The following is a 68,798-nucleotide window of genomic DNA, read 5'->3' on the forward strand; positions in this document are numbered from 1 at the left end:
TTTCATTCATCAGTTATCTTTATTTAATTTAAGTGTGGCATCTCGGTTATTGTGTATTGCTACAGAATTAGTGGTGAGTTAGTCGCGTGTAGTTATTTATTAAATTATGGTTTAGTACGGATTCCGTTATGTGACACTTGTTTTGGGCCATTGGGCCAATTACGAAATTATATTATTGGCTTGTTTTAACAAGGAGGGTGGGTAAGTGGGCCTTAAACAAAAGGAAAAGAACCCAAGCCCAAAGGAGTTAAAAGTTAAAACAAAAAACCCTAGCCCTTGTTCTTTTCCCTCTTCTTCTTACTCCCTTTCCCTCTCTTGTTGAAGTCGCCGGGCACCCCCCACTCGGATTCTTCTTCTCCGGCGAGCAGCTCCGTTCAGGCGACGCGACGAACAGCGGCGGCATCGGAGCAGCAGATGCGGTGTGGGACAGCAGCACCGCAGTAGCAGGCGGCGTCAGGCAGCAGCTGGCGCGGGAGTCAGACAGCAGCAGGCGGCGGCGCGTGGTCTCGGGTAGCAGCAGGTGCGGCGTCGGCAGCAGCTGGCGGGGGCGTCGGGCAACAGCAGTCGCAGCGTTGGGCAGCAGCTGGCGGTAGCGGCGCGTGGTGGCTGTTCGTGGTGTTTTCCTTCGATCCGACAAACTCCAACGACTCGAATAGCTTAGATCCGGGAAGCCCGGTAATTTTCTTTGACCCACCTTTGTTCGAAGTTAGATTTGGATTACCCACACCTAAACGAAATCGATTTGGAATACCCACACCTAAGCGAAATTGTTTTGTAGTAACGGACATCAAATCGAAGCCGTTGGAGGTCGTTTTGGGCGTTTTTTCGCTGCTGTAAAAATGTGGACAGCAGTGTTTTGGGTGTCCGACGATTATCTTCATCCGTTCGAAGCTCGATTTAAGCTACCCACCCTTTTGCAAGCTAGAACTAATTTACCCACACCTACACGAAGTCGTTTTGCGGTAATGAGACCCTTTGAACCCTCTTAGAGTTGTTTTCGAAGGCTGAACAGTATATTTATATTGCTGTATTTTTCTGTTTTTGTGCTTAGGTGTGAGATCGACGCAAACTTAAAGACGTGGTTGTGTAAGTAGCACCAGGGGGCGAGTGCGTGCGTTATTTAGCGTTAACGGAATGGTTTTGATGCTGATTTTTAGTTAAAATAATTTAATTGTGCATGTCGGGATTGTTAGTTTTGATTTGTGAACTTCTAGTGATTTTGTTGCCGTCTTTCTATTATTGAACACTTATGAGGAAACATGTTTTCTATTCTTATTGTTGGTTGTGACTAGTAGATTCTGAATTGTTGTGGTTAAAAGTAACTGGATCATGACATTTTGCAAACATGTTGTAAATGAAATGCTCGCGTTGTTAAACTGATAATTAGTTTATATTGTTTTAGTTGTGAGCTGTTGGGTGGTGACTTGTTTATTACAAAGAAAAGCATGCTTGTGAACTGTGCAGTGAATTGAAATGTGGGAAATATACTTGTCGGTGGTCTTGGGAGTACTAGTGGGAGTGGTGAAGGGTGAAGGGTGAAGGGACGGGTTGGCAGTCCGTTAAACTATGGGTGGTCTGACTGAGAATGCATATAAATCGCTTGGAGGTTCAAAGCCTTGAGTAGTTGCCTTGGGAATAAATGACAAGGCCGAACGTCAAATTTCGGTAAATGAGTATTGGGGTATTGGGGATAAATGTCAAGGACAAATACGCTGGGAAGTCATCGGTACCTTGGGGATAAACGGCAAGGACCGGTGCACAGTTCAGGCCTTGGGGATAAATGGCAAGGTCGAACATCAAGTTTCTGTAGAGGAGTATTGAGGCCTTGGGGATAGATGTCAAGGGCCAATGCGACTCGAGGAATTAGGCTTGAAGGACTAAAGTAGAGTGGTGCTTGCGAAGGAGTAGTGCTAGGCCTTGGAAATAAATGGCAAGGTCGAACATCAAATACTGTAAAATGAGGGGGGGCGGTATCTTGGGAATAAATGTCAAGAGCCGTCATGCCTGGAGAAGTTAAACGAGGAGTATCGCAGGGGGGGTGTAGAGGGGGGTTTAGTACTGTGGGACAAGGGCTAGTGAATCATATTGTTGTAGTCTTGGTAGTTTTCGACGCATGATTGTTGTATGTAAATGTCAAGTTATTGTTTTTATCTTTCGCTGTCTATTTAATTGTCTTGCCATCGTTTTATTTTATATGTCGTGACTGTGAGCATGATTTTTGTGTTAGTTAGGAAGGGCTACTTACGGAGTACCTTATGTACTCACCCCCCTTTTATCCTTATTTGTTTTCAGGTGTGAACAGGACCGACCATGGTGATGACGTGGAGGGGGCTTGACCGAGGAGGGATCACTAGTCGAGTTAGTGAGGATAGAGGGAAGGGTCGTTTGGTACGAGTAGCGTTGGGATTTATTTTATTGCTAGGTGGAGACCCGAGGAGCGATTTTGTTTTCTTTAGAACTATTGTTTTTTTATGGATGTTATTGTTAAACGCGTCACTGTTGTCGTTGGAGTTTAGGTGTACGATTGTTTTATTTTATTAAGAATTTTAGCCACTGAGGCGGACATGAGATGTCTTATTTTGAAATTGCCCACGGAGGGCGAAGTTTTGACAGTTTATAAAATTGATATTTTTGGTGGAATTATGGGAGTCGAAGCTTTATTTTATTTAAATTATTTCACAGGGAGTTGGTTATCTCGTGTTTAGAGTTAAGGTTAGACAGGTGGATTATTTAGCATTACCTAGGATGGTATATAACGTCTTGGGGCGTTACATTAAAGGTCGTCGATCACAACAAGCAAGAAGTAAATATAGTCTTTGGGCTCAAAGAAGTCTCTAATACGCAGGCATGCTTGTTTCATAAACACAACTCCAATGCAGAAGTGGTAGCAGCTATAGAGCTTAGGAAGCAGGCCTATTTGCACTATGCTAAAGAGAGATACATCGTTATTCGCAAAGCCCTTATGCAAAATTTCTCTTGCCCTTTTCCGCTTTTCCCAAAATTTCCAGGGGACAAATTTGCTGTGGAAGAATAAGAGGATGCTAGAGCATCTCAACCCGCAAGCGGCTCCAGTGAGGATGAAAAAGACTAATAAGGGAGTGGAGTTCCCATGCATGATCAAATTTCATGTTTGCCTGCCATTTTAATTTTCTGTCTTTTCAATTCAATAGTTGCTTTCTGTTTTATGCATGTTCCATGTTTTCATTAATGCAGCTTTAGAACTTAGTTCTAGTTTTTTTTTCCCATCAGTCAGTTTATTTAGATGGTTGTTAGCTTGTTGAATTTATAAAAGGAATGAAAAGGATAGAACACTGGAGTTATTTAGTTCTCGAATATCTAACTTCTTCGATTTTCTGTCTAAATGGTTGGTCTGTGGAAATCTATAGGATGATCGCTCTTGCACTGCCCATTAAAGGATATTCTAGTGGTTGCCCTGTCTCTAAGGTGTCTTTAAGTAGTATTTGGTGGCCTTGCCTTGCTAAGTATCCCTTGGCTACTCTAGAATCTTAACCAAAGCCGATTTTCAATACTGAGTATCCTGTCGAGCATAATGCTAGCTAACCACTGTCCGTAGAAAATAAGCATCCATTTCCCCTTTGTAGAACCGTGGAAATTCTTCAAATCGTCGTTTTCATCTTTCCTATATTCAATCTCAATTTGGGGGAGCCTTATCCTTATTTTCTAATTAAGCATTTAGGACAATGCTTCCTTTTAAGTTTGGGGTGAGTGATTCTCATTTGTAACAATAGCATGTATAGTGTAGTCCCCGTGCTAAGAACTACCTTGTAAAGCTATGAAAAGTTTTTGGCCTTGTAATAAAGCTCAATGAAAAAAAATGAAAAAAAAAACATTCCAAAAAGTTGCAAGGTCCAGAATGGCTAGTAGCCTATAGCTGTATTAGAGGACTTTAGTTAGACATCAGTGTAGGAAGGAAGTCAGTACCTTTGAAAGGGGGTTGACGGGATTTTTTCGAAAGTATTCAAAGGAGAAGGTGAGCCAAGGTTGTCAAATATGAACAAAGCACCTTAGTTCCAATGCACGAGCTAGTTGGTTCCTTTTTGATCGAATGCATGAGTAATATGAGAAACACTTACCACAGTAATGAATTTGAGTCAGAAAAGAGAATAGTTTGGGCGCTTGGCTAACAACTTCTAGCTTTTACAAAAGAAGAGTCAATATTGCTTAGGGACAATGAATAGGCTAAGTTTGGGGATGTGATATCTCTCCTAAAGAGAGTTAATTGTATCTAAAAGGTGCATAAAATAGCTAAAGATAGCCTCATCTAACCCCCAATATTCAATGAGTGTGCCTAATTTATAATATAAATCGTTCTTCTCATATGTAATGTTAGCACTCGTATAAATGATATGATTTTGAGCATTTTGCTGCAGCTTTAATGATGCTACAACATCAGTTCCAGAATGAGACAAAAAGCAGCAAGCTAGCGGTGAAAAGACTTCTCAATGACATTTACCACAGTAACTAGAGGTTTCAACTGGGAGTGAAAGTCGTGTCCCACAGGGCTTGTTTTGTTGCCCTAAAATTGGAATGAGGTATAAATGCCAACAATAAGAGAAGCCTCTACACACACCAAGACAATTTCATTGTTCATTATTGACGGAATCAACCTTCACTCCAAGGAAACCTCTCCAACCATTGAAGAAAGTCAGGAGGAGAAGAAGACAGTTATCAGCAGCTGCGAAGAGGCCGATAACTCTTATTGGGAGCTGATCTTCAGCTCCCTCTCTTCATTTTTAGCATCATTGTATTGTTTTTATTCCTACATTTTCTAACCTCCTTATTGCTTTGCCTACCTAAACACCTTGTGTAAATGGGAGATGTTGTGAACTCATCTTCTAGGCTGTAACCTTGTTGTTTTGCATTAATGATAGTATGTTTTGAGTTGAAGTTGATGTATTACTATATTTTCGATGTGCTTGATCACCATGTTGGAATACCTCTTTGATATCCTTTGGAAGAATGTATTAGTGAACAAAAAACTTCATCTCGAGCTATAGTCTACTTGAGTTTAGAGTGTTGTAACTTAGGGATAAGCACCACCTAGCTTTGTCATGAAAACTATGCATATATGCTATTATTGTTTGTGTATGAACTTTACGGGTAGAAAATCTAGGGTGTGCAAAAGACCATCTTGTCGATTTGACCACTGCATTTACTCCATTAATGCTGCAGCATAGTTAAGGTGGCCCATAAAAAGTCGATGTCCTCTCCCTCTTACGCCCTTTTTTTCATAAGAACTTACTTAGTGATTGTGGATGTTTGTTAAATCTAGCGAAAACTTTACGTGTGACTGATATAATATATATATTTAAACCGTTTTTATCTCAATGCATTTTACCATCACTTAAAAGAAAGATTTCTTAGTTTATCGCATTTATTTCTTAAGTGAATATTAGGTGTTTTGGACATTTAGTAAATCATGTATCCTGTTGTTGTAAATCACACTTTAGAGAGAACTCATTGTTGTTTGAAATTCTTCGAAGATTGTTCGTCGATTTCGTCTTTTTGGTAAGAAATAGTCTTTTTTAAATCTAGTTATGGTAGTGGATTTTTTCGTAATAATTTTTATAAAACTTAAGCATCTTCATATAAATTTTTGTAAGGTTCTCATCATCATCTCCAATCTCTATTAGTTGCTGAAATTTCTCTCATTCTATCACTTACGAGAGCAAGATGCACCAATGGTAAACATTATTCTTCCGAAAGTAAACTATTTTTATGGGTAATTGTTGATTAAAATAGATACTGTGTCGGCATTAATTTTTTTTTATTTTAAAACTCAGAACCATAATTAAAAGTGTCACAAAACCGTTCATCAATCTTGCTTTATTTGTAAACCTTCGTTATTTTTTATCCGTAATTATCGCAATTTAGGACTAATACTACATGTAGAAAATTGAGGTCATATTACACAAATCATCAAAGATCATCATTAAGCCAGAAGTCAATCATCAGAGAATTGAAGAGGAAAAACTATAGGATAAATACTGGAGATTGTATTAATGGTATAGAATTGAATAAAATGATGTTTTCATCCACGGAAATCTCATGACAACAACTGTAAAGGCGAATATTGAAATACTTGTCCTAATAAACAACAATCTTTTTTTTTTCTTTTTAGGTAAAACAAGAAGTAGAGGCATGGTGAACTTCATAAAAGACAAAGAATAGTGTATTGTCCATTCGAATAAAAATTTTGTTGGTGAAATTTGTAAGAAAAAATACAGGAAGTAATATAATATGTTTTTTTATATTTATATAATTAGAATGAAAAATAACATAGAAGACATTACAGAAAGCAGCATATAGTGAACAACTTATTTGAATTTATGTCATTATATGAGGTTTTAAAATATGAACTTTTTAGGACAAGTGGATTTTGTAGCATCACAATTGATAAGAGTGATACCATTGTCAGCAAAGCACATCACAATCTCCGCCAATCGAGCAATCACCACAGATGGAGAAGTTGGTCTCTTAGATGGTGTTGTACAACGAAGAATTGGTTCCGTCCTAAAGCTCTGCTTAATGGCCTTCTGCACTTGTATCTTTTCCTTGGTGCCGTTGTTCGGCACTATTCCAGCAACTCCGAGGGTGTAGAGAAGTCTGAACCTATTTCTCATATGAATAGATATCCAAAAGTATGTGCTTTGGCGGAACGTCTTTTCTGAGCACTTCCCATGCTTATTCCACTCATGTCTCCAAAATTGTTTTTGGTTTCCCCCTATCACATCTGGCCAAGTCGCATTCAGAGGGCTTTCAAGGAGAGAAATCTTGAATCAAAACATTTTACATGTTAGCAACTTAATTGAAAAAAAACACAAAAATGTTAGTGAATAATATATATATATATATATATTCATATATTTAGCCCTTCAGTTTATTTTTACAAGTTAAAAAACATGGCTTCAGAGTTTAAACATTTGACCTTTGCGATAAATTCTAGTACGTTAACTACTACAACTATGCTTAAGTTGACTCATTAGAGTAGATTCGATATATGCATTGCTAATCAACGAAAATTTTATATTTTTAGTGTTCTAGGTTTTACCTTATCATATGTAAAATCGGTGCCATGGCACCCAGTTGCAGAGGTCCTTCCCTTTTGAGGCCACAAGCCATGGATGGTAAAGGATTCTAGGTTTGGTTGGACGCATGGCACTGGTTGGAATGCACAAACTCCTGGTGGCCATTGTTGAACAAACCAAAAACTATCAAAAGTTTGCGAGTTAGCCATTGGAAACAAAACGGTCAAGGTCAAGACGAAAAGAATTGGGGTCCTCGACGTTGCCATTGTCAAGTATGAAAGGTTGAGTTGTGGGAGATTGCCTATTTATTCTAAAAATGTTTAGATGAGATGATTTAGTTTTTGCGTGGGTGGGGAACATTTGCCTAATAAACTACCTAATTAGTGGTTCCCACTCTAAGCCTGAAAGAGAGTAAATATAAGTGCCCGTTCGTAGTGCGACCATCAATCTAATCATTACTTAAAAGAAATAATAATAATAATAATTTATTTAAAAATTAATGAGTTGTTAAATTTTTCATAGTGATTAAGAAAGAAGATATTCTCACTCGTGGACACATAATTCTTTTTCTCTGATGTCAGGAATCAACAATTCTGTACACGAGTTGATAATTATTATTATAATATGTTTGCATTCTTTATGTGTCATGGGTATACGTCAACATATGCTATAATGCGGATAAAAATAAACAGTCCACGAATATGATTGTCCAACATTTCAAAACAAACCCAATATTTCAACATTTCAAAATTTCAAAATTAGGAGTTATGTAAAAATAAATCTGAAGTTTAAAATGGTAGTATTAGAGATATTAAAAATTTTAAAATAAATTAGAACTCCGATTATAAATCTATAACTAATTTAGGATATTGAATCTCACATTTATAAAATAGAAGGAAGATATATTGAGACTTTATTTATATGTATATATATTTGTTATAAGATGTTTTCCCGTCAAAAGTTTTTTAATTAACCGTAATCAAATTACAATTTCCCTTTTCTGTAATTATATATTGAACCTAAGAATAGGTTGAAATGAAATTTTGAACTTTTGGGTTCATTCCTAGCAACACAGCGTGGAGGATATTTTAGCACCTTGTTTTGTGACAAAAAAGATACTAAAAAGGCCCATACTATATATATATATATTTTTTTATTATTATGTAAAGGTATGGGTTTTGGGGGAAAGACATGGGTGATGGTTGAATTTTTTGAAAAGCTTAGAATATTCTTCATACGGTGAAACTATCCATGTTGAACTATGGTTGGACCTAATGTCCATTCCAGTTTGATTTCCATTACTAACATGTTTGATTCTCTGCACAACGGCCCAGACTACCATTCATGCTCTCTCCTGTCACCATTGAAATGCGGTGTCAGCTTCTGCAACACCAATTCAAACTTCCCCACTTTTTTTTAATTTTTTTCTGTAAAACTACTATGACTGCGGTAATTTAACTTTTATTAGAGAGAGTAAAACAAGTGAAAAGACGTAGAAAAGTTTATTAAATGCAGTAAAATGAATCCTTCGTACTAAAAAGAATAGACCCATCATGCATAAAGCTTGTCCAGTGGCCATTCCGTAGACAAGATATTCATTAGTGTTTACAACAAATATGATATATTTCGAAAAAATATTTGGCTCGTTAATAATAGGGAGGAATATTATCTTCCGCGCTATTAAAATAATTGTTATAATTTATTGTTGTTTTTTTTAATTCTTATGTTTTATTTTTTATTTCCTTGCCGTGGTAGGTCTCCTATTCTTTTTTTAGTAGGATTACTTCCCTTCTTGATTTTGGCGTTTCCCCCGATATAAGAAGACCTAAGTTACCTATTTGTATATATTACAATATTTTTATTCTTTTAAATTCAACGTGATATCAGAGCGAATAGTCCTTGTTTTTTTCTACCAACTTTAGCTTGACGATGACGACGACGACTTTAGCCACTATATATTATTGAAAGCCTAGGCCCTGGCCACTACCACCACTTTAACCCTAGCTTCTGCCACTAGCGGAACCCTAATCGCCACTGTCGCTGGAAGCCTCGTTGCTGCCTTTGATCGACACACCTTACTTCCGGCAAAGTACATCTGTTTTCGCAAGTGAAGGTGCTTTCGAGTGGCCATTTCTTTCATCCCAGGTCACTATCTTCCTTCGGTTCGTCGGTTCTCTGGTGTCGGTGTTCGACGTTGTCTCGTGTTCAAGGATGATGTTCGGTGTTCGCAGCTATTGATTGTAAAGTATTACTGCGACCCGTTGATCGTCTTCACTTTATCGTTGTCTATTTGCACTAGATGGGTCGTCACCGCTAGTATCTGTGTAGTCGATTGCCATATATGTTTGTTTATTCGCATCGCCGAAGGGATATTCTTCACGCCATCTTGTCGCATCAGCAATCTAGTTATGGTGTTAAAATCATTGTTCGCCGCTCGGGATAGCGTTCTGTCATAAAGAATTGAAAATTTTTAGTCCTGTTCATTACTTGATTATGAGAACTAATAAGGCAATCCTAATTCTCAGCCCAATGATCCAAGCTTTTGTTGAGCAAGAACCCTTGAATCAAAGAAATTAACACCTCCTTAAACAAGTTAGAATCAACCAAGAGAAAGGCTAGAAATTGATTACCTCTATGATCAAAGATCTAGAAGCAAGAATTGAGATCTTGTTCTAGAATGAGTCATTCCACAATCAAACTTGATCAAGGCTGGATTGAATGGCTCAAAATGCAATCTATCACAAGAATTGCAAGAAACCTTACAAATGGCAATGGGATTTCTAAAGAAAATGTCTCTTGAGAGATCAAATTTCATTCAGCTAAATCTGCCTTTTACATAGCTTGGATGGGGCTTTTTATAGCCATTATATGATTGAAACCCCCAACCCTTCACTTCCCAAAATAAAACCCATAAGTAGTAATGACCACAATTGGTCTACTTAATAACCTCTCAGAATTGAACTTTAAAGTTGAAACCATAATTTGGAAGACCAAAAACTCAAAAATTACAAGCAAAATTTGATGACTTAGAAACAACAATTGAATCTTTAAAATGTTGGCACAACGTCAATCTTGCAAACGTTGACCTTCACAACATCGTCCTCTCTTGGATTATTTTGCAGCATCTGAAATAAAGGTTGAACTAAGCCTATCCAATTTTGTACGTGAATAAGGAATGCTTGTTGAAGCTTCTTAGCCTTGGCTCGTGTAATAGGTCCAGTGGAGACGTGCGGAACACCATGATTCTTATCATCTTCCCCCTCTTCAATAGGATTCGTCCTCGAATCAGATATAAGTCATCACCTACATCAAAAGGACTCAAATCAGCAACATTGAAAGTAGAACTTACTGAAAAGTCACGTGGAAGATCAATCTTGTATGCATTATTGTTAATTCTTTCAAGAACTTGATAAGGACCAGCCCCTCGTAGATGTAACTTTGTCTTCCGTTTCGAGGGAAAGCGCTCCGTGCGAAAATGTATCCAAACCCAATCACCCGGTTGAAAAATCAGTTCTTTCCGTCCTTTGTTAATACGTGAAGCAACTTTTGAATTTTGTTTTTCAATCCGCTCCTTGACCTCTTTGTGTAAGGTTTTGATCAAATCGGCCTTACTTGTGGCTTCATCACTCACAAATTCATTAGATGGAATAGGAAGCAAATCAAGGGGTGTAAGTGGATTCAATCCATAAACAACCTCAAAAGGAGAACAATGTGTGGTACTATGAATTGCCCTGTTATATGCAAACTCTACAAATGACAAACTTTCTTCCCAAGAGTTAATATTCTTAGAAATAATAGTCCTAAGTAATGCTCCCAATGTTCTATTAACCACCTCGGTTTGGCCATCAGTTTGAGGATGACATGTAGTTGAGAACAACAATTTAGTACCCAACTTACCCCACAACACCTTCCAAAAGTGGCTTAAAAATTTAACATCCCTATCACTAACAATAGTTCTAGGAATGCCATGCAACCTTACCACATCCCTAAAGAATAAGTCAGCCACATGCTTTGCATCATCTGTCTTGTTACATGCTATGAAGTGAGCCATTTTACTAAATCTATCCACCACAACAAAAATACTATCTCTACCCTTTTTAGTTCGAGGCAAACCAAGAACGAAATCCATAGATATATTAGTCCAAGGTTCATTAGGTACATTCAAGGGAGTATACAAACCATTTGGTTGTGATCTAGACTTAGCCGATTTACATTTAAAACATTGTCTACAAACCTTATGCACATCATGTTTCATCTTAGGCCAAAAGAAGTGTTCATGCAACATATCATAACTTTTATGAATCCCAAAATGTCCCATCAATCCACCCCCATGGGCTTCTTTCACAAGCAAATCTCTTATAGAACATTTAGGAACATGAAGCTTACTTTTTTTAAACAAAAGGTCATGAAACACATAATAATCATCCACAGCTTTCCCACCAAGACAAGATGCATAAATAGTTCCAAAGTCATGGTCATCTCTATATAACTCCTTCATATGCTCAAATCCAAGAATTTTTGCACTAAGAGAAGTAAAGAGATTGTACCTTCTGGATAATGCATCAGCAACCACATTGTCCTTACCTTGCTTATATTTGATAACATAGGGGAATGTTTCAATAAACTCTACCCACTTTGCATGCCTACGATTTAGCTTGCTTTGACCTTTAAGATGCTTCAAGCTTTCATGATCGGTGTGGATCACAAATTCTCTCGACAAGAGGTAGTGTTGCCATACTTGCAATGTACGAACTAAAGCAAACAATTCTTTATCATAGGTAGGATAGTTCAACGAAGCCCTATATAGTTTTTCACTAAAATACATTAAGGGCTTTCCATCTTGCATCAAAACAGCACCTATGCCCAAACCACTTGCATCACACTCGATTTCAAAAGTTTTATCAAAGTTAGGCAAGACAAGTAATGGTGCATTGGTTAATTTTCCCTTAAGTTCATTGAAAGCTCTCTCTTGCATTTCCCCCCATTCAAAAACAACATTCTTTTTCACTAAGTCATTCAATGGTGCAGCTATGGTACTAAAGTCCTTTATAAACCTTCTATAGAAGCTAGCTAGACCATGAAAACTCCGAACCTCACTGACTTTTTTTGGTGTTGGCCAATCCCTAATTTCCTTAACTTTCTCTTCATCAACTTCAACTCCATTTTTACCAACTATGAAGCCAAGAAAGTTAACCTTTTCCTTGCAAAAGCAACACTTATTAAAATTAGCATAAAGCCTCTCTTTTCTAAGTGTAATCAAAACGGATCTAACATGCTCTACATGCTCAAACAAATTCTTTGAATAAATCAAAATATCATCAAAATACACGACAACATACTTCCCCAAGTATTCTCTCAAAACATGATTCATTAAGCGCATAAATGTACTAGGAGCATTAGTTAACCCAAAAGGCATAACAAGCCATTCGTACAATCCAAATTTAGTTTTGAAAGCTGTTTTCCATTCATCTCCTACATGCATCCTAATTTGATGATATCCAGATTCCAAATCAATCTTTGTAAATAGACAAGAACCATGAAATTCATCAAGCATATCATCTAGCCTAGGAATAGGATGACGATACTTTACAGTGATTTTATTGATGGCTCTGCAGTCCACACACATGCGCCAAGTTCCATCCTTCTTTGGCACCAATATGACCGGTACAGAACATGGACTCAAACTTTCGCGAACATAGCCTTTCTCCATGAGCTCCTCCACTTGCCTTTGAATTTCCTTTGTCTCAGTTGGATTTGCTCTATAAGCTGGCCTATTTGGAATGGTAGCCCCCGGTATGAAGTCTATTTGATGTTCAATACCTCTAATTGGAGGTAACCCTTTAGGTATATCTTCTTGGAACGCGTCCTCAAATTCCTGCAAAAGAGGTTGAAACAAACTCGGCAAAGGCAAAAGGTTATCGTTAGAAGCCAAATACTCTTCTTTGTACATAAGTTCAAATATGGACTTTTGGGAAAACATTGCTCTTCTCACCTCTCCCACTCTAGCCAAACAACTCACTTTCTTTTCTTTTCTATCAATTTCATCTCTTTTTTCGCTCTTTTCTCCACTTTTTCTTTCTCTCTCATTTTCCTCTATTTTTTCACCCATCTCATTCTTTTCTTTCAATTCTTTTTCTTCAAACTCTTTTCTTTTCTTCTCCAACTTTAATTGATCAGCAAATACATCTTCCGAATGCAAAGGTACAAGAGTTGTTTTTTTACCATCTTTTGTAAAAGAGTACCTATTCAAATAACCATCATAGATGACCTTCCTATCAAATTGCCAAGGTCGGCCAAGCAAGATGTCACCGGCATACATAGGTAATACATCACATAAAATCTCATATGTATACTTTCCTAAGGTAAAAGAAATTAAAGCTTGAGAAACAACCTTCATTGTTCCACTATCGTTGAGCCACTGAAGCTTGTAAGGTTTAGGATGGTGTTGAGTTGGAATTTGCTGCCTTTTGATCAAGAATGTACTTACTACATTGGTGCAACTTCCACTGTCGATAACAAGACTACAAGGAGTCCCATTAACTAAACACCGTGTATGGAATAGGTTGTCTCTTTGGTCATTAACATCATCCCCCTTAACTTGAGTGTTAAGAAGTCTCCTTGTAACAAGTGCCAAATGACTCCCATCTTCCAATTCCTCCTCATCCTCCTGGAGCTTTTCTTCAATTAGCTCATCTTGGTCACTTTCTTCACCATCCGTAACAACTTCTCCATTCTTAATGATCATGACTCTCTTGTTTGGACAATCTCGGCTAATATGACCAATCCCTTGACATTTCCAACATTTGATGTCCCTGTTTCTCTCTCGAACCTCTTTAGATCCCTCCACTATTTCCTTGCCCTTGGAGCTCTCAGGCTTGTCCTTTTTATCAAGCTCATACTTTTCTCTAGGTTTGAAATCTGCATTCTTTTTCCAAGTATTAGTAGAAAAAGAAGTTGACTTAGAAGAAGTATACCTCTTGGAGTTCTCCTTCTCCCATGCTAATTGGCCTTCAATTTTGGCAGCAAGGTGTAACAACTCTTTCATATCAAAATAAGTTTGTGTATCTACTTGATGAGCCAACGGTCGATTCAACCCGCCAAGGAACCTAGCCATTGTATCCTCCGCATCTTCATCAATTCCAGCTCTATTCATAAGGGCCTCCATTTCTTTGTAATTGTCTTCCACACTTTTGGATCCTTGTTGCAACGTATAGAGTTTTTGCTTGAGTTCTCGAGAATAATGCTTAGGAATGTACCTCTTCCTCATTAAGGCTTTTAATTCCTCCCAAGTTTCAATTGGTTCTTCATAGTTTCTCCTCCATTCTGATTTCAAAGATGTCCACCAAATATTGGCATAATCACAAAATTCAGCCACTGCAAGTTTCAACTTTCTTTCCTCACTAAAATTGTTGCAATCAAATACATGCTCGATTTTGCTTTCATATTGCAAATACTCCTCCGGATCTGATCTCCCATGAAAGGATGGAATTTTAAGCTTCACTCCCCCAGCCCCTCTCTCTTCCCTTTCATATTGGTACTCCCTATCAACCCTTCTTAGTGGTAACATTTCTCTTCCCACTCTTCTTCCCCTTCCTCTCCCCCGGCCTGCACCTCTTACTCCCCTCGGATTGTGCCTGGCTAAAAGGGTTACATTGTCATCTTCTTCTTCATTTTCAACTCCTTCATTAACTTCCCTTCCTTGATGATTTCCTAAAGCTACTTCAATTCGCTCCATCCGGTCTGCCAATGTACTAATTACTTGGTTTAAACGAGTAATGGCTCCGGTTTGTGCTTCTCTCCACCTAGCTTCACTAATATCCGCTCCATTTCCCCCATCTGGATTCATGACGTTACAAATAGTAGTTAAATATGTTTAGGACCTCACACACTCAACTCACTGATTTTCACTCGGAACACTCGTGTCTATCACACACAAAGGTAGGCTATTTGGGAAAGTGACTAAATGTTGATATTGGGTAGGCTAACTTGTGGTCCAAGCAATTCTTGTAATAGTGAACATTACAAAACAGCCAAGACAAGATAATTATGAAATCTCAACTAGAACAAAGAAAACAACGATAGGATGCCTTCTACGAAATTCAGAGATTTGTGCCACACAAATAAAGAGACAGCCCTAAATATGATGGAATTAGTCTTTATGAAGCAAAGAGAATAAATTTGAATGACAAATTCCTTCAATTCTGAAAAGAATAAAGTATATAAGCAAAGCAGGATTTTTCCGTTAAAATTGCACACAGAGACGGAATTCCAAAAACGAATATATTACTTTATGATTTTGACTAAATGGTCTTCTTAACTTTGAAAGGTAACATTCAGATGTAACGTTTCACTTCAGAAGAAACAATTAAATTCGAACGTTATCAAGGAGTTTCAATAGGCATTACAATCATTAAATGCTGCAGTTACGAATTTGGACAGTCACAACAACATTTGATTATAACTATCAATGAACAACAAAGTTTCGTGCAATTTGAAACGGATTAAAGAGAAATATGAATGAACAACTCAAGCACACTACTTGAACAACTTCTGGATTTTATTTTATTTTTTCAAGAAATCAACACTGAACAATTGAAATGAAAGATAAAATCAATTCTAGAGTAGACAACAAAGATGCAACCTATGCTCTGATACCAAATGATAAGGCAATCCTAATTCTCAACCCAATGATCCAAGCTTTTGTTGAGCAAGAACCCTTGAATCAAAGAAATTAACACCTCCTTAAACAAGTTAGAATCAACCAAGAGAAAGGCTAGAAATTGATTACCTCTATGATCAAAGATCTAGAAGCAAGAATTGAGATCTTGTTCTAGAATGAGTCATTCCACAATCAAACTTGATCAAGGCTGGATTGAATGGCTCAAAATGCAATCTATCACAAGAATTGCAAGAAACCTTACAAATGGCAATGGGATTTCTAAAGAAAATGTCTCTTGAGAGATCAAATTTCATTCAGCTAAAATCTGTCTTTTACATAGCTTGGATGGGGCTTTTTATAGCCATTATATGATTGAAACCCCCAACCCTTCACTTCCCAAAATAAAACCCATAAGTAGCAATGACCACAATTGGTCTACTTAATAACCTCTCAGAATTGAACTTTAAAGTTGAAACCATAATTTGGAAAACCAAAAACTCAAAAATTACAAGCAAAATTTGATGACTTAGAAACAACAATTGAATCTTTAAAATGTTGGCACAACGTCAATCTTGCAAACGTTGACCTTCACAACATCGTCCTCACTTGGATTATTTTGCAGCATCTGAAATAAAGGTTGAACTGAGTCTATACAATTTTGTACGCGAATAAGGAATTCTTGTTGAAGCTTCTTAGCCTTGGCTCGTGTAATAGGTCCAGTGGAGACGTGCGGAACACCATGATTCTTATCAGAGGGCCTTAAACAAAAGAAGGGTGTAGGAAGAGCCCAAGCCCAAGTTGTAAGTTTTTAAAACAAAATAACCTAACCCACTTTATTCTCCTAAAACAAAATAACCTAACCCACCTTATTCTCCTCCCTCTTCTTCTTCCTCCCTTCCCTCTCTTGTTGAAGCCGCCCCCCCCCCCCATTCGGATTCCTCCTCTCCGGCGAGCAGCACCGTTCAGGCGACGTGACAGGCAGCCGCAGCATCGGACAGCAGCAGGCACGGGCTTGGGCAGCAGCAGGTGCAGCGTGAGGCAGCAGTTGGTGCGAGCGTCGGGCAGCAGCAGGCGCGGCGTTGGGCAGCAGCAGGCGGCGGCGGCGCGTGGTTGCTGTTCTGGTGTTTTTTTCTTCGATCCGACAAACTCCAACGACTTGAATAGCTTAGATCCGTGAAGCCCGGTAATTTTCGTTGACCCACCTTTGTTCGAAGTTAATTTTGGATTACCCACACTCAAACGAAACCGATTTAGGATACCCATACCTAAGCGAAGTTGTTTTGTAGTAACGGGCATGAAGACGAAGCCGTTGGAGGTCGTTTTGGTGTATTTCTCTGCTGAAAAAACGTGGACAACAGCGTTTTGGTGGTGTTCGGCGATTTCCTTCATCCGTTTGAAGCCCGATTTACGCTACCCACACCTTTGCAAGCTAGATATAAGTTACCCACACCTACACGAGGTCGACTTTGCGGTAAGGAGCCCTTTGAACCCTCTTAGAGTTGATTTCAGAAGCTAAACCGTACATATAACTTGCTGTTTTTTTTCTGTTTGTATGCTTAGGTGTGAGATCGACGCAAGACTTAGGGACGTGGTTGGTAAGTAGCACTAGGGGGCGAGTGTGTGCATTATTTAGCGTTAACGGAGTGGTTTTGATGCTGATTTTAGATTGAATAATTCATTTATGCATGTATGGGTTGTTAGTTTTTGGTTTGTGAACTTTTACTGATTTTGTTGAGTTACATGTTATTGTTTTCATTGTTGGACATTATGATAATACATGTTTTCTTATCGTTGTATGTGACTGGACAATTTTGATTGTTGTGTTGGGAGTAATCGACTTGTGGCGTTATGTGAAAGAAGTTTTCCTTTGTTACAGTATTTATTTATTTATGCTTCCATATTTTAATTTTGTTAGAATGACTGTATTCGAAAATATGGGTTGTCACAGTTGGTTAACAACAATGGTATACGATCTTTGTAGACTTTAGAATTTTGAAGTGTTTGGCTTGTTCTAAAGTTCATGCCACAACATTAGGTATGATCGTTTTGAGTTTTGTGTTTAGTGTGTTGGGAGTGTTTGTTTTATGTGTGTTAATTACTCACTATATATTTATCGATATCGTTATGCTTTCTTTGTAATAGCACTAGTAGAAATTTGGGTTCTAGTGACGTTTTTTAAACGTCACAAAATCCTATTGTGACGTTTTTAACGCCGTCACCTATGCCCCCATCAAGAAAATTATTCGTGACATTTTTAAAACGTCACGAAAAATAGCATTCGTGGTTTTAAAAACGTCATGCAAAATATCGTTTTTCGTGACGTTTTTAAGTATTTTATATACTCACCCCCCTCTGCAATTATAGTTTTCAGGTGCATATCATATTTATGATCATGATGATGACCTGGAGGAGGCATGACTGAGGAAGGACCATTAGGTTGCCCTACACTTATTTTCATTATTTGGATAGTTTGATTTTATTATTGGTTGTTCTGATGCCTTAATGAGTTGTTGTTTAGGGGCGGCCTAGTTAGTGTTGTTTTGACATGTATGAGAACTAGTAAAATTGATATATATATATATATATATATATATATATATATATATATATATATATATATATATATATATATATATATATATATATATATATATTATATATGTATGTAGGCAAAGTCTACGAGAAACAAAATTATTTGGAGTAAACTGTCATTTAATCATCGCGCTGACCCGAAATCATTTTTATCCCATCGAGAAGACAAAGTACAAAGTTGTTGTTTGTGGTAGTATAATATATGCTTTGATTGTTATTATTATTATTAAATAACTTATTGGAATAGAAAAAGTAAGATGAGACGTATTTTGAGCTCTTTCGAGTTATTCTTCGCAACACACTGCCATCCGACAAAACATTGGATCGACGAAGCCGCTCATATTGCACATGTAAGTACTCATTTTAATAACGTAAATTTAATGGTAATATTTATTCAGAATTCTATTTATTGTTGTAGGAAAAAATGGTGGAGTTGGTGGAAAAAGAAAACGAAGAAGGTAAACAATTGAGTGAGCAAGATGCTATGCAAACCGTGCTTGGAAAATGATCATCCTACACGAAAGAGATGAGGTATGGTCCAAAGCCACAAAGTAAAAAACAGATAGCAAGATACTACCAGAAATATGTTAAGGCTTTTGAAGTTAGATTGGAAAAAACGGAAGAGTTATTGCAAAGTCAACACCAGGAAACGTAGACGTTGTTTGATATGAAACATCGAGAATATGAAAGAAGGTTTGGGACATATTGAAATCTCATTCATATATTCTAAGATACACATTATTCTGGAAAAAAATTGGATTAATGAGCACTCCAGGAAACATATGTAGGTATTCGTTTAATGTTTTACTGTAAGTATTAATATAAGATATATCTCAAAGTTCTTAGCGACCACCTTTATTTTTTTCAGGAAGAAGTGATTACATTAAAAGCCTATTATTCTTTTCAAGGAATTTAAAAAATAGACGAATAAATTTTGAAGATGGTCATTAGGAAAATATCAAACTACGTAATAAGTACCGTCATTAGAGTCTCGCCTTGAAAAGATCGAGGAAACATTGATAGCTCAACAAAAGGCGACCAAAGAACAATTAGAGAAAGCATTGGAGGCCCAAAGCCAAGAGTTTAACATGAAACTTCTTGAAATGCAACAATCTATCGAGAGACTTTCGAGGGAAGGAAGTTCATGAAATAGTAAGGTATGTTGTGAAATTAGTTTCTTGGTGTTTAGGTTACGCATTCAAGTGTTAAGACTTTACTTATATTTTCAGTATGTCATCTAGATTATGTTTGTCTGGAGTATCTTATATAGGTTTTGGTATATCTTCTGGATTATGTTTATCTAGAGAGTATGTTATTATTTACATATGTTTTGAGTATGTGTCTTCTAGATTATGTATGTCTGGAGTTGTATGAACTTATCCTACTGAATTACATATGTTTGGAGTATGTCATCATATCTTTAGAGTATGTTTGAATGATCCCGGATTTCATATTTTTGGGCGGAGAAGGTATGGTTCTTCATATTGTGTGGTTTTTTTTTTTGGGGGGGGGGGGGGGGGGGGGATATGATGTAGTGGGTGTTATGAGTTTATGACATTAGTTTAGTCTATATAGGTTTGAAGATAAGTTAGTACATTGGTGTCATTATTTTGCTCCAAATGTTTGGATTCCAAGGAGGGATAAGATTTAGTAAGTGTTATAAATTAAATTTTTTTATGTTGTCTACTTTGTCTGGCTCTTATGTTTGGATTATAAAATTCTTTGAGGGATAAAATTTAATGTGTTGTAGATTCAATTTTTTGATGTTGTGTGGTTTATAGGTGGAGGGAAGGAGGAGATAGTTCAGTGGGTGTTATGAGTTTGTGTTATAATTGTTATTTTTTATTTTTTACACAAGGGGTGGGTTTATGACATTGGTTTAGTCTTTCTAGTATGAAAGTGGTGAGTTTGTGACGTTGGTTTAGTCTTTCTTGAACATAGAGTCAGCGAGAAGAATTATTACTCACAATGTTTGGCAGTTGAAAGACAATCAAACTAGCACATAGTGAGGACGGAAGAGTTATTGGATATGCAACGGCAGGAGTACAATAGAAGGTTTGATAAGATGGAAGAAATTCTTAAGAGATTTAATAGAGGAGAAAGAAGTTCATCGCTGAAGAAGCTATGAAAAAGAAGCAGCAGAATGGTCCCAATAGTAGGTTTAGACTTTGGAGGCTTGACTTACAAAACAGAAAAATTATTACATAGAGGAATTATTAGAGGCACATTTGAAAGTTGAACAACAAGAATTATTAGAGGGTGCATTGTATGATATACAAAACATTTTGAAGTGGGGATGATGCCTAATGTGAATTTTATTTATTTTTAACGAAATGTAAATTTTATTTTGAGTTTGTTATTGAAGTTTTTGATTATTGTGCCTTTTGCATTTTATGTTTGTCGTTGGAGTTTGAAAAATATATTTTTGATTCCCATGAATGTGAAATTTGGTGTTGGCGATTGAATTTTTAAACGTACCTTATGTTTGTTGTTAGAGCTTTAACTTTTTAATGTGTATTATGTTTGCTTTAATATTGTTGTTGGAGATTGAAATTTTGGAATATAAATTTGTTATAGAGTTTGTTTGAGTTTGATATTTTAGCTTGGGAATTATAATTTTGTATTTCATGAATGAAATTTAGAATTCTAAATTTGTTGTTCGAGCTTGAATGTTTGAATGTGAAGTATGTTTCATGGATGTGTTTTGTTTGTTGTATTACGTATTATGGTTATGATTTGGATTGTATTTTTAGTTCGTTTTTCTTTTGAAGATTAGATTGTATTATGTGTATACATTATTCATAATTTTAAAATTAAGTGTGATTTTTAATTAATTTCTATTACCATTCATCCTATGCTTAGAATAACAGGAAATATAGCTAATGTTAGAATTGGTTTTTTTAATTTATTGACAAAATTAATAAAATGTTGTTATATTCAAGGTTCGAAATGTCAATGAAGATGAAAATGTAAAGGTCTCGATTTTATGGATATGTCGATGAACATGTCGCTGTCGACAGATATTTCGAGAAACTTATGGAAATTATAAAAATTGATGGAAATTGTTTAAATTAGTAAGGTAGCTCAATTAGCCTATAAGTAATCATTCTTAAATCATAGATAAAAAAAAGAATAATTTACTTTTGAAAATGTCGACATCGATGGAAATATCAAAGCAAGAAAATTAAAATTAAAAAACTAATTAAATATATTTTTTAATTACATAATTAAACCATACATTTAATATCAATATTATGATATTTTTATGTCAAAATAACGTACCTAAAAAAATTTTAAATAAATTTTCATGATTTTGAAAAGAATATGGGAGAAATAGAAGAAGAGGTGTTAAAATAAATTACTTAATATATTTAAAATAAATATTAATATATTAATAAAAGAATATAAAATTTAAAGAAATATTAGAGCAATTTAAATAGAAAGAAAAAGAAGAGAGAAAGAAAAAGAATGAAAAAGAACTTGAGGGACAAAGTTTGTCCCATCATTTGTAGATGAATGTCGACGAAAAATCGAGAAATTTCCTCTATATGACATGTCGAGGGGGTCGATCCGTCGACCGACATTTGGAACTGTAGTTATATTTAACCACAAGAATAATGTATAAGCAGAGGAAAAATAGTCAGCTCCAACAACAAATCCTCGTACTAGCAACAAAGCAACGAAACTAGTTTTCATTGCTGAATCAAAGAAACATGATAGTTCTCATTGCTAGAGTCCTTTGGCGACGAAACGTTTTTGTGGTTGAATCTCTTTAGCTACGAAATAACGCTTAAGGCAATTTTTCTTGCAGTATGACCAAAATTAGAAACTTAATACCAGAGTGGTATTAAAATTTGGAAGGAGGATTATTTTTTAGTTAATATTAAGTCTGTTTAGATTGAATTGTTTGCTTTTTCTTTTTCTTTATTATACTTGTGTAGTCAAAGTTATCTATTTTTAGACTTTTGATTATTCACTGCAAGGATTTTGAGCTACAACGACAAAACTTCTCCCGACCATAAAAAAAGCATCGACATTGCCCACTTTTCTCGATGCTTTATAAAAAACATCAGAAAAAATACATGAGTTGAAAAATCATAGAAGTGTCCCTTTTCCGATGCGCATTACAAGAATTTTTCTTCTTGCCGACAAAATAATTTGGGAAAAGTCACTTATTGCAATGCAATTATAATTTGTCGCCCTTTCTCGTGATGACATAAATTTCATCCGGAAAAGTGCCTTATGTTGATGCAACTCAATTTCGTCGACAACAATCTTCCTATTTATGTTTGTGTTAAATTATGTTAAAGTACTATAATCAACCCTTGAGTTCTTACACTTTTATTGATGCAAAACTGGTACGAATTAAACATGTTCGAGAATGTCGTACGTAAATACATCTATCCAAAGCTACAATCTATGTTTAAAGAGTATAGGATGGAATTGCATGCCCACAATAAAAGATACTCTTGAGGAAGCTCGTGCGAATCCAACTCCTCGTTTTAAATGTGAAGATAACTGAGAGCATTAATGTAATAGATGAGAGCCTCCTAAGTGGAAGGTACGATACTTTTTATCTATACAACTATTGCACTTGGTCTAAATCGTTTAATTCGTCTATAGCAACAATTGGTAATTTTACATAACTTAATTATGTTAATACGTACCATTACTTATGTTTGAATTGAATATGTAATTAATATCAAATGTAGAAAGCAAAATAGGGTATTAAGATCAACCCAATACAATTGTTTAAAGAGACAAGGCCTCATCCACGAAGGAGTGGATAAACCCTAAAGTTGAATCAACATATGTAAAGTTTTATTTTGCCAATTTCGCTTAGGGAGTACATGTAATCCACATATAATGATATGTTATCATATCTAACCTATAAATGCATACTGAATTGATCCAATTGAAAGAAACACATGTCCAAGGAAGAATTACAATCCCTTACAGATCAGGCTATTTGTAGAACGGTATTTGGTTCATCATAAGGCTATGTTGTAAGGATAGTTGGGGCCTAGAGCCATAACAACATAGAGCAAGCTCATCACAACCGGCAATAATTCAAACAAGCCATGTCAACCATACAACAAAATACAGAAGAACTATCTCAGAGTCAAGCAGCCTTAAATAAAGCTAAAGAATAACTAGCCTAGACTCAAGCAAACTTGTCTGAAACTAGATAATAATTGGCTGCTATAAGGGAGAACGAAAATGAATCCGCGGATTGTGACATGTTATCGTATCTAAGCCATAAATGCATAATAGATTAGTCTAATTAAAAGCACCTGTCCTAGATGGATTACAACCCGTCAAAGAATCGGGTGTTTGAAGAACATCATATTATTGAGTGTGTTGCCCTAAATTCGTATTATGTATTTATGTAAAAACAAATTTATATTCAATAAAGTTTTATTCAATCATTTTGTTGAATTCAAATCATTGCATTGTCCAGAATCCAATAAACTAAACATCCAAGGTTATTGTCATGTAACCGAGACAATATATGTAACGACCCAGAATTTTCCGCACACCTCTAGGTCACATTAACTACCCAACTAATCAAATTTAACCCCGACTACATCCTGCCAACTTCCTATGCACACAAACTTATAAAATCAAGTTCCAATCCTCATCAATTTAACGATAAATCAATCTCATGGAATAACATTCAACAACATTCGTGAACCACTTCACGAGGCAAGTTTATTATTCAATCTATATGGATCGAAACAAATGGAATAAAACTCAAATAGGCACCTATCCCGAAGCAAAACTAACAACAAGGGAAAAATCTCTCAATTATTCAAATGCAAATAAACCGTTTATTGGCCACAACATAAGGCCCTAACAAATGAATTAAACTAAACAGAAAAACTAAGCAGCCTATAGTCCTCGCTCGTCAGGTCTCCTCCGTCCCATCACCATGGTCTCCCACGAGTCCTTCACCTGAAACAATCATTGTGGAGGGGGGGTGAGTATTTAAAATATACTCTGTAAGTAGCCCTCACCAAGCACACCCTGTACTACCCCTTGTTGGTCCCGAGGGACGGAGGAGGCTAGGTTAGCCGAAAGATGGTTATCGGTTCAAGGACGCAAGGTGCCCCTGCTTTTTCAGGGTAAGAAGGGGTAGAGAAAATACCTCGAGCCAATGTTCGAGTACCAGGCGCTACGGCGCTGAAGTAACCCATGCCATACTCCCAGGAAAAGCTCGAACGACCTTCAACAAACATCATGCTCATAACCATAAAGGAAACATACATCGTCATGCTCTATCATTACAGTAAGCGAACAACCATAGACATACTCTACTATTACATTATACATTCATCCATAAACATGCTCTATAAGACCCGATGCTAACCGCAATCATAAGAAAACAACTACCGTCCACTTGGCTCCCTAACACCTCAAATACATCTATGTTCACCTCAGCTACTCAAGCTCTTCAAAACCATTCTATTGGTAGTGTCGGCCCCTGACCATTTATACCCAGAGCCCCGACACAAGTGCATCGACCCTCGACCATTTATACCCGAGGCCTCGAAGCATTTTCAACCATTGGCCCTTGACCATTTTTACCCAAGGCCCCAATAGTTCTCCTTTCGAAAGACTCCTCGCATCGACCCCTGACCATTTATACCCGAGGCCACGACGCTCATCTTTATCCAATATTGGCGTATCGACCCCCGACCATTTATACCCGAGGCCTCGATACCCAATTAGTGACGTATCAGCCCTCGACCATTTATACCCGAGGCCCTGACACCCACCCATTCACTTCATAACTTCCAAAACTCCACATAACATTTCTAGCCTCCAACCAAGATTCCAGTACTAATTCCCTAATAACTCCAACCACCACAACGCCCATCAACAACACCACCACTAGTATGATTTCAATGCATCTCTCAGTTCACCAACACAATTCAGCATGCTTCCATAACATAAACATCATTCTAATAGCAAAACAATAAACCAAACATGCTTTCACAACATATCAATCCTTAACAACTGCGCCACAGTGAGTTTAATCATAACAAAGCATAGTCAACAAATTGCAAACGATTGGAGCCCAACACAATTCATCCAAACACTTAATATCCAACGTCCATATCCAATAAGCATTGCCAGATATAATAAACAACTCATGAGACATGCCAAACACTTCATACAAATTCAGACAACAAACATTCCCAAAATAAATCCACTTTAACGAACATTCCTTATAAACATACATCATTCTACAACAGATCTCAGCAGCTCAATAATACAAAATTCCAACTATTATCACCGACGGACATTCAACACTACCCAGGCATACAAACCAACATAAACAAGAGTTACGCTGCACAACAACGTATCAGAACCAATATTAAACGTCATAAACAGCACATCGGCAACCAAATAACAACATCAACGCACGCACCCGCCCCCGTGCTACTTACAAAAAGTTCTAATTCGCCCCTAAGCTCGCCAAAAGGGTTCCTAAATCCAAAAGCAACCACACTTGTGTCAGAAACTAACTCAAAACATTTAATTTGCTTCGAAACTAAGTTTTTGGTGAACCTTTACCTACTAACTCACAGTAATACCTCTTGGGTTAGGAGTGGGTCGACGTCAAAACAGTGTTGGAGGGGATGGGTAACTCAAATCAATCTTCGTTTGGGTGTGGGTCAATGTCAAAATGTATTGGAATGAAGACGTCTTCGTGAATCTACTACTGTTTGCGTCAGATTGCAAAAAGAACGAGTCGCCGGAGCTGCTGTTCGTCGGAGGCAGCCGTCGGGGGTTGCGCACGTCGCCGGGGTTGGGGTTGTAGCAGCAGGTCGTCGGGACCGCCTGGAGCTGACCTGTGCGTCGTGCGCCGCCGTGACAGAACGCCGCTCGTCGCACACCGCCGCGAGTAGCGCCGCCGTGGAGATGCTGTAGCGCTGCCGGATCCGACCCGAGCCCGTCGAACTCCAACAGACCCGTTTAGATGGGGGCCGAAATAGTGGGTCGTCGCGGATCTGAGGGACGCGGCCGCCGTTGGTCGGACACCGTCGTTCGTGCGCCTCCGCGAGCTGCTGCAGGAGGACGCCGGCGTGGAGCTCACTGCTGCTGCTGTGCCGCTTCGCCGAAGAAGAAATTTGGGGGGGGGGGGGGCTGTCGGCTAGGGCTAGGAATGGGGAAGAAGAAAAGGAAGAAAAGAAGAAGAAGAAATGTTAGGGTTTCCTTTTGTTTTGTTTTAAAACAATTTTCCCTCAATGAAAGCCCAATCATCCAAGCCGAAAGAAGAAGGAGTCCATTCCCTTAAAACAAGACCCAACATACAAAGTTCGGTAAATATTAATTTAATTGGATTTTTAGAGCCTGATAAATATAGATAATTTAATTAACAATCAATTTAATATTAAATGAAAAATCCCCTGTTTCGAGACCAACTAACCTGAGGGACTCGAGGCGTTACAGACTTCTCTCCTTCAAAAACTTTCGTCCCCGAAAGTTGACTGTTCTAGCAGTTCGGGGTACCTTGCCTTGATATCGTCCTCTCGCTCCCAAGTAGCTTCTTCCACTTGGTGGTTTCTCCATAAAACCTTAACCAAGCGAATCATCCGGTTCCTTAGCAACTTGGTTTCTTTTGCCAAAACTTTGACAAGTACCTCTTCGTAGCACAAGGACTCATCCAGTTGTAATGGTTCAGGGTCCAAGACGTGCGAAGGGTCATGAATGTACTTCCTCAACATAGACACGTGAAACACATTGTGAACAGCTGCCAACGATGGTGGCAAGGCCAACCTATACGCGACTGAGCCAATACGTTCCAAAATCTCAAAAGGCCCAATGAACCTTGCGCTGAGCTTGCCCTTCTTCCCAAATCGTAAAATCCCTTTTACGGGTGCCACACGAAGAAACACCCGTTCACCTTCCACAAATTCTAGCTCTCTACGCCTGACGTCTGCATAACTCTTTTGACGGCTCTGTGCGACTTGCATCCTTCCCCTGATCTTTTGAATGGCACTGTTAGTCGCCTGCACCAAATCCGGTCCTAAGAAAACCCTTTCTCTGACTTCGTCCCAATTAACCGGAGATCGACACTTCTTCCCATACAGTGGTTCGTATGGGGCCATCCCAATCGTGGCCTGAAAACTGTTATTATAAGCGAACTCTATTAGGTAGAGGTACTTGTCCCAACTACCACCAAAGTCTAACATGCAAGCTCTGAGCATGTCCTCTAAAACCTGGTTCACGCGCTCTGTCTGACCATCGGTTTGGGGGTGAAACGCCGTGCTAAAGTCCAACTTAGTGCCCAGGGACTTGTGTAGACTCCGCCAAAAAGTCGAGGTGAAACGCGGGTCTCGATCGGACACTATGGATACCGGTATACCATGTAGTCTGACAATTTCCTGTAAATACAGTTCCGCCCATTTTTCTACTGTATACATGGCCTTGCCAGGAATAAAGTGAGCATACTTGGTTAAACGATCCACAACTACCCAAATCACAGTGAATCCCTTAACCGTCCGTGGTAGTCCTGTAATGAAATCCATAGGCACATCGTCCCACTTCCAAACTGGTATGCTCAAAGGTTGCAGCAATCCAGCAGGTCTCTGTCTCGAAGCCTTTACCTGTTGGCAAGTTAAACACTTGCTAACAAACTGAGCTATTTCTCTCTTCATGTTATGCCACCAGTAATGTTTCTTGAGGTCTTGGTACATTTTGGTACTTCCTGGATGGACTGAGTAGGGAGTATTGTGTGCCTCCCCCAATAAGTCCTTCCTCAAAGAATAATCTTTTGGCACACACAACCTTCCGCGAAAAAGCAAAGCTGCCTCACCCGAGAGAGTGAAATCCCCATGGCCGACCATACTAAAGCCTTTGGCCAAGCTAGGCTCTTCCTTTTGGACAACAATGATCCTCTGCCTCAGACTGGGTTCCACCGAGAGTCGAGCCAACAGCGCGGAGACATCATCCACTGTCAGCTCTACCTCTAAGCGTTCCAACTCGCTGTGCATTGGACTGCAGATCGCAACCAGAGATGCCACACTTGCCGCCCTTCTACTAAGAGCATCAGCCACCACGTTTGCTTTACCCGGATGGTAACTAATATCACAATCATAGTCCTTCACCAACTCTAACCACCGCCTCTGTCTCAAGTTAAGCTCCTTCTGAGTGAAAAGGTACTTCAAATTCTGATGATTCGTGAAGACCTGAATTCTCTCTCCGTAAAGGTAGTGCCTCCACAACTTTAAGGCGAAGACCACTGCTGCTAGTTCTAAATCATGAGTGGGATAGTTAAGTTCATGCGCCTTCAGTTGCCGAGAAGCATAAGCTATAACTTTCCCATGTTGCATCAGCACACATCCCAAGCCCTTTCGCGAGGCGTCGCTGTAAACCACCAAACCTCCCGTCCCATCGGGGACAGTTAACACCGGTGCAGACACCAAGCGCTTCTTCAGTTCTTGGAAAGCCTCCTCACACTCGCTGCTCCAAGTGAAAGTAGCATTCTTACGAGTCAACTGCGTCAACGGTGCCGCTATCCGAGAGAAATTCTGGATGAACTTCCTGTAATAACCAGCCAAGCCGAGGAAGCTGCGAATCTCTGTAACTGAACTAGGTCTTAGCCAATTACTAACAGCCTCTACCTTGGCGGGGTCTACTGCAATACCTTCCCTGGTGACTATGTGTCCTAGGAGAGCAACTTGGTCCAGCCAGAACTCACACTTTGAAAACTTTGCATACAATTTATTTCCCCGTAGTGTAGTCAAAACTTGTCTGAGATTTTCCTCGTGACACTGCTCAGTCTTGGAGTATATCAGGATGTCATCGATGAACACAATGACAAAAGAATCTAAATAATCCTTAAAGACCCGATTCATTAGATCCATAAAGGCTATCGGGGCATTTGTGGGTCCAAAAGACATCACGACAAACTCATAGTGCCCATACCTTGTTCTGAACGTTGTCTTCGAGATGTTGGCCTCCTTTAACCTTAACTTGTGGTACCCCGAACGCAAGTCTATCTTTGAGAACACCTTCGCCCCCTGAAGCTGATCAAAAATGTCATCAATGCGTGGTAGAGGATACTTATTCTTAACCGTAACTTTGTTTAGTTCCCTGTAATCTATACAAAGTCGCATAGAACCGTCTTTTTTCTTAACAAAGAGCACGGGCGCACCCCAAGGGGATACGCTTGGGCGGATGAAACCCTTGTCGAGTAATTCTTCCAACTGTAGCTTCAGCTCTTTCAACTCTACCGGGGCCATTCGATAGGGTGCTTTAGAGATGGGAGCCGTCCCTGGCAGCAACTCTATACAAAAGTCCACTTCGTAGGACGGAGGCAAGCCGAAGAGGTCCTCAGAGAACACGTCAGAGAACTCATTGACCACACGAACCGCCTCAATGGTCGGCACAACCTTCCTTGTATCCACAATGATAGCCAAATAGGCCCAGGCACCACGCTGAAGAAGATGGCTTGCCTTCAATGCCGACACCACCCTCGGGACCTCGGCCTTGACTTCTTTAAAGGTAAAGTTTTGGCCGGAGGGCAAGCGAAAGCTAACTTCCTTCTTCGAGCAATCAATATTAGCCCGGTTAGCAGCTAACCAATCCATGCCTAGTATCACATCGAAATCCTGCATGTCCAGTTGGATTAACTTCACCTCCACGGTCTGACCATCGAAAGAGAGCAGACCTTCTTTCACCACTTAACTAGTGACCAACACAGATCCTGACGGAGTGGATACCGACAACAAAAAGCCTAACGATTCCAGCTCTAGGTCCGCATGCCGAACAAAAGTAGAAGCAATGAAAGAATAACTAGACCCCAAGTCAAATAAAGCGTAAGCAGGCATACTGAGTACTAAAACAGTCCCTGCAAAAGTAACACGCATGCAATAAAACACAAGCATATACACACAACTCAAGACTCGCAAAGAGAAGGTACCTGTGACCACCGCCTCAGCGTGCTCAATATCCCCCCTGGAAAGAGCAAAGACGCGCGCCCTATGGGTTCCACCTTGAGTTGTCGCCGTCGCAGGGATCCTCTGGCCTAAAGCTTGGGTATTCGAGCCGGTCATCGGACACTCCCTTGCAAAATGTCCTTCCTTCTGACACCTGTAACATATTCCCCTTCCCGCCCAACACGGCCCAGCATGGTTCCTCTTACAAGAGGGGCACACCGGATGAACAGTCTGCCTTTGCACAAGCTGCTGGTGTCCCCTCGAGGGTTGACTGGAGGAGAACGATGCAAATTTCCTCTTGAACCCCGAGCTGGAGCCCATCACCTGTTGAGACTGAGGTTCCTCGAGACATTTGTCCATAACCAACGCACACCTGACTGCTGCTGCATAAGTAGTTGGTTCCTTGAGAACAAGTAGCCCCTTGATCTCCCTACGCAAACCGTCAATGAACTTGTCAATCTTTAATTGTTCAGTAGGTATATATTGCATTCCAAAACGGGACAGCTCAGTAAACTTCCTCTCGTATTGGGGCACAGTTAGGCTCCTTTGAGTGAGACGGAGAAACTCTGCCCGTTTTTCGTTCCTGACAGTCACGGGGAAATAGTACTCATAGAGTAGGTCCTTAAACCTCGCCCATGTGACAGGTGCGTTGGCGTGATCCTCCGCTGCCGCCACCGACTCCCACCAGTTTACTGCTTCTCCCCGAATCATAAACACCGCTTCCCGGACCTTGAATTCGTCGGAGCATCCCAAATACACATAAAGGGCTTCCAACTCCCTGACCCATTCCTCGGCCGCAGTAGGCCTCTCACTCACCCCGTTGAAAACGGGTGGTCCGAAGCGTTTGAAATCCCTGATGAACTGGACCTCCTCTTGTTGAATCTGTGCCCGGCGAGGCTGCTGCGCCTGAGCCCCACCGGCTCCATTTGAATTATCCAGCAATACTTGTAATGCCTCAGCTAGTAACGCCACCTGGGGATTCACCTGGGGAACTCCCTGAGGTGCTGCCTGTGGGACCGGGGGTGCTACCCCTCCAGGAACTGCTGGGGGAACATTTGGATCTGTTGCCTCCTCACCCCTAGGGTTCGGATCCTCGTAGTTGTGAGCTCTCGTGTTCCGTCGAAAAGCCATTGTCTAAAGGAACAGAGAACAGAGCGTCATTAACACACTAACCGGGGCGCAACACAAGTGCAAAATTCAAGCAAAGTCTACATAATGCATCAAAGAAACACACCGACCTATCTAGTATCAGTCAATAATAATATCTCAATCATAAGCAATGTAAGACATTCATGATCGAACATCCAGAACTCGGAAACGTACCTAGTGATGACGAGGAGGCTGACAAGGACCGTACACTAACGACCTAGATTCTAGGACAGTCTACAGGAACAACTTCGCTCTGATACCAATTGTAACGACCCAGAATTTTCCGCACACCTCTAGGTCACATTAACTACCCAACTAATCAAATTTAACCCCGGCTACATGAGGGGTACATGAATAAACCGATACCACATCCGAATGAGAGGGATCCTGAGATTATTGAAGAATGGTCAAGAAAGGGTTAAAAAGAATTGATAGTCACTACCTATACCAACAAGGTGCACCTTCCTTTTCGGTGGCTCAATCGTAAGAACTCCAAAGTTAAGCGTGCTTGGCTTGGAAGCATGTGAGTGAGGACGAAGCATAATGGAAGGACTCATGTTGGTCTGTAGGGGCAGTCCATGCTCTTCTAAGTGGCTTAGAACTTGACGGTGGCGCAGCCAGGTCGCAGGGGAATGCCGGGGCAGAGAGGTGCCGAAACCGGATTCCGAATCCTGGGCCTGGGGCGTTACATATGGTATCAGAGCGGAACCTCTCCCAGTAGGATGTGGTTTGGAAGGACTCGTGTTGGTCTGTAGGGGCAGTCTATGCTCTTCTAAGTGGCTTAGAACTTGACGGTGGCGCAGCCAGGTCGCAGGGGAATGGCGGGGCAGAGAGGTGCCGAAACTGGATTCCGAATCCTGGGTCTGGGGCGTTACAATATATATACTGGGTATATATTTGATATACTGAGTACATATTTTATATACCCCTAATATAGAAGTGGATAATGTCCAGGGAATAACCTAAAAGTCTATAGTATATGGATAATTTATCCTAACAACACTATGGATAACACCCACTTTGTAGATGCTACAGACGACCTGATCCAGGTCGTTCGTGTGGAGACATACGAGTGAGAGTATCCTGTACAATCAGTTTGTATAAGACCGGACCGTGAAATAGCAAATCTTTAGATGTAATGCCACTGACTAACAGATTGCTATTTCATAGGATGACCGGGCAACTCATTCTCAATTCTGAGTGAGTTATTGGCTTCTGTTCGTGGTGACTCGTCTTTTGATATGTATGGGTGAGATTGGCCCGAGTCGTCGACTCAATAATCCTACCATTTTGGGGACGAGACCGAGTGGGGAGCTGGGAACATAACTTCACAAGATGGAATTCACTCCTCCCCGACTTTAGGGGAATAGATGAGTGTTCTCTTTAGTGCTGACTCCAGGACTTGAACAAGGGGCCCCACCCTCTCACTGGCCCAAGAGGAACTTCTGATTATTTGTCGGACCTTAACCAGATTGTTCATTAGAGGATCAACGGTACTTAAGGTATAAGATGTAACACAGGGGTAAAATGGTAATTTGACCCATCAGTGGTTACGAACACTCGTGAAGGATTGACTTGCCATAAATGGTCGATATCCGTAGATACAGAAATACTCTATAGTGAGAAGAGTTCAATTGCGGTTTTTTAGTGGAGTAATTCGTACTTAACGTATGTTGATTAAGGTGGATAATGAGTTTAATCGATTAATCTCGTAACGTTCGTCGGAACTTCTGATCTATAGGTCCATTAGGTCTCCTTGCTAGCTCTTAAAGGGTAATTAATAACATTAAGTCTTGGAAAGAATTTGAATGTTTCAAATGTAATTAAAAGAAATTTGAGTTAATTGTGTATGACACAATTTAATATAATGTATGATGATACATTATAAAACTATATATTATGAGAGAATAATATGAATTAGATTCATATTAAAACTATAGGTTAAAGTTTAATATGAATTGGATTCATATTGAATACTATAGGTTATGAGGGATATGTATATTTGAATATGATTCAAATATTAATTAATTTAATTTAATTATGTTTATTTATTTAATTAATTAAATAAGATTTAATTAATTATTAATTAAATTAAAATAGTTTTAATTTAATTTATTAATTAAATTAAATATAGATAAATATATATATATATATATGTTTGTTAATTATGATAATTACCATAATTAACAAACTCACCACTTCCCAGCCATTTTGCTGGGAAAGTGGTGAGGTGGAGAGTGGGAAGTTTCTTCCCCTCTCCCTCTTCCCTCATCCTCTATAAAACAAATGGATTTTCCGTGTGTTTTGGTTAATGATCTGATCAAAACACAATTATAAAACACATGGATTTTCCGTAACAGATCACTCTCTTACGATCTCAAATTTGATTCCTTTAGTTTCTCTCTAAGAACCTAGATCCCACAATCCAGTTCTTAATCCTTGAGGATAGCAATGTTACTAAGTGGTGGTGTACAATCACGCGTACAAGAATGACAGTTCGTGCTATCACAAGATCTGTTCTCGGGGAAGAACTTTTGCCAACGGTCTTCAAATGTAAGTTATTTTATTCTCCAATAGGCTTAACCTCTACACTTAAATAGAACAATTATATTTTTATGAAACTGATATCGTTTCATTTCTAAAATCGAATTGAATCACAAGCGATCAATCGCTTCCGCTTGGGATTCGATCCCTTCAATTGGTATTAGAGCCAAATCATGATTCAATTTCGTTTTGGACAAAACGATACGGTTTATGGTGGGTTAATTTGATGCATTTGATGTATGTTGGTTTGCTAGTAGGCAGTTTCGGTTTTTGGCATTTAGATTTACAATTTATGTTGATACGATCAATGTAAGGGCCCGTTGTTTTAAGTATCTTGTTGTAAATTGAGTCTGTACAGTCCGGGTCGTTCGTGGAAAAGAGCTGTTGCGAAGAAAGACCGGGTTTTCGAGGTTTTTAGAGCATTTTCGCTGTTGGAACAGAGAGCAGAGCAGCAGGTCCGTGACAGCAGCGCCATGGCTCCATCCTGCAACTCCGTGGTGCTCCATCATTTTTCCAGCCAGCGCCACATCGCTCCACTGTAGCGCTGCGGCGCTGTGCTGCAGCGCCGTGGCACTGCACCTGCTGGAATTTGTTGCAGTAGCGCCGCGGTGTTTCCCGAGTGTTCTTTTTCGACTTCCCGTTCGTGTGTTCGAGGCTCCACATGTGTTTTTCTTTATTTAAATTGATATAAATTAGTTTATGTTAATTTAATTATAACTTAGGATGCCAAAATTTGGTCTACTTAGCTATTTATTTTATTGCATTATGAATGTGATTATTTTATGAATTATATGTTGCATAAAGTATGCCATATAGTTTTGAAATCCCACCATAGGTTAAGCATAATCATGCATCATATGTATATAATAGTTATAATGTATGGTAACATGTTTATTTTCATAATTGATTAATCTAGGTGTTATATTAATGAGATGAAAATGAAGTTGCATTGAGCATGCCATTACTTTAGTTAGTTAATATAACTAATATATTAATGTATGCTTGCAATGCATGTATATAGGTTTAATTTCTTAAATTTTATAAGAGTAATAAAATTTGGTAGATAGAAATTGAAATCTAGAATAAAGAATTGCATGCAAACAACAGGGTCTAAGTTAATTAATTATAAAGGGGTTTAAAATTAATTAGACCTTAGGTTATATCTTCTCATATGATTTGGGGTAGTCTTTTATCTTGTTTTAACTAAGTTTAAAATGAAATAATAAAAGACTAAATATAAAATATTGCCTATAAGGAAACCCTTTTTAAGCAAGTTTCTGTCTAAGGTTGAGGTACTTAAGGTTACCATAAGGGAACACCTCTATTTGGGAACCGACCTGGGGGTTGAATTAATCAATATTTTATATACATGCAACAATGTCGTTAGTTTATTAAAATGTTTAATAAGCTAAAACATTAATGGACAACTACCAATATAATAGTTATATTGGGCCGACTAAAAATTCACTTAGTTAATTTCACTTAGCCAGAATTTATCTAAGTAATATACCCCAGTCTTAGAATACTAAGTGGGAGCAAAAGAGAATATGTAATATACTGCGTATATATTTGATATACAAAGTATATATAACATACTTTTCTCTCTCTCTCACGTTCTCCTTTATATTCATACTGTGAGTTCTATACTCGGCCTCGTGTCACCCTGGGCGCGGCCTCCCTACGGAAGATGTTTGCATGGTTCAATATCGAGGTGAATGTAGATAGTATTCGTAGTAAGTGAGAGAAGGACGTGTGACAACACATCCTGTGGTCTCCGCCGTTGGCTTGCACCATGAGGTTTCATACATGACCTGCATGTCGTCCTGGAGCGACCATCTCTATGGAGGGTTCATTATATGGAATCAAAACCAAGGCAAACTCCAGAAATGGATAAGGGTCTCTTGGGTTTTGCTCCAATATTTTCCTTCCCTACGGCGGGATTATTTAGGAGGACCTCTGAGGTCTAAAAATGGTGGGTCACACTTATGGGGAGTTGTTAAGTTAGTTAGCAATTTCCTGATCAAATAAACAATGACTAAAGTTTATATGAACCAGTGTTATTCTAGTGTAAAATTTAGTTGAGAACGTCTCAATTCAGTGAATGAGTACCTGTCTGCCCTACGATGGCTGTTGCTCTAAATCACTTAAGCGTCTTGCAAAAAGATTTTGTTAGGGTGCTGAATTACTTTTGCTAAAATTTGATTGGATTTAAAGGCTAATGCATGAAACTAATATAGGTTTATTTTTACTTTCAGCATGTCTACCTCTATTATTACACCCCTAGTCGTTGAAAACTTAACGGTGAGAATTAAAAACAATGGAAATCGAATATAAACACTATTCTCGTGATATATGATCTTAGGTTCGTCTTGCAAGAGCATTGTTCTCAAGCTCCTGCGCCTAACCCCACTGTGGCGGTGCGCAACGGCTATAACAAATGGATCAAGGCCAATGACAAGGCCAAGGTCTACATCTTGGCGAGCATATCTGATGTGCTTGCTAAGAAGCACGAGGACACGGTCACCGCTAAGAAGATCATGGATTCGCTGCAGAGCATCTTTGGACAACTGTTGTTAAGAAACCCTTGAGAGTTGGATCTAAGAACCTTGCTAACGAACAAGACCCATAGAACTCAATCCCAAAAACCCCGAAAACAAGTATGGAATCAACCCAAGGAAAAGTTTTAGAACGGATTACCTTGATGATCAATATCAAGAGTAGAGAAAACTTGTTTCTAAACTCGTGATTCGAATCACTCCACAAGAGGTATGATCAACACCGCTTGAATGATCCTAAGATGCAAATTCTAAAGACACAAGAAATTGCACAAGAAATGGGAGATAAATCTCTCAACCAAGCTAATGAGAAAACTCACTTTTCATTCAACTTCAAATTGTGTTACAACAAGACATCTCAAGGCTATATATAGCCATCCTAACAAGCCATATGAAAAGTCTTAAGCAAATGAAAAGACTTGTAACTTACAAGAAATGAAAAGACTTGTAAATGAAAAGACATAACTTACGAGAAATGAAAAGACAAGCAAATGAAAAGGTTAAGAACATGGAAAGCCAACCAAAATAATTGCAATCCCGTCCATAATGAGGGATGTGAGTGTTTGACTTGGTTTTTGAATTGAATGAGTTGACTTTGACTTGTCTTGATGGAGTTGACTTTGACCTTGACCAAGTGGACTTTAACTTGCCATAAAAACACTTAAAAATGCATAACTTGCACCAAATTGAAGTGCATAGTTCTAACTTCTTGCACATCTTCCTTTATTTCTCTTGTCGAGTTCAAGAACGCTTGGACACGAAGTAGCAAAGCTTGTTGAAGTTTCCTAGCTCTCGATCTTGTAATCGGTCCATGAGGCATAACAACGGTAGCTCCTTGGTTCATATCATCCTCCCCATCTTCAGAAGGATTCGTCCTCGAATCGAAGTCATCAACTACATCAAAAGGAGACAAATCAGAAACATTAAAGGTAGCACTCACTCCATACTTACCTGGCAAATCAATCTTATAAGCATTATCATTGATCCGTTCAAGGACTTGAAAAGGACCATCGCCTCGTGGTAGCAACTTAGACCTTCGTTGAGTTGGAAACCGTTCCTTTCGAAAATGTACCCAAACCCAATCCCCTGGCTGGAAAACAAGGAGCTTGCGTCCTTTATTGATGCGGGAAGCAACCTTAGTGTTTTGCTTCTCAATCCTTTCCTTAACTTCTTTATGTAGCCTATGGACAAGATCAACCTTTGTGCTAGCATCATAACTCACAAATTCATTAGGAGGCATAGGCAACAAATCAAGTGGGGAGATAGGATTGAAACCATATACAATTTCAAACGGTGTGCATTTAGTAGTACAATGGACAGCCCTATTATATGCAAATTCAATTAATGGCAAACAATCCTCCCAAGTTTTAAGATTTTTATCTATGATTGCTCGAAGCATGGTAACCATTGTCCTATTTACTACCTCAGTTTGTCCATCAGTTTGGGGATGACAAGTAGTAGAATAAACAAGTTTGGTTCCCAACTTTCCCCATAACACACGCCAAAAATGACTTAAAAATTTTACATCGCGATCACTAACAATAGTTCTAGGAATGCCATGCAAACGAACAACTTCCCTAAAAAACAAATCAGCAATCAATTTAGCATCATCGGTTTTATGGCATGGTATGAAATGCGCCATCTTGCTAAACCTATCAACCACTACAAATATACTATCCCTACCCTTCCGAGTTCTTGGTAAACCAAGGACAAAATCCATAGAAATATCAACCCAAGGAGTAGTAGGAACAGGCAAAGGTGAATATAAACCATGTGGTTGTAACCTAGACTTAGCTTGTTTGCATGCAATACAATGCTTACACACTTTATGCACATCATGCTTCATCTTAGGCCAATAAAAATGTTCAGCAAGCATATCATAAGTTTTAGAAACACCAAAATGAGCCATTAAACCACCCCCATGAGCTTCCTTTACAAGCAATTCACGAATTGAACAAGATGGAATGCAAAGTTTTCCTTTTCGAAACAAAAATCCTTCAAACAACATGTAATCATCAACAACAAGTCCTTTTTCACACGATTCAACAAAAGGAGCAAAGAACACATCATCTAGATACAAGGACTTGAGATGTTCAAATCCTAAAATCTTAGCATTCAAAGTATTAAAGAGAGCATACCTTCGTGATAAAGCATCTGCAACAATGTTCTCCTTACCTTGTTTATACTTAATCACATATGGAAATGTCTCTATAAACTCCAACCACTTGGCATGTCTGCGATTCAGTTTGCTTTGCCCTCTCAAGTGCTTTAGGCTCTCATGATCCGTATGAATGACGAACTCCTTTGGCCAAAGATAATGCTGCCAAGTGTGCAAAGCTCGTACCAAAGCATAAAGTTCTTTGTCATAAGTTGGGTACCGCAAAGAAGCACCACTCAACTTTTCACTGAAGAACATTAGTGGCTTATGGTTTTGCATTAGTACAGCCCCAATTCCAATCCCACTTGCATCACATTCAATTTCAAAAGTCAAATCAAAGTTCGGTAAAGCAAGTAGAGGAGCATTGCACAACTTATCCTTTAAAACATTAAAAGCATGCTCTTGGGATGTACCCCAAACAAAAGGAACATTTTTCTTTACCAATTCATTTAGAGGTGAAGCTAGGGTGCTAAAGTCCTTAATAAAACGCCGATAAAAGCTAGCTAGCCCATGAAAACTTCGAACCTCCCCAACATTCGTGGGAGTTGGCCATTCGCTAATAGCCTTAACTTTCTCACTATCCACCTCAACTCCTCGACTAGACACAATGAAACCAAGAAAATTAACCCTTTCCATGCAAAAATTACATTTCTTTAGGTTAGCATACAATTTCTCGTTTCTAAGTGTAGTCAGAACAGCACGCACATGCATTACATGATCTTCCAAAGACTTCGAATACACAAGTATATCATCAAAATAAACAACCACAAATTTTCCCAAATATTCACGCAATACATGGTTCATCAACCTCATGAAAGTACTAGGAGCATTAGTTAAACCAAAAGGCATAACAAGCCACTCATACAATCCATATTTGGTCTTAAATGCAGTTTTCCATTCATCTCCAACATTCATACGAATTTGATGATACCCAGATTTCAAATCAATCTTAGTAAAGAGACTACAGCCATGCAATTCATCTAACATATCATCTAACCTAGGAATAGGATGACGATATTTAACAGTGATCTTATTAATAGCCCTACAGTCTACACACATTCTCCAAGTTCCATCTTTTTTAGGCACTAAAATAACAGGCACACTACAAGGACTAAGGCTTTCGCGTACATACCCATGAGCTAACAATTCATCCACTTGCCTTTGAATTTCTTTGGCTTCAGTAGGATTAGTCCTATAAGCTGGTCGGTTAGGTATGGTAGCACCTGGAATGAAGTCAATCTTATGCTCGATGCCACGAAGTGGTGGCAATTCCTTGGGCATCTCCTCGGGAAACAAGTCCTCAAATTCCTGTAAAAGAGAAACAAAAATACTAGGCAAGGAGGTGTTAAGCTCGTTAGTAAGAAAACAAGACCCTTTGTACAAAAGTACAAGAACAGTCCGTTTCGCCATTAAAACATTCCTAACCTCACTTGAACTAGCATACAAGCTCACCGTTTTGGCTTTTCTCTCATTTTTCCCACTAGGCTGATTGCTACTCCCTTGCTTTTCACTCAAACTTTTTTTTTCTCTCAACTCATTTTCTTTTGTTTCTTTTTCACTTTTTGCTTTTGCATCAGCCTCTTGCCTCTTCTTTTCAAGTTTGCATTGATCAACATGCACATCTTTTGGTGACAAAGGTACAAGAGTAGTTTTTCTTCCATGATGAGTAAAAGAATAGCGATTGGCATACCCATCATACATTACCCGACGGTCAAATTGCCAAGGTCTACCCAACAATATATCCCCGGCATGCATAGGTACAACATCACACAAAACATCATCAACATATTTTCCAATAGCAAAAGAAACAAGAGCTTGTCTACTCACCTTTACCTCCCCACAATCACTCAACCATTGAAGTTTATATGGTCTAGGATGTGGTTTTGTCTCTAAGTTAAGCCTCTTGACCAGAATAGAACTTACAACGTTGGTACAACTACCACTATCAATAATCACACTACAAGGCACAGTTTGGACAAGACACCTAGTGTGAAATAAGTTCTCTCGTTGGTCTAGGCCATCCTCCTTAATTTGAGTACTGAGAGCTCTCCTAGTGACTAATGACATATGTGTAGGGTCCTCTTCACTATACTCCTCACTCTCACATTCACCATTGTCGTCCTCTTCTACCTCATCTTCCTTCTCATCTTCTGTTACAAACTCTCCTTCTCTAATTATCATAGTTCTTCTATTAGGGCAGTCTCGACTGTAATGTCCTACTCCTTGACATTTCCAGCATTTAATATCCCGATTCCTCACATTAGGTTCATTAACTTTCTCTTTCCCCTTCTTGGAACTCTCTCCTTTCTCAAACTTTTCTTTTGGTTTCTCATATGCCTCTCGATTTCTAAGTTTAGAATCAGCACTCTTACTATCCGTTTTCCATGTAGAAGATGAATGGGAAAAGGGCTTAGTAGAATACCTTTGAGATCGCCTTTGGAGCTGCTTCTCAATTTTGATGGCAAGGTGCAACATCTCTTCGATGTTAAAGTAAGGTTGTAGATCAACCTTATCCGCAATCTCCTTGTTTAAGCCATTAAGAAACCGTGCCATGAGATTCTCCATGTCCTCTTCAAGATCCAGCCGATTCATCAACGTATCCATCTCCTTGTAATAGTCCTCCACAGACTTACTACCTTGTCTCAACACTTGGAGCTTTTGCGCTGTGTCCCTGTGGAAATGTCTAGGAACAAATCGCCTCCTCAACAACTCCTTGAACTCATACCATGAATCGATTGGCGCCTCAAGGTTTCGTCTCCTAATTGACATTAATTTGTCCCACCATGTTACTGCATAATCTTTGAATTGAGCAAGACATAGTCGTACCTTCTTTTCTTCACTGAAATTATGGCAATCAAACACGAACTCCACTTCTTTCTCCCATTGAATGTACGCTTCCGGATCAGTCTTACCATAGAACTTCGGAAGTTTTAATTTGATGTTTCCCAAGTTTCGATCAACTTGAGCATTCGCTCGTGGGGCTCTTTGGAAATTATGATAGCCTCTTCCCCGGCCTCTCCCTCGATCTAAGCCACGACCAACGTGTCTATCACCCCCTCTTGGACCCGCTAAAACTGTAGCCTGATCGTCCTCCCAATGATCGGATCCATCACCTTCATACTCATCCTCATCCATAACACGTGGTGGTGGAGGTGGTGGAACTCTCTCCTGAGCTTGGTTTTGAGTCTCCAACCTTCCTATCCGTTCTGTCAATGCCTCCATGCTACGAATCATTCGTTCAACAGTTCCTTCTAGCGCCTCTCTCCTCCGGGCATCAGAAATATTGCCTTCATCTCCAAGATTAGCCATGCTGTAAAAACAAAATAGAGTGACAAGAAATGGACCTCACAAGCACTCCCTCACTAATTCACTCGTTAGTGAAGTTCACTCGTGTTTAACCCTCAACACTCAAAATAATGTATCGCTCCCTTACAATCTCTCCCTCACAACTTAGTACACTCTTATGCACTTCAAACAAATCGGTAAGTGAGTCTAGCAAAGTTAAAAGCTATGTGCATTTCAAGTGGTTTAGACAGCACATAAGAACTCAAACAAGAGTGTGATTTTGGGAGTAACCCGAATAACAACAAAGAAACAAGTTAAGAAAAAAAATAATGGACAGAGTTATAATGGAAGCTAGAAAGAAACGAAAGTAGAGTTAAAGATAAAGATGGTTGGGAATTAAGCAACAAGGAAGTAGCATGAGATTTCAATGCAAGGCTACACAAAGAAGTAATGACAAATGGGGTCTTCTATGTTTTTTTTTTCTTCTTTCTTTCGTTTTTTTTTTTTTCAGTTATGGATCAGCAAAAGCACAATAATGCTAACAATAAATGCTTTCACGTTCAGTTTTTTTTTTTTTTTTTTTTTATAAATCAATCAGCAAAGTGCACGAATTTCACCACTAAGAAAGTCGAATCATAAGACTTCAAAGAAGACAGATTTGTAGATAAGATCCAGATCTATAATAATGCAGAAGACGAAAATTGGGAAAGATGAATGGAATTGATACTTTTTTTTTTGTAATTTTTTTGACAGAATGCATATGCTTAGATATAATAAAACATAAGCAAGGAACACAGAATTCAAAGAGATAAATGCAAGGAAACATATATCCGATCAAAGAGCCTAATGCTCTGATACCAAAATGTTAAGAAACCCTTGAGAGTTGGATCTAAGAACCTTGCTAACGAACAAGACCCATAGAACTCAATCCCAAAAACCCCGAAAACAAGTATGGAATCAACCCAAGGAAAAGTTTTAGAACGGATTACCTTGATGATCAATATCAAGAGTAGAGAAAACTTGTTTCTAAACTCGTGATTCGAATCACTCCACAAGAGGTATGATCAACACCGCTTGAATGATCCTAAGATGCAAATTCTAAAGACACAAGAAATTGCACAAGAAATGGGAGATAAATCTCTCAACCAAGCTAATGAGAAAACTCACTTTTCATTCAACTTCAAATTGTGTTACAACAAGACATCTCAAGGCTATATATAGCCATCCTAACAAGCCATATGAAAAGTCTTAAGCAAATGAAAAGACTTGTAACTTACAAGAAATGAAAAGACTTGTAAATGAAAAGACATAACTTACGAGAAATGAAAAGACAAGCAAATGAAAAGGTTAAGAACATGGAAAGCCAACCAAAATAATTGCAATCCCGTCCATAATGAGGGATGTGAGTGTTTGACTTGGTTTTTGAATTGAATGAGTTGACTTTGACTTGTCTTGATGGAGTTGACTTTGACCTTGACCAAGTGGACTTTAACTTGCCATAAAAACACTTAAAAATGCATAACTTGCACCAAATTGAAGTGCATAGTTCTAACTTCTTGCACATCTTCCTTTATTTCTCTTGTCGAGTTCAAGAACGCTTGGACACGAAGTAGCAAAGCTTGTTGAAGTTTCCTAGCTCTCGATCTTGTAATCGGTCCATGAGGCATAACAACGGTAGCTCCTTGGTTCATATCAACTGTCCTCACAAGCTCGACATGAAGCCCTTAAGTTCATTTACAACTCTCGCATGAAGGAGAGCGTCTCAGTGCTAAAACATGTTCTCAACCCGATGGTCCACTTCAACGTGGCAGAGTCGAACATGGCTGTCATAGACGAGCAGAGTCAGGTCAGCTTCATTATGGAATCTCTTCCGAGGTTCGACCTCTGGAGCCAAGTCTGTGTCATCCTCTTCTGGAAGTAAGACTTTCAAGAAGAAGGCCACTGGTATGGGGCATGGACCTGACCCACTACTGCCACTGCCAACAAAGGCAAAGCTAAGGTTGCAGAGAAAGGAAAGTGTTTCCACTACAACGTGGATAGGTATTGGAAGCGCAACTGCCCAAAAATACTTGGCCGAAAAAGAAGAAAGCCAACGAAGGTAAATATGATTTACTTGTTTTGGAAACATGTTTAGTGGAGAACGATGATTCCGCCAAGATACTGGATTCAAGAGCCACTAATCACGTTTGTTCTTCATTTCAGGGAATTAGTTCTTAGAGGCAGCTTAGCGTCGGAGAGATGACTCTCAAGGTCGGAACGGGAGAGGTCGTCTCAGTTGTGGCGGTAGGGGAGCTCAAGTTGTTTACAAACAAGAATATGTATATATTATTAGATAAGGTGTACATAGTTCCTATAATTAAAAAGGAACTTAATTTCAGTTTCTTGTTTGTTAGAACATTTATTTAAATGAACCGTTCATTTGAAGAAATGGTGCCAATATTTGTTCTGCTTTGCTTGAAAACAACTTGTATGTGCTAAGACTAACCATAAGTAAAGCAATTTTAAATACTAAGTTGTTTAAAAATGCTAAAACTCAAAATAAAAGGCAAAAAGTTTCTCACAAAGAAAATACCTATCTTTGGCACTTAAGATTAAGTCACATTAATCTCAATAGGATTGAAAGGTTGGTTAAGAATGACATTCCAAGTGAGCCACCAGAGCTGGAATTAAAAGCCATTCCGAAGCATCTTAAGTACGCATACATAGGTATGTCTAATACGTTGCCGATAATTATTGCTACATATTTGCATAAGAATAAGGAAGAGGAATTGTTGGCAGTGCTAAAGGAACACGGAATTGTTGGAAGAGCTATGTAACACTTTATCCTTCTTTTGCGCTAACACGACTCCTACTGTAAACTCACTAGCGTCGCACATTAGTTCAAATGGAAGCTGCCAATCTGGGGATTGAATAATCAGAGCGTGAGTAAGTGCATATTTTAGCGCAGAGAGTGCCTACAAGCAGTCAGTAGAAAAATCAAACACCCTATCATTTTCTAACAGATAGCACAAAGGTTTTGCAAGTTTAGAAAAATTCTTTATAAACCGTCGGTAGAACCCTGTATGGCCGATAAAACTTCGGATTCCCTTTACACTAGCTGGCGGTGGCAACTGCTCAATGATGTCAACTTTGGCTTTATCCACGTTTAGTTCCTTCGTTGAAACCCGGTGTCCCAACACTAAAAGCATTCAACAAAGCTTGCTCCAAAAACGGAGATGTCATCCATAAAATGGCATTTCTCTTATAAAATGGCACTTTTCCGAGTTAAGGACTAAATTGGTCTCCTCACAACGTTGCAGCATCAGTCGAAGGTTCGATAAGCATTCAGCAAAGCTTGCTCCAAAAACTGAGATGTCATCCATAAAGACTTATACCACGGATTTAACCAGGTCTGAAAAGATAGCCATCATGCATCATTGAAATGATGTTGGAGCGTTGTACATACCAAAAGGCATCCTCTTAAAGGCTAATGTCCTATACGAACATGTAAATGTTGTCTTGTGTTGATCTTGAGGAACAATAGTGATCTTATTGTACCCACTGTATCCATCAAGGAAACAATAATAGTCTTGCCCAACTAGTCTGTCCAGCATTTGATCAATGAAGGGCAGCGGGAAATGGTCCTTTCTTGTGGCCTTGTTGAGTTTTCTATAGTCCATGCATATTCTCTACCCGATAACTGTCTGGGTGCGAATTAGCTCATTCGTGGCATTCTCAATCACTGTTATTCCCCTCCTTTTTTGGAACACACTACACTACACTTACCCATTCACTGTCTGAGATTGGGTATATCATTCCAGCATCAAGCCACTTTATAATATCTTTCTTCATGACTTCCTTCATTGTCGGGTTAATCCTTCGCTGCGGTTCTACTGAGTTATTGCAATTCTCTTATAAAACAATTTTGTACATGCAGTAACTGTGGCTTATTCCTTCAATATCTGCGATTGTCCAACCAATGGCTTTCCTGTGCTCTCTCCACACTACCAGCAACTCATTTTCCTTTTCTGCAGTTAGATTTGCATAAATTATAATAGGCAATGTGTTGGATGCTCCGAGGTAAGAATACTTTAGATGTTTCAGGAGGGCTTTTAACTCCAATTCTGGTGGTTCTTCGATAGATGGTTTCAACTGTTTACGTCCAATGTTCTCTAAGTCTAGGCTCGCGTGGACTCTTGACCGTGATCTTGCTAAATCGCTATTGCAGTCCAAATAGAGAATTTATTGGCATATTTCATATGCTTGCTCCAGCATAATATCCACTTCACTGTTCTGCTGCTCCAGCATTGTCTTTGCACTAAGTGACTCCATTATAACTTCATCTAGTACATGCAAGATCGCACACTATTCAGTATCCGAAGGGTACTTCATAAAGTCATAGGCGGAAAATTTGATTTCTTGGTCCTGCACTCTCATCGTTACTTCTTCTTTATACACATCTACTAGCGCACGCCCCGTGGCCAATAATGGCCTACCTAGGATGATTGGCACGTTTTAATCTGCATCAAAATCAAAGAAAAATAAAATCAGCTAGAAATATAAACTTATCCACTTGTACCAGAACATCCTCGATTTTTCCTTTAGGGTTTGCAATTGAGCGATCTGGTAGCTGCAGTGTGACTGTCGTTGGCCTCACTTATCCCATGCCCAACATTTTGTATACTAAAAGTGGCATTAAATTAATGCTTGCTCCAAGATCGCACAATGCTTGAACAATCTTATGACCTCTAGTGGATACCAGAATTGTAAAGCTTCCCGAATCCTTCATTTTTTCTATAATTTTACTGGTCATAATTGTGTTGCACTCCTTTGTCAAGCAAACAGTTTCAAATTCTCCTAGTTTGTGTTTCTTAGTTAGGACATCCTTCAGAAATTTCAGGTAAGTTGGCATTTGTTCGAGTGCTTCCACCAGTGCGATGTTGATTTGTATCTGCTTCAGCACTTCGAGGAAGCATTAAAATTGCCCCTCCTAATTCTTCTTCTGCAGCCTTTTTCGGTATGGTATTGTAGGTACATATTCCGTGGTAGTTTCTCGAGAAGGATGTTTTTCTGGAAGCTATTGTTTATCAGTTGAACTAGACGCAAATCCTTTAGCTTTGCCTGTCTTGGCAGCCCTTTTTGTGTTATTTTATTCAAACTCTTGTTGCCTTGACTCTGCAGTTTGTGTTGGTGTCTCCTCTTCTCCCAACTGCTTTACATTTCGGTTTCTGTCGGTATTCACAAATACATCTGACTGTGTAGGTTGCTCTGCTTCATCAAGGATTTCTGGTGTAACTTCCCTTTCTTTGTTAGCTCCTTCTTGCTCATACACTGGTGGTAATGCCATGCTGCTTCTCAATGTTAAGGCCGTGCACTGCTCCTTTCATCTCGTTTTGGTTGCTCCATATCGCTCGGTAGTCTTTCGGTATGCTTTTCAATTCCGTTGCCAATTGGCCTATCTGTACTTCCATATTACACAAGGATGCTGCTTGACTCTGCAGTAGTGCAACTTCGCTTTGCATGATAGCGTCATTCTTTGTCATATATGCATTGAACGTATCTTATAGACTAAACGTTTATGGGAGCTTCTGGTTGGTCAGCTGATTCTGCCCTGAAAAGCTTGGTGGGTATTGAACTTTCTGTGAATATTCTTGAACATTACTTGTTTCCACATCATGTCCTCCTTGGTTCCCTCCCGAACTAAAGTTGGGGTGATTTTTCCAGCTTGGATTATAGGTGTTTCCATATACTTGGTTCCTATTATGCTGCGGATTAGCAAGATAAAATACCGATGCAGGATTGCCTGGACAATTTTCAAACTGGTGCTCACCTTCACAATATAGACAGAGGGCACTTTGTATCGCATTCACCTTAGCCTTGGAGGATCCAGCCTCATTTGTGGTTACAGTCTTCATAGCGATATCGGCCAACCGCGAATTTTTTAATTTAGATCTTCCACTACATTGTCTGTCACTAACCCATTAGTGCTTGTTACTAAAGCTGATCGTGACTTTGACCATTGATGCTTGTTTCACGAAATCCTTTCCAACATGTTAAAAGCTTTCGCGTATGGTTTTGACAATAAAACTTCATTAGCTAAGGCATCTATCACCAATTGCTTAGCTTCATTCAGACCATTATAATAAGTTTTTATCTGTATCCAACGTGGTATTCCATGGTGAGGACATTTCTGCATCAATCCCTTAAATCTCACCCAATAGTCACTTAAGGATTCTCCTGGTACTTGCTGAAAATTGTTGATCTTATTTCGAAGTTCAGCATTCTATGACGGTGGGAAATATTGCATCAAGAACTTTTCTGCTAAGTCACTCCATGAAGTGATTGATTCGGCTGGTAAGGAATCCAACCATGATCCAGTAGTATCCCTTAGGGAGTAAGGGAATAACTTCAATTGCATAGCCTCCTTATTGACCCCAGCCTCTTTAAATGAACTGCCATTAGCATGAAATACGTTAAATGCCTATGACGATCTTCTGGCGCTAATCCATGGAACGGTCCCACAGTTTGCAACATTTGAAACATCGTCGGCTTTAGATCAAATATGCCCGGCCGCTTCTATGATTATATCTGCTATTACGTGATTGAAGTCGTAGAAAGCTAGGGCTGTGTATGCTCTAATTTCCTGCTCTGTATCGTCTGTAAGCAAGACAACATTGAGGGGAGGTACTGGGATAGCAGCTCTAGCTCTAAACCCTTATATTCTTTCCAGGGTTTGCTCAGGCCGAATTGGCACTTCTGGATTCATGACTATCTCCCTACCTTGTATTCGCTACTCAGCCCTTCTTCTACTCAATGTACACTCTTGTTATGGGTCAAAAGCAAATTCAAACGTAGGGAAGTCATTCATCCATCATTTAGTTTGCTTGAAACAATGGAAAGGCTTCTTCAGCACGGTAATTCAAAATAAATCCCAAATCCGAATTATAAATTCTTAAATCCCCGGCAACGACGCCAAAAACTTTTTCGCTTCCTCACAACTAGGAGAAAATTAGTGGAAGTAAACACTAAACAATCAATTGTAGTATAAAACAACGTCGTCTCCACGGAGATTACAGATTAAAAACGGACTTGGTAAATTTTGAATCACCTAAAGATAAAACAGGAAAAATAATAAATGTTCAATTGAATAAGTTTCTATAACTAAGTGGATTTAAACAGACAGTGAGAACCCGGCTGAAGAGAGTTCTCAACACACCCAAAAGCAACTGGTAAGGAAAGTAGAGGAGTATTCGGGAAAAAACGATTGATAAGTAAATTGAGGAGGGGGATTCCCGCTTGCTGCTCTTTTATTCGAAAAGACACCACTGCTCAACACTTCAGACTACTGCTTGCCCAAATCCTCACGGCTCTTTCCCAAGATACCTGAGATATAGTTTACCCTAATTCCCACCGTAGCTAAAACATACGTGACAAACGATTTATAGGCCCTGTATGGTGAACCCCATCCCTAGGTATCCACCCTCTTATTTCCACGAGGACTAATTGTTGGGTCTTTCTCTACCTTAAAAAAGATTAAAGACTCGTGCAAGCGCACACGGTCACAAGTAATACTCTGAAGTAATCGAAGGTCGGATCCTTCGAGAGTTGTTGCTTTTCAAAATCAAATAATGTGGTGAAATGGTTCAAATATGTAATTGTGTTTTAAGAAGAAAATAGTGATGAAATGTTGTTGTTTGGGGTTTTAACTTTCAAGCAATTTAATAAAACTCAACCTGGTTGTTTCCTACCTTAGTCTTGATGCAAAACATGGAAAACACACTTTGTTGGGAAAATGCAACAGGGGCAATTCTAGCTTTCTTGGGAAACTGAGTTCTACTCTTTCACTACCGCTTTTGGTTGCTGTAGAGGCTAGGGTAAGCTACAATCATATGTCTATTTGTGATTACAATCCTAGGGAATAATTACCACCTCACTTGCTTTATGGATTAGAGGGCCTATGTCTAGGACCATATTTTATGCGCTTATGTTTAAATCACATCCCATATTGGTTTCCTATTGTTTTACCTAACTCACCCTTCTCAAATTTGGGCTTTAGTGTATAAATCAAGTTCCCACTGGCCAAATGGAAAAAAGACGTAAAGAGAAGTTTTTAGAAATCAACCCAAAAAAGTGCGAAGCGGAATTCTGGGTAAATCCCAAAGGTGTTGAAAATTAAATCATTTTGACTAAGGCATTCCATAAAAAGGTTGATAACTAATTTATAACATTTTTAAAGGAAATAAAATGCACGAAAACATAAAGGAAGTATTTTTCATTGAATTAAAACGAATAAACGAGCCGTACAATGAGTTATAGCTTGACCCTCTTCTCTCTCGAGTGTGAGGGGAGTGTAAACTCGCTAAATAACTTAAGAATAATAGAATAAACGAATAACAAATGATAGAACTTTGATTAAAAGCAATAAAGTACGAAAATACAAGAAAATAACATTTCAAACTTGAATCTAAGACTAAGAACGAGTTCTACAGTGAAGAGAGAATGTAAATGAAGCTGAAAACGAGCTTGGAAGGGATGGATTTCTGCTGGAGGGATGACTTCCTTATATAGCACCTTGGGTTGGTTGAACTCCCCACCATTTTAGGTGAAAATGGATTGAGATTCACCTAACAAACCCTCTTGGACTTTGACTCAGGGTTTTGAGTTGGTTTGAACATGTGGCAAATGTCCTCTTTGCCCTTCATTAATCAAAACGTGCGTTTTGCCAAATTGCTTCTCAAAATTGCGCCAGGCGCAATTATGCAAAAACATAAAATTGTTATTTTCTCCCAACTTTGATCGCATTTTTCTCATATTTTTCCTAAAGTACCATAGTTTGACTTTTATGTAGAAATGTTCTATGTATGTTCTACTTTAAGAATATGTGGTTCTTTTTTGTAAATAATAATGGGAAAGGGGTAAAAAACGTGGTCAAACAGGGCCACCGACACATGTTTATGTAGTAAAAAGTCAACCCTAACACTAATACATCTAAAGGAAGCTAAGCTACTCAACAAGGACTCTTCCGAACCTCATGCAAGATAACACAATAGTCAAGTAGGCCACACAAGCTTAGTGAGATGAAAAATTAAACACATTTCCATTAAACATTCATTCAAGTTCAACAAGGCAAACAACGAATAAAATAGCAAGTGTTAAGACAATCCCCTCCCCGAAGGTGAAGGTTAGTTCATAATAAAATGACAAAAGAAAATAACAAAGAGTGAAGACGAGATCATTGTCAAAGGTGATAGAAGAGAATAAGAAGCTTCCTCAGGTGTATAGTGTAACCCGAAAGCACACAGGTGTCCGTCAGCTCGTTCTTCAATAAAATTATTCTTTGTCAACGAGAGAATGTTTTTCCTCAAATCGATGCTAACTCCCAAGGGTTGAGACTCTCCCTCTTGGCGGCTAGGGCCTCATTTCCTTAAATATCGGGTCCATTAAAATTAGGGCACCCATTGGATGCTGTACGGACGCGGTAACATTTCCAGCTCAAATAGTTACTGCGCTGTTATACGCTCTAGAGCATATTGACGAGCTGTAGGCTGCTGACCATTGATTCTTTTCCATACTTATCATATCTTTCTTGAACTTTGCAGCACACCTCTCATTCTTATCAGAATTCAGCTACCCCTGCAAAAACTATCAACTATTGAGCATTTAATCATAAAAATCAAAGAGATTTATAACTTGCAATAGCTTAGGGCCCACTCGATGTATTCTCCCGTTTTCTTAAGTTTATTGCTAGGGACTCTCACGTTTTCACACAATAAATGCCCGAAATAGCCTGTTAAACACTCTCTACCTGAGAGTTATCAGTGATCCTTCGAATAAGGGATGCTTACTGAGTACTGGTGGTTGTACTCACCCCCTCCCTTTTCCCCCAAAATCTTACAGGTAACGAGGTAGCACATGGAATGGTGATGGCGAGGAGGAGATTTGATCAAAAAGGCTGTTAGCTGCATATCTTGGTTTGTTTCTAGTTATTGTTTGTAGACAGATAGTGGAAGTTATTACATTTGATGGAGTTGTTATTTATTTAATAATCTGGTCTGTTAAGTTTCTTATTTAATGGAAGTCTGTTTGTTACACTTTTAGAATATTTGTTTTTTTTAGCTAATTGACCTGTGTGGTTGAAATCTAACTTTAATTGCTTATATTAAAGTTGTTTTTAAGTGAGATTTGACTTCGTTGCGATTCGAGAGTTTAAATTTTAGTTTAGTGGATGGCTTACAGTTCGCAAAGGTTTCATTGAGAAGTTTGGACAAGGTTGGGTTGCCATTCAACTATTAACTGTAAAGAATCTGAGTTTTGGTTGAACCTTTAGCGTTTCTAGTTCAATTGTTCAACTTTCGTGAGTGTTTAAATCAGAGTGGTGCAGTGGAAGCGTGGTGGTTTTCCTACTTAGTATTGGTTGTTAAAGTTTATTGGCTTTAGTTAAATTTTTAGGTAGTTTTAGTAACGGTCCCCGCTTGGGATGTTGAAAATCATGTGGCGTTACTCCTTGATTGTACCCATCCCCCTTTTCCCCCTCCAGTTTTTTCAAGTAATGAGCTAACTATTGGAATGGTGATGGCGTGGAGGAGACTCGAGAACAAAGACCATGGCTAGCTTCCGTTTAGTGTGATTGAGTTTTCGATAGGTTGTTAGGAGTTTATCCTATTCCAATTAATGTACCATGTTTAGATAATGATTGTGCGATGTTTAGGCTGATGGCAGATGATTTAGCTCATTTACTCACTAGCTTGGCTTTGTGAACGTTAGGTCGTTTGTTTAATTTGTGAATTTTATTTAAGTTGGATTTGTCCCTCAAATTGTTGCTTAAAAGAGTGTAACTTTGATGAATTCCATGTGTTGGCTAGTTTATTAAAACTTTTGTAAGTGTTATTACTCAGACTAGTATAGTGGAAGCGTGGTGAGAATTTGTGGTAGTTTTTATTGCTAGTAGTTTAATTATCTCGTACAAATGAGACTTTATAGGTTGTTTTAGTAACGTGTCACACTTTGAGTTGTTTGAATTTGGAGGTGTTACAACTGTGATGAACAAGTTAAAGTATAACCTTACCATGCTTTTGAATGATGTACAAATTTTTTGGTCTCTTTTGAAAAATAAGGGAAAAGAAGGGGTGGCAAATGTTGCTACCTCAAAACAGTTCCATCGAAGTTCAACCTCAAGAACCAAGTATTTACCTTCTTCTTCTAGAAGTAAGACTTTCAAGAAGAAGAGCAACAGTGGTAAGGGTCTTAAATCTAACCCTTCTGCTACTACTACTTCCAACAAGGCAAGACCAAAGTTGCAGATAAAGGAAAATGTTTCCACTACAACGTGGATGGGCATTAGAAAAGAAACTGTCTGAAATATCATTTAATTGTTTTTGAAACTTGCTTAGTGGAAAATGATGATTCTGCCTATATACTTGATTCAGGGGTAACAAACCATGTTTGTTCTTCATTTAAGGGAATTAGTTCCTGGAGGTAGCTTAAAGCTCGGGAGATGACTCTACAGGTAGGAACGGGAGATGTCATCTCAGCAATCGCAATGGGCGACCTAAGTTGCTTTTAAACAAGAATTCATATATATTATTAGATTACGTGTATGTAGTTCTCAAAATGAAGAGGGAACTTAATTTCAATTTATTGTCTATTATCAAAATTTTATGCTATTTCGTTTTCTATAAATAAAATTTTAATTGAATGAAATGATGCTAATATATGTTATGCAAAGCTTCAAAACAACTTATATGTGTTAAGATCAATCATAACTAAAGCAGTTTTAAATACATAGTTGTTTAGAAATGCTAAAACTCAACATAAAAGACAAAGAAATTATCCTAAATAAAATACTTATCTTTGGCACTTAAGATAAAGTAACATAAATCTAAATAAGATTGGGAGATTGGTTAATAGTGGACTTCTAAGCGAATTAGAAGATGACTCATTACCTCCACGTGAATCTTGTCTTGAAGGCAAGATGACTAAAAAGCCATTTACTAGAACGATTACATAGTCAAAAAGCCCTTGGAGCTTGTACATTCAGGCCTTTGTGGTCCGATGAATGTTAAAGCCAAATGAGGGTATGAATACTTCATCTCTTTCATTAATGATTATTCAAGGTATGGATATCCCTACCTAATGCAACATACGTCTCAACTGAAGGGATGTGAATCCCAGAGCGGAAGCGGACCGTTGTTCGTGAAATTTGGGAAACAAAATAGAAATGTGCAAGATGAAAATACAGAGGAAAACCATACCTTTGAAGAACTTTTCTTCGACGAATTTCCCTCGAACACCACCACTGAATCTTCCTTGCTATGCTATTGGGTTTCGAGATCACGCTTGTGGGAATGTTTCCTTGGAACGAGAAGGAGAGTTTGAGAGAGATCTTGATTGAGAGAGAATGGAAGTTTTGTTGTCTTTTTTTTTGTTCTGTTTATCTGTCTTTAGCATAACTGCAAAAGGAAGAACAAAAAGCAATAACGTGGGAAGTTACCCCACGTCACTTAACTGCCCACTCCCATGCAATTTTGCAGAGGAGTTAATTATTAATATATATATTAATATATTTAATTAATAATATTAATTAATATATATATATAATAATTAATGTATATATATATAATTTATTAATTAATAAATATAATTAATTATTAATCCAATTAATAATTAATTAATAAATATATATATATATATATATATATATATATATATATATAAATCAAATAAACAATTAACACTTAATTATTTATTATAAAATTAGAATCATATTCTAAAACATTTCTCTCGCATAACCTATAGATTTAATGTACATCTTATGTGCATTAATTTATAACCTCTAGTTTTCATATGAATCATATTCATATTAATTTTATTTGAATCTCATTCAAATAATTTCTCTCATAATATATAGTTTTAATTTAGAATTAACTATATATTATAATATATCAATATACATATAATCCCTTAAGAAATTTGAACAGTTCAAATTCTTCCAAAAACTTGATCCTCGTTTTACCCGTTATGAGCTAGCAAGGGGACCTAATGGACCTACAGATCCGAAGCACCAACGATATGAGATTAATCGGTCAAACTCATTGACCGAGTTAATCAACATTCATTAACTACGGGTCACTCCACTAAAGACCCGCAGTTGCACTCTTCTCATTGCAGAATGTTTTTGTGTCCATGGATATACGACCAAATAACGAGTCAATCCTTCACGAGTGCTCGTAACTCAAGTTGGGTCAAATTACTGTTTTACCCTTGAGTTACATCTTACTTCTTAAATACCACTGCTTCTCTAATGAACAACCGGATTATGGTCCGACCAATAACCGGAAGTCCCTCTCGGGCCAATGAGAGGGTGGGGCCCCTTGTTCAAGTCCCGGAGTCAGCATTTAAGGGAACACTCATCTACTCCCCTGAAGCGGAGAGGAATGAATTTCATCTTGTGAAGTTATGTTCCCAGCTCCCCACTCGGTCTCGTCTCCAAAATGGTAGGAATGTTGAGTCGGAAACTCGGGTCACTCTCACGCATACAGATCAAAGGACGAGCCCTCACGGGCAGGAGTCCATAACTCACTCAGGATTGAAAATAAGTTGCCTGGTCATCCTAAGAAACAGCAATCTATTAGTTAACAGTGTTACATCTAAAGATTGGCTATTTCGTGGTCCGGTCTTATACAAACTCATTGTATCGGATACCCCCACTCGCATGTTTCCACACGAACGACCTGAATCAAGTCGTCTGTAACCTTTACAGAGTTGGTCGTATCCATAGTGTTGCCAGGATAAGGTACCCAGCCTTATCCATATACTATAGACCCTTTAGGTTATTCACGGGACATTATCCACTTGTATATCAGGGTATATCAAATATATACCTCGTATATCAGGGGTATATCAAATATATACCCAGTACATATACTGTCCCGGTTACATTAAAATAACCTCGGATGTTTAGTTTATTGGATTTTGGACAATGCAATGCAATGAATTCAACAACAAATTTATTGAATAAAACTTTATTGAATATACATTTGTTTTTACATAAATACAAACTACGAGTTTAGGGCAACACACCCAACATCAACACCGTTGAAAATTTGAAGGAGTACAAAATTGAAGTTGAAAATCAATTAGGTAAGATGATAAAGACACTTCAATTTGATCGGGGTGAAGAGTCTTTGAACCTAAGATTTTAGGATTATATGATAGAACATGGAATCACGCCCCAACTCTCAACACGTGGTACACCTCAATGGAACGATGTACATAAATGAGAAATAGAACCTTGTTAGACATGGTTTAGTCCATGATGAGCTTTGCTCAATTGCCTTACTCGTTTTAGAGTTATGTAGTAAAGAATGAAGTTTACATGTTGAACACAATTCCATCAAAAAGTGTTTCTGAAACACCTTTTGAATTATGGAGATGATGTAAGACTAGTTTACGTCACTTGAATTTTGGGGATGTCCATCATATGTGTTGGTAACAGACCCAAAAAAACTGGAACCGTATTCAGAATTGTCCCTATTTGTGGGTCATCCCAACGAAACAAGAGGTGAACTCTTCTTTGATCCACAAGAAAACAGTGTTTGTATTGACAGACGCTACTTTCTTGAAAGAAGACCATATGAGAGATCATAAACCACGAAGCAAAATTGTTTTAAATGAGATTTTTCGATGAAACTGCAAACACATCAACAAGAGTTGTTGATGAAGCTGGAACTTCAAGAAGAGTTGTTGATGGAACTAGTACATAATGTCAATCGCATCCGTCTCAAGAGTTGAGAGTGCCTCAACGTAGTGGAAAGGTTGTATCACAACCTAACTATCATGTGGGTTTAACAGAAACCGAGGTCGTCATACCTGATGATGGCATTGAGGATCCAGTAACCTACAAAAAGGAAACGGAAGATGTTTATAAGGACAGGTGGGTCAAAGATATGGACCTGAAAATAGAGTCTATGTACTTTAATTCTGTCTGGGACCTCGTAGGTCAACCCGATGGAGTAAAACCTATAGATTGTTAATGGATGTATAAGAGAAAATGAGACGTCGAAGGAAAGGTACATACCTTAAAGGTTTGACTTGTGGCAAAGGATTACATCCAAAGAAAGGGGGTAGACTGATACGAATCCATTTGTGACCAATTACATATATCAAAGGAGCAATTATTACAAGAAAGGCAAGGAAGATTCAAGAGGCTTTCACACTGCACCTTCAAAAGCTTGTTAATGCACAAGAACCAAAAAAGAGTTTTGAGCCCGAATTTATTCATAATGTTACTTCAATGAGTCAAGAAGAGAATGGAGCAAAGATGGCACCAGAAAAGTTGTCTATTTTGAGAGATGGCACGGAGGACAAAAAAAGTGTGCAGATTCGTGAACAGGTGCCTTTGCAGATTGCACCTCTTTGGAGTTTGTGAAGTCAAAAGTTGTCAAACCATATCCAAATGTGAAGCGCCTCCTACAGCACATAGATAAGACCATTTGAAGCATGACTACGTTTTCTGATCCGCATTTAAGTGTCTAGAATGATGTGCAATCAAGTTTTAATTTGCATGTCTTATTTTCTACAATTTGCATTAAGTAGTATTTTGATAAACTTTTGGTGTTCTTATGTTGAACGACCATTTGGCCTATTTAAAGGCTTGTAATGCTCTTGTTATGGATAACTTAAGATTAAAACATATTGAAATTCAAGATCTTTTGTTCCTTAACACTTTTGGTGTTGCTTCTTTCAAATCTTGCTTTAGGTTTGATGTTAAACCGATTCATTGGATTAGTCTCGATCAAGCTAATTCTGGAGTGAGTCGTCTTAGGATCGAGGAGTGACCATCGTAGATTCTAAGTCCGATCTAAGAGTGATTCATCTTCTAACCTTACTCTTGGTTGGAATCATTCGATAAGTTAGTCGTTTTTGTGAATGTTTGCAAGGATCCTAGAAGGACCTCTAGCTTTGTAAACACGAGCAACCTTGGTGCTTATCATAGACTATGCAGAAACTTTTTCCCGTGGTTCCATGCTAAAGTCTATTAAGATTATTTTGTCTATTGCCACATATTATTATAATGAAATACAACAAATGAATGTCAAATGTAACACCCTGAGTTCTTGAGTTGTCTTTATTTTAAGATTTAAATTGTGCATTAAGAATTTCCCCTTAGCTGTTAATTAAATTCTTTGATTTCTAGTTTGGGTTCTAATTTTGCGTAAACTATAGTTAAGTTTATTTTAGTTGGATTAAGATAAATTAAGTTTTCAAACTTTGGAGGATATTTAATTAAATCTTAAACCCATGATTTTGGGAAATTTAATTTTTAATTGTTGAATTTTATTTTTCGGTTTTAGAGTTTAAGTTGACTATTTTATTTTGGGTCGTCTGAGATTTTATTTTTAATTACTAAAGTGTTTTCTTTGGGATTTGTTTTCGGCTTTCTTTTAAAATTGAGGATTTGGGCTTTTAAGTTTAAATCAAAATTAACGATGTTGAAATAAAAGAAAAAAAATGAAGGTAAATGTTTTAAAACAAAACAAACCCTAAAAATGCAATCTCTTTCCTCCCTCTTCCTTGTAGCCGCCACACGCCCCCTTGTTTGCCCAGCCTCCTTCTCAAGTGGAAATAGCTCGCTGGCGGAACCCAAGCAGTCGCCGCCTCCTCTACTATACCTTAAGCGGGCGGCATTTTGCGGTGTTTCCTCATGGCTGCGTGATCTCCACGGCGACGCATCTTCACAACGGTTTGTGCTTTTATCGAGCGACGACAGTGGTCATGGTGTGCATTTCTCTCTAATCTCGATGATCCGCGACCTTTATCATCCGTCCATGGCGGTGTAGCTGTTGGCTTTTTTTGCCCCTAATCTTAAATTAATTAATTTTAATTAATTAATGTTTTAATGATAACAAACTTAATTTTATCTATTGATATTTTTTGTATTTCAAAGTGTCCACATCGTATGGCTCATTACAACGATTCCAACGACTGTTAGATCATACATATCGGAGCTCAAACGGAGAAGTTACGATCGAAACAAGTTGGAAGGAAAAATAATCGAGAAGATGACGTGAACAATTCGTGGGCTATCAAGTATCAAGTTTGTTTTGTTAAAATATATATATAAGAGAGAGAAAAAGACGAGAAACGTTTAAAAAACAACAAAAAAAATGTCAAAAGCTACCGTTGTAACTTTTGACAAGAAAATAAAATATTAAATAACAAAAATTACATCATCTACCATTAAATGCTCATGATGTGTCGGTGGATAAAAATAAAATAAAATAAAGAAATAAATTCAAAAGTTTACCATTCTCATATACATACATATATTATTATAAAATTCACACACACATACAAGTAAAATTGTCTCAACCCTTCATTTTTAATAATTAAGATCTAATGATCTATAATTAAACTTGATGTTTTTTACTATTTTCTCCCCTCTATTTAAACTCAACTCCTCCTTCAAAATCAAAGACAATTCTCTTATTTCCAATCCTCCATAATCTAAAAATTTCATATTGTTATTCCCTCCAAGTTCTCTAATTTTTTTCTTTCCATCTTATTTGTGAGAGAATTTTATCATTGTGAGGACTTAATTGTTTGTAAGCTCAAATTTATACATTCACTCTATTTGAGAGTTTGTAAGTGTGTGTTTTTTAAATTTCCAACTCATTGTAACGGTGTGATCCTCACTGTGGAGAGGATCGTCTTTGCTCTTGTGAAGGACAGTGTACAGGTTTGAGTCCTACTGTAGAAAGAGTCACAATTTTAATTTACAACCCAAGAGGTGTTTGGGAAGTGGAGTATGACAGTTGTGCCGAACCACTATAAAAATTCCCGGTGTCAAATTTTCTAACCCTCTCTCTTATTTATTTTCGCAATTAATTTTATAATTTTATTGTTTGCTTTAAATTTCTCTTGGTTGCCTTAGATTTTATTTTATCTTGCTTTGTTAAAATTGCATATCTCAAAAAGTGTATTATTTTTATTTAAATTGGGTCTAGTTATTAAAAAGTTTACATTTTTTTAATTAAACCCTATTCAACCCCCCCCCCCCCCCTTCTAGGGTTGCCATACCGATCAAACAATTATTATCAGAGCAAGGTTGCTCTTCTTTGATAAACTTAATTGTTGTTTAGCTAGGCAACTTTTAGGTTTCATCCCTTTTATCAACAGTCAATCTATTGCTAAGCCTCATCTCTTTAATGGTACTATTTATAGTCATTAGAAAAATAGAATGAAAATTTTATTGCTTTCAATTGACTATAATTTATGGGATGTTGTTCAAGAAGGTTTTAAAATTCGAACATAAGATGTCGATGGTGTTAGAGTTGTAAAATCTAAAGAAGAATGGTCTATAAATGAAAAGAAAGCATGTTCTTTAAATGTCAAGGCTATTAATTGCTTGTTTTGTGCTTTGAATGAAGTTGAGTATAATAGGGTGTCTATTTGCAAAACCACTAAGGGATATATAGGATAAATTAGAAATCACTCATGAAGAAACTAGTCAAGTAAAAGAAACAAAGATTGACATGTTAGTTCATCAATATGAAATGTTTATAATTGATGATAATGAAGCTATTTCCGATATGTTTATTAGATTTACTAACATTGTTAATGCTTTAAAATGACCTGGAAAATAATACTCAAACTTAAGAAGGTAAAGAAGCTCTTATGGTCCTTGCTTAGACAATGGGAGCCTAAAGTCACCGTCATTCAAGAGGCAAAGGATCTCAAGACTCTCTCCATGGATAAGATCATTGGTTCATTTATGACGCATGAGATAAAGAAAAAAAACATGGAGGATGAGAAGAAAAAGAAAGAGAAGAGCATAGCATTGAAGACCATCACCTTGGAAGTTGACTCCGAAGGTGAGAATGTGTTTGATGAAGATGATGTGGCCTATCTCTCACGTAAGTATAAAAAATTTCATCAAGAGACATAAACAGTTCAAGAAGATTTATCCAGCCAAAAAGAGAGCGGTGAAAAGAGTAAAAATGATGAGGTAATTTGCTATGAATGCAAAAAACCGGGTCACATTAGAATCAATTGTCCTCTTCTCAAATCATCGAAGAAATTCAAGAAGAAAGTAATGAAGGCTACTTGGGATGATAGTGATGAAAGTGGAAGTGAAAGTGAGAATGGAAAAGTGGCCAACTTTTGCTTCATGGCTCATAATGACAAGGAAGATGAACAAGATGATGAGGTAACTCTTGACCCCCTTTCTTATGATGAGTTGTTCTAAATATGTTATGCTTAAATAGAAATACAATGCCCTAGCCAATGAGAATAAGTCTCTACTTAATGATATTGCTTGCTTAAAGAAGAATGAGGGTGATGTTGTGAATGTCTCTTGTGATAAGTATGTTCTTGAGTGTGATGAGAGAAATGCCTTACTTGATAAAATTAGATTTCTTGAGCATGATGGTTGTGAAAAAGATAATTTGATTAAATTGCTTAAGAAAAATCAATCAAATGCTTTAGTGGAACTTGATAAGGCTAAAGATTCTATTAAAAAGTTAACAATAGGTGCTCAAAGGTTAGACAATATAATTGAAGTAGGAAAGTTGTATGGTGATAAACGAGGTTTAAGTTATATTGATGAATGTTCTACTCCATCAAGTTCTAAAACTATTTTTGTTAAAGTCTCTCCTATTATTCTGAAGCTTGCACCTATATTTATGCCTATATGTCATCATTGTGGTGTTGAAGGTCATATAAGACCTAAAAGCTTTAAATTAAAATGTGCTCAAACTACTCCTCCTAGAAGAAATTTCTCTCGAAGGACAAAGTTGCACAATGCTCGAAGAAAATTTTCTCCAAGAAAAGTAGGGTGCCTAAATTTGTTGTAAAAGATAATTCATTATATAATGTTCCTTGTTTTTCATGTCGCAAGTATGGACATAAATCTTATTCTTGTTACTTGTCTAAATCTTATGATTACAATGAAAATGCAAAAATTAAATGGATCCCCAAGTTTGTTAATGCTAACCTTCTAGGACCCAAACAAGTATGGGTACTATAGGATCGAATTTAAATTGGTATGTTTGTAGGTTTGTTTGAAAGCTACCAATAAAAATAAGTGGTACTGGATAGTGGTTGCTCGAGGCACATGATGGGAGACCAATCCAAGTCTGTTACTCTTTCCAAAAAGCATGGAGGTTTGGTAACATTTGGTGACAACAAGAAAGGTAAAGTAATAGGTGAGGGTAGTATAGGTAATGAATCTTCTATTTTGATTGAAAATGTACTTTTGGTTGAAGGCTTGAAGCATGATTTACTTAGTATTTATCAGTTGTGTGATAAAGAATTTATAGTTGTGTTGGATATAAATAATTGCATCATTGAAAATGCTAGTGATAGAAAAGTTTTATTTGTTGGAAATAGAGATAAAAATGTGTCTACTATTGATTTGAATGATTGCCCTGGTAGTGATAAATGTTTATCGGCCATGCATGATGATTCTTGGTTATGGCATAGAGAACTAGGACATGCTAGCATGTACTTAATTTGAAATATTTCCAAGAACTCTCTGGTTAGAGATCTTCCCAATTTTAAATTTTAAAAAGATAAAGTTTGTGATGCTTGTCAAATGGGTAAGCAAATTAAGTCTTCTTTCAAATCTAAAAATGTGATTTCTACTCCAAGACCCCTACAACTATTACACGTGGACTTATTTGGCCCTTCTAGAATTGCTAGTTTTTGGAGGGAACTATTATGCCTTGTGATAGTCGATGATTTTACAAGATTTACTTGGGTTTTGATGCTAAAACATAAGAATGATGCTTTGAAAAGTTTTTCTAGCTTTGCCAAAAGAGTTCAAAATGAAAAATGATTTATAATTTCTAAATTTAGGAGTGATCATGAAGGGGAATTTGATAGTAATGCTTTTGAAATTTTTTGTGAAGAAAATGGATTTTCTAATAATTTTTCCTATCCAAGAACTCCTCAACGAAACGGTTGAAAGGATGTGAGTCCCGGAGCGAAAGCAGACCATCGTTCATGATTTTTTGAGAAAACAAAATAAAAAATGCAAAGATGAAAATACAGGGGAAAACTTGTTTTTCCTCACCTTTGAAGAACTCTTCTTCAATTCGATTTCCTAGGAACACCACCAGAGAGTCTTCCTTGCTATTCTCTTGGGTCTCGAGATCGTGCATATGGGAGCACCGATTTGGAGTGTGAGGGAGAGTTGAGAGAGAGAGCTTGATTGAGAGAGGAAACCTTGGGAGTTCTCTGTTTTCTTTTGTGTTGCATAATAGTTCTGCAACAAACTTGAAAAAGAAAAATGACGTGGGGTAACTCCCCACGTCATATTAACTTCCCACTCCCCTGCAATTTTGCAGGGGAGTTTAATATTAATATTAATATTAATAATTAAAAAATATATATATATTAATAATTAATTAACCTATATATATATCAAATAATTAACACTTAATTATTTATCACATAAATAGAATCATATTCTTTAGCATTTCTTTCGTATAACCTATAGTTGTAATGTACATCTTATGCACATTATTTTTAACCTATAGTTTTAATATGAATCATATTCATATTAATTTTATTTGAATCTCATTCAAATAATTTCTCTCATAATACATAGTTTTAATTTAGAATAAACTATATATTATAATGTATCAATATACCTATAATCCCTTAAATAATTTGAACAGTTCAAATTCTTCCAAAAACTTAATCCTCGTTTTACCCGTTATGAGCTAGCAAGGGGACCTAATGGACCTACAGATCAGAAGCTCCAACGATACGAGATTAATCGGTCAAACTCATTTATAGAGTTAATCAACATTCGTTAACTACAGGTCACTCCACTAAAGACCCGCAGTTGCACTCTTCTCATTGTAGAATGTTTTCGTGTCCATGGATATACGACCATTAATGACAAGTCAATCCTTCACGAGTGATCGTAACTCAAGTTGGGTCAAATTACCGTTTTACCCCTAAGTTACATCTTACTCCTTAAATACCACTACTCCTCTAATGAACAACCCGGTTATGGTCCGGCCAATAACCAGAAGTCCCTATCGGGCTAATGAGAGGGTGGGGCCCTTTGTTCAAGTCCCAGAGTCAGCATTTAAGAGAACACTCATCTACTCCCTTAAAGTCGGAAAGGAGTGAATTTCATCTTGTGAAGTTATGTTCCCAGCTCCCCACTCGGTCTCGTCCCCAAAATAGTAGGAATATTGAGTCGGCAACTTGGGTCACTCTCACCCATACAGATCAAAGGACGAGCTCTCACGGGCAGGAGTCCATAAGTCACTCAGGATTGAGAATGAGTTGTTTGGTCATCCTATGAAACAGCAATCCGTTAGTCAACGGTGTTATATCTAAAGATTGGCTATTTCGCAATCCAGTCTTATACAAAATCATTGTATAGGATACCCCCACTCGCATGTCTCCACACGAACGACTTGGATCGAGTCGTCTGTAACATTTACAAAGTGGGCCGTATCCATAGTGTTGCCAGGATAAGGTACCCAGCCTTATCCATAAACTATAGACCCTTTAGGCTATTCACGAGACATTATCCACTCGTATATCAGGGGTATATCAAACATATACCTCGTATATCATGGGTATATCAAATATATACCTAGTATATCAAATATATACCCAGTATATATACTGTATCGGTTACATGATAATAACCTTGGATGTTTAGTTTATTGGATTTTGGATAATGCAATGCTATGAATTCAACAACAAATTTATTGAATAAACTTTTATTGAATATACATTTGTTTTTACATAAATACAAACTACGAGTTTAGGGCCACACCCAACAACGGTGTGGTTGAAAGGAAAAATCATACTTTGCAATAATTTGTGAGGTCAATGTTGCATGAGTATGATTTACCTTCATACTTTTGGGTGGAAGCCGTTTACACCGTTTGTTATGTTTTAAATAGAGTTTTATTAGAAATTTTTTAGATAAAACTCCTTGTGAACTTTGACATAACAAAATTCCAAATATTGGGTATTTCAAAGTTTTTGGCTGCAAATGTTTTAGAAGGTTACTTGTTTTGCTTCTTATAATAATTTTATTGTGTATCAAATGGATCTGAAAAGTGCATTTTAAAAAAGTTATATTATGTGGAACAACCTCCAGGCTTTGAAAGTTTTGATTTTCCAAATCATGTTTTTAAGTTGAAAAGAGCTCTTTATGGTTTAAAACAAGCTCCAAGAGCTTTGTAGATAGACTTAGTAATTTTATTCTTGAAAATGGTTTTAAAATTGGTAAAATTGATACTACTCTCTTTATTAAGTCTAAAGAAAATGATATGCTTTTAGTGCAAATATATGTGGATGATATTATTTTTGGTTCTACCAATCCTTCTATGTGTGAAGAATTTTCTAAATGTATGCATAATGAGTTTGAGATGAGTATGATGTGAGAACTTAGCTTCTTCCTTGGACTCCAAATCAAACAATCGAGGATGGTATCTTTATAAGTCAAGCGAAATACACAAGGGATTTGCTCAAAAGGTTCATATTCAATGAAGGTAAAATTGCCAAAACTTCTATGAGCACATCCACTAAGCTTGACAAGGATGAAAAAGGTAAATGTATGGAGGTAAAGACTTATCGAGGTATGATTGGCTCTTTACTTTATCTAACCGCTAGTAGACCCGATAATATGTATAGTGTATGTGTTTGTGCTAGATTTAAATATTGTCCTAAAGAATCTCATGATTTAGGCTTGTGGTATCCTAGAAGTGTTGAGTTTAATTTGGTAGAATATTCCGATGCGGATTTTGCGGGTAGTTTACTTGACCAAAAGAGTACTAGTGGGAGTTGCCAATTTCTTGGTAGTTCCTTAGTTTCTTGGTTTAGTAAAAAGTAAAATTTGGTTGGCTTATCCACTACCGAAGCTGAATATATTGTGGTTGCTAGTTGTACTGCTCAAATTTGTTGGATGAAACAAACTCTTTGTGATTTTTGATTAAAATTTAAAAAGGTGCTTATATTTCGTAATAATACAAGTGTCATAAATTTAATTAAAAATCCTATACATCATTCTAGGACTAAGCATATTGATATTAGACATCACTTTATAAGAGAGCATGTGCAAAATGGTCATATTACTCTTGAATTTGTAAGCTCTAATAATCAATTAGCAGATATTTTTTACCAAGCCTTTAAATGAAGTGTTTTTGCAAAATTAGGCTTGAGCTTTGTATTATTTGTTGTGATGCATCATGATTTTGTATTTGTTATTTTTAAATGCGTATTGATAGGGGAGCATTTATGCAAAATTGTGTTCATATTTTTAGCTGGAGCTTTTTATGTATTAATTGTTTTTTATGATTTCGAAGGAGGCGAAGTTTAAGAAAAATTGGCTCTAAAATTGTTTGATGATTTATTGGTTTATTAATCTATGGATATATAATTGAAGGCGAAAAATGAATCTTTGAATGATTTTTAAGTATGATCTTTTGGATTTAATGTGATGATTATTAAATGTCTACGTCTTTTCTTTGGAAATTTGTCACCATAAAAAATGGAGAGATTTTTGGCTTTTTTGGCCCCTCATTTTAAGTTAATTAACTTTAATTAATGAATTAATTAATGTTTTGACGATAACAAACTTAATGTTATTTTTAAAGTGTCCACATCGTAGAGCTCGTTACAACGATTCCAACGACTATTAGATCATCCAAATCGAAGTTCAAACGAATAAGTTACGATCGAAACAAGTTGGAAGGAAAAATGCTCAGGAAGTTGATGTGGACAGTTCGTAGGCTATCAAGTGGCAAGCTTATTTTGTTCAAATATATATTTAGAGAAAAATAAAAGAAACTTAAAAAATCAAAAATCAAAAAATGAAAAGTTATCATTGTAACTTTTGAAAAGAAAAAAAAAATAAATGATGACATGATGTGTCAGTGGATAAAAATAAAATAAAATTAATTAATTAATTCAAAAGTTTACTGTTTCTCACGTACATATATATATACACATATATATGTGTGTATATATATACACAATTATTATTATTATTATAAAATTCAAATGGTTTTGTCATATATATATATATATTATTTAATTATTATTATTATATATAATTCTTAATTTATTTTTTTAAAATCATCTCAACCTTTCATTTTCAATAATTAAAATCTAATGGTTTAAAATTCAACTTGATTTAAACCAAACTCCTCCTTCAAAATCAAACATAATTCTATTATTTCCAATCCTCCATACTCACAAATTTTCATATTGTTATTCTCTCCAAGTTCTTAATATTTTTTTTTATTTCCATCTTATTTGTAAGAGAATTGAATTTGTACATTCACTCTATTTGAGAGTCTGTTAGTGTGTGTTATGAAAATAGTCAACTCATTGTAACGGTGTGATCCTCACCATGGAGAGGATCGTTTTTGCTCTTGTGAATGACAGTGTACCGGTTTGAATCCTACTGTAGAAAGAGTCAGAATTTCAATTTACAACCCAAGAGGTGCTTGGGAAGTGGAGTAGGACAGTTGTGTGGAACCAATATAAAAAATACCGGTGTCAATTTCTCTAACCCTCTCTAGTATTTATTTTTGCAATTAATTTTAGAATTTTATTGTTTGCTTTTAATTTCTCTTGTTTGGCTTATAATTTATTTTATCTTGCTTTGTTACAATTGCATATCTCGAAAACTGTATTATTTTTGTTTAAATTGGTCCATTCATTAAAAAGTTGACATTTTGTTAATTAAACCCTATTCACCCCCCTCTAGGGTTCCCATACTGATCCAACAGCAGCAACGGGCGTAACATTGGTGGCGACTCTGACGGTTCTGTGCGACGGCAGCAGAGCGTTTCGAATGTTGTTTTGTGTCTATGCAGCAGACCCTGCATTATTTTGGTGACTTATCGACCGTTTAGATTCATTGCAACCTAGACTTGGTGGCTCATGCTCTTATTGTGGCGCCCAGCAGCATCAAAGGCAGACTTATAGTGTTTCTGCTTCTGTAAAACGCAAACAACAACGTTTTTTGGTGTTTGGCAATTACCCATATTCAAAAATTTATTTGCGCTACTGACGCCTTTTCGAGTAAGATCTAAGTTACCCACAACTAAACGAAGTCGATTTTATGGTCACGAGCACTTCGAACCCCCTTAGAATTTATTTCAAAGGCTAGAATGTATAATTAACTTGTTGTTTTGATGTTTTTAATGCTTGGGTGTGGAATCGACGCAAGGATTAGGAGCTTAGTTGTGAGTAAGTAACACAAAGGGGTGGGTGTGTGCGTTGTTGATGGGTGTTATTGAGATGGTTTCGTGCTAAACTTTGTTATACTTGTGTATCTCATGTATTTATAATTTGTTAGGCATGGTTTGATGACTTTTAGTTGTTATTGTGGGGTTGTATTCTTGTTATTTCTTTTATTCTTTTCCTTCTATATATTATGAAAATATTTTGTATCATGATTATTGGATATGCCTTGAAAGTTGCTGTTTGGTATAGTTAGAAGTGAGCTTTGATATTTGAAAGCATGTTTTGAAATTAAAAATGCACGTGTTAGTTTGATGTTATTTAGTTTATCTTCGTTTAGTTTGATGCTTTTGGATTATTTTCTTTTTTCTGTACGATGAAGAGCATGTGAGATAATTGTGTTGTGATTAGAAGTGCGAATTGCTTGTTGATGCCTTAGAAGGATTGGTTGGGGTGGTCTAAAATGATGGAACGGGCTAGTGACTTGTTATTCTGTGATTTGTCTGTGATGATAATGCAAACTAGTCGTTTGGTTGTGGGAGTCAATATTGTGGGTGACTTGGGAATGTTGTGATTTTGACTTGGGAATGTTGTGATTAGATCTTAGTAGAGGACATGACTGGAATATGAGGTCTGTCGTGTAATGAA

General features: G+C 37.6%; 1 protein-coding gene, 3 long non-coding RNA genes and 2 other non-coding genes across 8 annotated transcripts; 4 read left to right on the plus strand and 2 right to left on the minus strand.

Annotated features, from left to right (window-relative positions):
* The first annotated feature begins 329 nt into the window (after positions 1-329).
* LOC148213111 (uncharacterized) lies at positions 330-2,564 on the plus strand. Its single transcript, XR_015792730.1, has 4 exons — positions 330-675; positions 779-962; positions 1,052-1,086; positions 2,293-2,564. It is a non-coding gene; the product is annotated as an uncharacterized LOC148213111 (long non-coding RNA).
* A 3,688-nt stretch (positions 2,565-6,252) lies between these two features.
* On the minus strand, positions 6,253-7,336 carry LOC111025371 (uncharacterized). The gene is made up of 2 exons (XR_015791767.1): positions 7,073-7,336; positions 6,253-6,794 (listed from the first exon to the last, which is right to left on the minus strand). It is a non-coding gene; the product is annotated as an uncharacterized LOC111025371 (transcript).
* Positions 7,337-16,560: 9,224 nt separating this feature from the next.
* On the plus strand, positions 16,561-17,882 carry LOC148213112 (uncharacterized). The gene is made up of 3 exons (XR_015791328.1): positions 16,561-16,891; positions 16,995-17,179; positions 17,269-17,882. It is a non-coding gene; the product is annotated as an uncharacterized LOC148213112 (long non-coding RNA).
* A 497-nt stretch (positions 17,883-18,379) lies between these two features.
* On the plus strand, positions 18,380-20,664 carry LOC111025372 (uncharacterized). Of its 3 annotated transcripts, XR_015788287.1 has the most exons (4): positions 18,380-18,650; positions 18,719-19,084; positions 19,169-19,457; positions 20,242-20,664. It is a non-coding gene; the product is annotated as an uncharacterized LOC111025372 (long non-coding RNA). The 3 variants fall into 3 exon arrangements; XR_015788283.1 differs by having other exon boundaries at positions 18,719-19,457; XR_015788284.1 differs by having other exon boundaries at positions 18,719-19,457; positions 20,280-20,664.
* Positions 20,665-29,996: 9,332 nt separating this feature from the next.
* On the minus strand, positions 29,997-31,382 carry LOC148213113 (uncharacterized). Its single transcript, XM_088123232.1, has 2 exons — positions 30,236-31,382; positions 29,997-30,163 (listed from the first exon to the last, which is right to left on the minus strand). The coding sequence occupies exons 1-2, from the start codon at positions 31,380-31,382 to the stop codon at positions 29,997-29,999; spliced, it is 1,314 nt and encodes a 437-aa protein (XP_087979358.1).
* A 16,709-nt stretch (positions 31,383-48,091) lies between these two features.
* Positions 48,092-48,198, plus strand: LOC148213114 (small nucleolar RNA R71). Its single transcript, XR_015793049.1, has one exon. It is a non-coding gene; the product is annotated as a small nucleolar RNA R71 (small nucleolar RNA).
* Positions 48,199-68,798: the final 20,600 nt, after the last annotated feature.

This window comes from Momordica charantia (assembly GCF_013281855.1).
Source record: "Momordica charantia cultivar OHB3-1 chromosome 1 unlocalized genomic scaffold, Mcharantia_2.0 BLBB01000001.1, whole genome shotgun sequence".
Lineage (NCBI taxonomy): Eukaryota > Viridiplantae > Streptophyta > Magnoliopsida > Cucurbitales > Cucurbitaceae > Momordica > Momordica charantia.

Excerpts from the sequence above, each read along its gene's own strand:
- LOC148213113 (XM_088123232.1), bottom strand. The coding sequence starts at position 31,382 with ATGGCTTTTCGACGGAACACGAGAGCTCACAACTACGAGGATCCGAAC. Across the intron at positions 30,164-30,235 it reads CGCTGAGGCGGTGGTCACAG|GGACTGTTTTAGTACTCAGT; the intron begins GTACCTTCTCTT and ends TTACTTTTGCAG.